This window comes from Nicotiana tomentosiformis, chromosome 10 (genome assembly GCF_000390325.3).
Source record: "Nicotiana tomentosiformis chromosome 10, ASM39032v3, whole genome shotgun sequence".
Classification (NCBI taxonomy): Eukaryota; Viridiplantae; Streptophyta; class Magnoliopsida; order Solanales; family Solanaceae; genus Nicotiana; species Nicotiana tomentosiformis.
This window is the reverse complement of record NC_090821.1, coordinates 32328923-32401011: the sequence shown is the minus strand read 5'-3', so window position 1 is coordinate 32401011 and position 72089 is coordinate 32328923. Positions and strand designations below refer to the sequence as shown.

General features: G+C 39.3%; 3 protein-coding genes and 1 long non-coding RNA gene across 4 annotated transcripts in view; 2 read left to right on the top strand and 2 right to left on the bottom strand.

Moving 5' to 3' along the window:
• Positions 1-354, top strand: part of LOC138899969 (uncharacterized) — a 7420-nt gene extending 7066 nt beyond the window's left edge. The window contains exons 3-4 of the mRNA XM_070186671.1: positions 1-42; positions 249-354. The exon at positions 1-42 is cut by the window's left edge and continues 85 nt beyond it. Coding sequence (XP_070042772.1) covers positions 1-42; positions 249-354 — 148 coding nt within the window. The remainder of the gene's footprint in view (positions 43-248) is intronic.
• Positions 355-7468: 7114 nt separating this feature from the next.
• Positions 7469-8512, bottom strand: LOC138900588 (uncharacterized). Its single transcript, XR_011411714.1, has 2 exons — positions 7986-8512; positions 7469-7732 (listed from the first exon to the last, which is right to left on the bottom strand). It is a non-coding gene; the product is annotated as an uncharacterized lncRNA (long non-coding RNA).
• An 18980-nt stretch (positions 8513-27492) lies between these two features.
• On the bottom strand, positions 27493-30092 carry LOC138899968 (uncharacterized). Its single transcript, XM_070186670.1, has 3 exons — positions 29744-30092; positions 27780-27862; positions 27493-27591 (listed from the first exon to the last, which is right to left on the bottom strand). Exons 1-3 carry the CDS (start codon positions 30090-30092, stop codon positions 27493-27495), a joined length of 531 nt encoding a protein of 176 aa, XP_070042771.1.
• Positions 30093-43007: 12915 nt separating this feature from the next.
• Positions 43008-43592, top strand: LOC138899967 (uncharacterized). The gene is made up of 2 exons (XM_070186669.1): positions 43008-43121; positions 43233-43592. The coding sequence occupies exons 1-2, from the start codon at positions 43008-43010 to the stop codon at positions 43590-43592; spliced, it is 474 nt and encodes a 157-aa protein (XP_070042770.1).
• The last annotated feature ends 28497 nt before the right edge of the window (positions 43593-72089 follow it).

The window sequence follows — 72089 nt, the reverse complement described above, 5'->3', positions numbered from 1 at the left end:
TCACGCCAAGACTGTGACCTTAGTTATTCCAGGGTTGCCTAGGTTAGAGTGGAGAGGGGCCCTTGGCCATTTCGCGAGTTGGGTGGTTACATTTTTGAAGGCTCGACGTATGGTTGAGAGGGGTTATTTAGCATATTTGGCATAGATTTGAGGTTCTAGCACGAAGGTGCCTTCTATGGAACTAGTACCGGTAACGAGGAGTTCCCAAAGGTATTTTCTGTGGATTTGCCGGGCATGCTACTTTATAGGTACATTGACTTTTGCATTAATCTGGCTCCTGTCACTCGTCCCATTTCTATTCCATTGTACCATATGGCTCCAGCTGAGTTGAAAGAATTCAAGGAGCAGTTGTAGGATTTGTTTGATAAAGGATTCATTAGATCGAGTGTTTGTCCTTGGGGTCCGCCAATGTTGTTTGTGAAGAAGAGGGATAGTTCTTTGAGGATGTGCATTGACTATCGGAAGTTGAACAAGTTTACTATCAAGAACAAGTATTTGTTGCCTCAGATTGATGATTTGCTTTATCAAATTCAAGATGCCAAGGTGTTTTCCAAGATAGATTTGAGATCTAGCTATCATCAGCTGAAGATTAGGGCTTCGAATGTCCCTAAGACATATTTTAGGAACCGCTATAGTCATTATGAGTTCTTGGTAATGTCGTTTGGTTTGACCAATGCTACAACGACTTTCATGGATTTGGTAAACCGAGTGTTTAGCACTTACTTGGATTCCTTTCTGATTGCATTCGTCGATGGTATTCTGTTTACTCTCATTAGACTTTAAAGGATCGTCAATATGCCAAGTTTTTGAAGTGTGAGTTCTTGGCTTGAGTCAGTTGCATTCTTGGGTCATGTTGTGTCTTGTAATGGTATCAAGGTTGAGCCTAAGAAGATTGAGGAGGTCCAAATGTTACATTCGCATTTCGTACGTTAAAGTTTCGTCGTAAGTTAATCGACGTAGACTCGGGAATGAGATTATTTTAGAGGTTATAAGAATTTATGCTATTTATAACAGGTGATACGTAAGTACTGCAAAGGTTAGAGGGTAAATATATCAAAGAAGATGAGTTTCGTTGAAGGTTGTGAATTTGGGATAAAATACAGTCTGAACTATAATACCCGGTATTTATGGACTAGTGTCATACAAGGTACCACATGATCATGATAGTAATGTGTATAACGTATGTTAAAAGTGAGTAGTATTTTAAGTAATTTGGGATAATTCTTAATTATGTGGATAATTGGGTAATGATTGATATTTAGTGGGGGATTAACTAATTAATTAAACTATTTGGCTAGGTAAGCGTCCCAACGTGGCACATTTAAGAGAGTTTTGTGGCTAGGTCATCACCTAAGTGGGGCCCACACCCACTAAAATTAAAAACCTCTCTAAATCACTTAAAGGAGATGCTTATATCTCTACAATGTAAGGGACCTTCTTCGGCAACTTCATACGGATTTGAATGGCAACGTGATTTGCTTCAACAATTCATATGAAACTGCATAATACTACAGCAGCGTGAACTTTCGATTCTAAGGGAGTACGGTACAATCTTTCTCAAGAATATCATACAGATATTTCCCTACTCCGATATGTCGTTACGTGCTTCGTCGCGATTGGCGGGTGTTAGAGGGATTGTCAAGAGAATCGGTTCACGTATGTTAAGGCTACCCCTTCTTTCTTTTTGGTACGATTCATACGATACAATCGAAATGACCAAACGCAAAGCTTTCATAAATGACTATATTCATAAAAGTACTAGGGGTGTCTATGTTCTTGATTCCCCTTTGCACGTATTAATATATCTTTTGTTCATGGGTCTCAGAAAAAATACGTAGTTGATAAAGTTTGTCCGAAAGGCATATTGATTTTATGAAATTCCGAGAAATCTTATTAATGTACTTCTTATGCATTTCATTCATTTATACATGTATATTGACCCATGAATAGATGGCAATATATACGCGTATATTATATGTATATGAGATATGGAAAAAGGCTACGACGTTATATACGCACCACTTCCTGATCAGCTGGTATATGTTGATGATTTTGCCCACAGTGACCGAGATGATATGATGGGATGCCCTCAAAGACTTAATGATGATACCTATACCTATGCATGATACGACATTTATACACACATGCATGACATTATAAATATTTCCGGATTCACAAAGTTATTTAGACTCACAGGTGGAATTATTTACTCCATGTTTCATCTAGGTCTTTATGTACTGATTTTCATGCCTTACATGATCGGTACATTATTCGTATTGATGTCCCTTTTTCCTGGGGACGCTGCGTTTCATGCCCGCAGGTGCACGTAGACAGGCTGACGGTCCCCTTTTTAGGATCCTTAACCAGCGAATAGTTGGTGTGCTCCATTTGATCTGTAGCTTCTTTGAGTTTTGGTATGATGCATTTGTATACATATATGGGTATGACGGAGCCCAGTCCCGTCCTTGTATAGTTGTACATTCTATTAGAGGTCTATAGACAGTTATGTATAGTTTGATAGTATGTGGCCTTGTCGGCTTCCAATTTTGGGATATATAGTTGTCTATGGCAGCCTTGTCGGCTCACCCTACCGTATTCTGTATGTATATGTATATATGTCTTTTGGATATGTTTTCCTCACGTATCTTATTCATGTAATAAGCAATTTATTGACAGATATTATTCATGACCTACCCTTAATTCATGTTTATATCATAGACGCATGCTTAGGGGTGTTCGACAGGTTGGACTCGGGCACTTATCATGGCCCATCAGTTTGGGTCGTGATAAAAGTGGTATCATAGCAGTTCTGTCCTAGGGTTGTCTACATACCGTGTCTAGTAGAGTCTTGTTTATGAGTGTATTATGCACTACATTTATAAACATGATGCTACAGGACATATAGGATGTTATCCTCCTTTCTTATCGTAGATCATACTATATAAGGATTCATTTCCCTAATGATATGTTATGTTTTCAGCGATGCCTAAGAAGGCTACAGCCGCCTAGAAGGGCAAGTCTGTGGCCGATGAGACTACTAGTCGAGCGCCACGAGTTACTAGAGCTTGGGGAGAGTCTCATATTGAGATTCCATGTCATACTTCACATATCCTGCCCGCTCCAAAGGAGCTCCGAGGGGCACCAGCTGCAGCGTCTGCCTCTGTACCTCCAGCTCCTCAGCTAGGTACACCGGGTCAGGAGATGAGAGATGCTATTCAGCTATTGACTCGATTAGTAGCCGCGCAATCTCGACGTTAGAAAGTAGGTATTGGTCATGCAGATAGGGCCATCAGTGCGAGGGTTCGTGATTTCATTAATTTGGACCCTCCGGTATTCACTGGAGCAGATCCAAATGAGGCCCATCGGTTCTGATAAGCAGAATCAGAGGGCTGATCGTGAGCAAGATAGGGGCCAGAGTAAGAGAGCCAGATCTTCGGGTCCTTCTGGTGAGTTTCGAGGTGGTCAGAGACAACAATACCTGAGGTATCCAGCCCATCCATCGGGTAGCGCACCCCCTAAGTTTGTCAGTAAGAGATTTGATCGTTCCACATATTTAGGGCCTAATCAGAATTTCAAGGCCTCAAGTTCTCAATATAGGGGTGAGTCAAGTCAGATGAGGCAGCCGTTGCCATGATGTGCTCAGTTTGGTAAGCAGTATGCCGGGAAGTGTCGTATGTGGTTGGGTGTTTGTTATACTTGTTGTTATCTAGGCCACATTATGAGAGATTGTCCGACGAGAGGTGATGCGAGCAAAGTTCATCTAGCGCGGTCTGTAGCTGATTCGTCATCATTAGTACGCCCCCCTGGGCAAGGTTCACAAGTACCAATCGGTTGTGGTAGAGGTAGAGGTGGAGTATCTAGCTCGAGCGGTCCTCAGAACCACATTTATGCATTAGCAGGTCGATATGATGAGGAGTCGTCACTTGATGTTGTTACAGGTATATTATTAGTCTCCTCATATGATGTATATGCATTGATTGACCCAGGTTCCAACTTATCGTATGTTTTTCCATTGGTTGCTAGTAAGTTTGGAATAAAGCCTGAGTTGGTTCAACCTTTTGAGGTGTCCACACTTATTGGGGATTCAGTGATAGCTAGGCGGGTATATAGAGATTGTATAGTAGTAGTTCATAGTCGATCTACAGTAGCAGACCTATTCGAGTTAGATATGGTAGAATTTGATGCTATAATGGGTATGGATTGCTTGGATTCTTGTTATGCCATAGTTGATTGTAGATCAAAGATGGTCTGATTCCAATTCCCAGGGGAGCCTGTTTTGGATTGGAAAGGTAATACGGCATCGCCGAGAGTTAGATTTATTTCTTATCTCAAGGCAAGGAAGATGATCAGAAAGGGTTATATTTGTCACTTAGTTCCGGTACAGGATGTGAAAGTAAAGTCACCAACCATTCAATCTATCCTTGTGGTTAATGAGTTTCCTGAGGTTTTTTCGATAAATATCCGGGTCTTCCGCCATAGCGAGAAATTGAGTTTGCTATTGACCTATTATCAGATACTCAGCCAATGTCTATCCCTCCCTATAGGATGGCACCAACAGAGCTGAGAGAGTTAAAGGAACAACTAAGGGACTTGCTTGAAAAAGGCTTTATCAAACCTAGTACATTACCGTAGGGAGCACCTGTGTTATTTGTGAGGAAGAAAGATGGTTCCTTGCAGATGTGTATTGATTATAGACAGTTAAAAAAGGTGACGATCAAGAATAAGTACCCACTACTGAGTATTGATGATTTATTTGATCAGTTGCAAGGTGCCAAGTATTTCTCGAAGATACACTTGAGGTCCGGGTATCGTTAGGTAAGGGTTAAGGAGAAGGATATTCCGAAGACAAGTCTTCATCCTAGAGGTAAGATTCAACACCCTAACCCTCAATTTCAAAGACAGGTCTTCATCCTAGAAGTTATGTATAGTTGGATAGTATTTGGCCTTGCCGGCTTCCAGTTTTGGGATATATAGTTGTCTATAGCGGCCTTGTCAGCTCGCCCTACCGTATTCCGCATATATATGTATATATGTTTTTTGGACATGTTTTCCTCACGTATGTTATTCACGTAATTCAGCAATTTATTGACAGATATTATTCATGACCTACCCTTAATTCATGTTTATATCGTAGACGCATGCTTAGGGGTGTTCGACAGGTAGGACTCGGGCATTCCTCGTGGCCCATCAGTTTGGGTCGTGACACCAAAACTAGCGTAGACCCACTTCAACTATAGAGATCTTAAGTTTCTTGGGTTTGGTAGGCCACTATCACCACTTTGTTGAGGGGTTTTCATCCATTTCACCTCTATTAACCTAGCTGGCTCAGAAGGGTGCTCTTTTCAAATGGTCGGATGAGTGTAAGAAGAGCTTTCAGAAGCTCAAGATTGCTTTGACTACAGCTCCCGTACCGGTGTTGCCCATTGATTCGGGGCCTCACTGTGTATTGTGATGCCTCGCGATTGGACTTGGAGCGGTATTGATGCAGGATGGTAGAGTGATTGCCTATGTGTTTTGTCTGTTGAAGACCCATGAGAAGAACTATCATTTGCATGATTTGGAGTTGGAAGCTAATGTGCACATGCTCATTAATTGGATGCACCACTTGTATGGTGTGTTATGTGAGGTCTACCCTAATCACCGGAGTTTCCAACATTTGGTCAAGCTGAAGGATTTAAATTTGAGGTAGTCGAGATAGTTGGAGTTGTTGAAAGACTATGATATCACTATATTATATCATCTGGTCAAAGTGAATGTGGTAGCTAATGCCTTGAGCATAAAGGTGGAGAGTATGGGTAGTTTGGCATTTATACCAATTGTGGAGAGGCCATTAACTATGGATTTTCAGGCCTTCCTTATAGATTCGTGAGGTTTGATATTTTCGAGCGTAGTAAAGTTCTTGCTTGTGTGGCGGCTGTGAGCACCTAATTTTTGCCCCACATAAAAAATTGAAATTAAAGAAAAATATTTTTGGATTTTTAAAAATTGGGGCCGGTATCTCACATCCGGTGAGAATTAGACCCGCGTAGTTCGGTCAGTTTTTCAGGACTGGGGAAAAATGTCATTTTTTGAAAATTCGGACTCATTTGTGATAACCTTCTAAAAATTCGGCAGAGTTTAAGGATCTTTTTTTTTCTTTTTTCTTTGTTTTAAATACCGAGATTTTCAGGAACCGCGTCAATTTTCTCTCCCCATTTTTTTTTGATTTTCTTTTCATATTCTAGAAGCTAGTAAACATGTAAGCCGAAACAAATAAATGCACAAGTAACACGTAAAAATGCATCTGGAGGGTCTTTAATTTGGGTATACCTGTCCTATACGGACCCAACCCCGTGTTGAGTACCCAAAGTCAAATGCACGTGATGCAAACAAACATTCCTACTAGGGATCCGTCATGTTATTCTAGGTTTGAATCCTCAGGTGTGTTGATCTAGACCTGGCTTATCCGAGCGGACAACTCGAGCCGGGGGGGCAACGTACCGAGAACCAAAAGGTCATCCGGCTTTGTAACTAATCCGATCCTCATTCTAAATTAGGGTATGACACTAACAGAAAAGAAGCCATGCCAGCGTGCACTTCCCAGAAGATTTAGAATACTTATAGAGAATAAGGGTTTCGTAACAATTTTATATATACAGTTCAAGCAATATCAAAGCGGTAAAAAGTGACATTTAGCACACTAGACTCAAACATGTAAAAAAATCAAATAATAAACAAAAGCCAAGTATAATAGTCATTCTAAGCTCGAATTCTGAACCTTGAACCAGAAGTTCTGGGTTCGTGTCCCCAGCAGAGTCGCCAGAGCAGTCACACCTCCTTTTTCCTGGGGGGGATAGGGAAGTTTTTCCTATTAAAGTGACATTATTCGAAATAGGATTATTTATTTAATTGGAGTCGCCACTTGGGATAATTTATGGTGTCCCAAATCACCGATTTATTTTAAAATCCCAGATAGAGGAAAATTAACCCCTATTTATGATCTGCGAACACAGAAGACCGGGTAAGGAATTCTGTTAATCCGGGAGAAGGTGTGAGGCACTCCCTGATTCCATGGTTTTAGCATGTCGCTCGACTATTGTTAATTTGCCTAATTATACGATTTAATACCTATTTGAAACCTATTGTGCATTTTTACCTTTTAAAACTACTTTTAGTATTTATGGAATTTGCTTGAATAAGTCGCGATGTCGCGCACTCGTTTGTTTTTTAACACATTGTGAATCGCACCACGTGAAATACACTCGCGATTTACAACAAGTTAATTTTATTATTATTTGAAGTTCCGGTCGAGTCACATGAAACGCACACTCGAATTGAGATTTACGTATCGAGGCCATGCCACGGAACTGTACCCATGACTACGATGATTTATTTAGACGCGCCTAAAGCATTCTACGAAGATTCACCAATTAATTTTCTTTTACGTTTCGGTTTCACGTGGGGGCTTAATGAATATGGATGAGGCCCGTAAAACGAATACAAATTTGTTTAACCAAAATTACGTTATTACACAAAAATTGATAACATTAACCTGGCAGATACTTAGCACTGGAAATCAAACTTGCTCGAATTAATCTAACTAATCTTAAACTCAAGAGTAAAACGCAATTGGAGCTGGGCCGCTGTGCCTCTAGATTATGGACCTCGGGGCTTGAACTCAATTTGATTAACTAGGAAAACAAGAGTTCAAAATCATAACCACGACATTCATTGGCAAAAACATATAGGATACCTGTGTATGGAAAGTAAGAAATTGTAAATTAGTTAAGTGTGCAATGTGTCACCAACAACAATTTGAAACATAATTCATCAAATAAAATCAACATAGTTCTGAAAGTACTATCCGTCATTTCTCATGGAATTAATGTTTAATAATTACTATAAAGACGACCAGTCACAAATTCAAGGAATAACAACTACATAGGCTAGAAAACATGTCAAATTCCATATCAAAACAGATCTGAGGTAGTTTAAGGAAGACATACCAAGCTGCTCAAGGAACTAAAGCTAGAAGAAAAGGAAACCAGATAGAGGCTAGAATCCACAAAAAGAGCTCGGCTTAGACAGAGAACAGCAGGATTCAACAGTCACCAACAACGATTTGAACTTCTGAACCTTCAGAATTTATACCTCCATTTGAAAATATCGGAATTCCAGAATTTGTTCCTAATTTTTGTTTTTCGAAATTTTAGAGGCTTGTGCTTGTGTGCGTTTTTGTGAATTTTTGTGAGTACAGCGGAGTGAAATGGGTGGCTGCATTTCCAGATCTTAATCCTTTGCTGAAGCCCCTCTCCGTATTTTTAAGTTCATCAGTCTATGGGTATGTATTTGAGAGAGGAGAGTGTGGAGGCGAGCTTGTAGTTCTGTGAGAGATGAGTGAGGTGAGAGAGAAGAAAGAGAGGGGCGGCGGCTAGCTAGGGTTCTTGGTAAAATGAAAGGAGGGCTCTGTTCGTTCTCTTGAATAAAAAAATGAGAGGTGAAATTAGGGTCTGCCCTAAGAGCACCGGTGAGATGGGTGTTTTAAGATAAGAGTATGGGCCAGGCTATGGGGTGAATTGGGCTTCTAAAGGGATAGGCTTGGAAGAATTGCAAAATTAGTCACTTTGGACTTAAATTTTAATTAAATCCAATTTGTGTGACTAAACTATTATATATATTCTACTCACTAATTTACTAATGACCTAATTAATTAACTAACCTAAGAATATATTTTTTTGATTTTTAGATATTTATATAATGCATTTAACAATGTAATTAAATCCTAAAATGCAATTTAAAATATAAAATACTATGAAATTAAGATTTGAACATTTTTATGATTTTTATTATTTACGATATTCCTAACATGCATAAACAATGCGAATAAATACAAAAATAAATAATGAAAAACTTCTAAAATTCATAAAAATAATTAAAATTATTTTGGATTATTTTTAGGATCCCAAATAAAAAAAAATTAAAACCAAAAATATTTTCTTTCGTTTTTAGAAGTCTTTCATTCGAAAAATAAAATAAAATCAAAATCCAAAATATGTTTTTTTTCCTTCTTTAGAAGTCCTTCACTGAAAAAATATAAATAAAAATTAAAATCGAAATTCAAAAAAAAAATTCTTAGAAGTCTTTCTTTTCATAATTCTAAAAAAAATCTAAATCGAAAAAAATTATTTTTCCTTCTTTATAAGTCTTTCTCCCAAAAATTAAAAACAAATCAATCAAAATCCAAAAAAAAAGTATTTTCTTTCTCTTTTAAGAAATCTTCTTTTCAAAAATTGCAAAGAAAAAAAAGAGCTAGCTTACGTACTCTATTCCCCGATCTTCCTGAACTACGCAAAGATCTGATTCATATTCCCACATAATACGTAGGCAACCCACATCAGGTTCGATCGAATAATTTTGAAAAAAGAAAAGAAAAAAAAAGAGACAAAAGAAGAAAAAAAAAGAAAAAAGAAATGGAAAAAAGAGAGTGTTCATACTAACATGCTTCTTGTTTTGAAATAAAAGCTAGTTAAAGGTGGTCGGTTTATTGGTTTTCAATGGCGAGTCATAAAAACAATCCAGGATCCCTCAGAAATAAAAGCACCTTCTCAACCGAAGAAATAAGAACCAATATTGTTGATCCAACTAAGGTCACAAAAAAGGCAAGTAGATAAGTTGGTGATAAAAACGATGTAAATGTTGGCTGACTTCTATCAGTTTGGAGAAATAGGACATTCTCTGCTTGGATGATCTGTGATGATAGGGAGATATGAGAATTCGTCCAAGTCGTTTGGCAAGTTAGTTAATGTGAAAATTCCCATGCTGTCAACCCCGAAATCCGACAGGCAATATGGGGAACGATTTGATCAAAAGTCAAAATTTGAGGGCTGAATCTATAGCAATAAAAATGGTTGAATGCTGTAGTAATGCTGATGTGCAAGTCCATGGCTGAGAAGTCGTTTGGTAATTGGAAAGTCACTCCTCTTTAGCAGGGAGGAGACTTGGTAGCTTATTTTGTCGTCTTTTCTGTTATCTGGGTTATCCAGGGCTGTAACCCAGATTTCAAGTTTGTTTGTCTTGTCGTCAAATCCTTCCATCCGTTATTCAATGAAATATAATTTGTCCTTTTGTGTCATTCTATGCTTAGTTCATTCGCCGCTAGTTTTAGTGACATGACTGCATACGGAATTTTTGGCCAGATCTTAGAAAACTAATTTAGCCTTGAACTGGTTAACTGAGAACAAGACACTTTTGAGGATGAATACACAGTTGAAACACTTTGGAATTAAGCTCGGTTCAAACTCATGTGGAACTAGAATAGTCATACCCGTGGGGTTAATGATCTGTGCCTTCAAATCATTATGAAGATTGGGTTTGAGGAAGAATTAATTGAAGTTTGGTGGAAAATTTGACATTAATAGATGAAAAGTGTCTTTTGACCACGACACATCAAGAAGACAGACATGTTTCATCAATGCTGTGATCACGAAAGGATACTATGTTTGGCGTTCTCGAGGTTGGGAGGCCATTTTTCTGCTATCCAAATACTTTATACCCTTCGTTACCCCTTTTGAGCCCGTGTTATTTTCTTTGACCACCCACTTTTGGAATCAAGTTTAGAGTCAAAAGTCCAAAAAAAATGGAATAAAAAATGAATAGGAAAGTCCATGCCCTAAGAGTATAAACTAGGGCAACTCTTAGAAAGTTCAAGTGAAAAAAATAAAAAATAAAAAATCAGTCAATGGTCCATGCCCCCAGAAAATAAAAGCTGGGGAAATTTGTTTTGAAAAAAAAAAGAAAAGAAGAAAGAAAAAGAAAAAGAACGAAAGATGAAAAAAATAGTTAGGTCAGAGGTTTGAACTACATTTGACCTGATTCCTTCAATAAAAGGATACGTAGGCAGCCTTACACGGTTCGGTCCAACTAAATAAGAAGAAGAAAAAAATTCTACAAAATTCCAGTATCTGAAACTAGGGCAAAGATTTTATTTCACTTTTGAAAGAGTCGATTCCAAGAGTTATAAGTCTACAACCCCCCCCCATTTCGAGTCTACTTTGAGCCATATGTCGTCCATTCTTTCCAACACTATCCAAAAACCTTCCAAATAAAAACCTCCTGATCAGCCTTCAAGAATGCCAAGAGACTCATGAAACGAGCAACAGTTATCACACGACATAGAACACTGTCAAGTTGCTCACAAAAGAAAGCCAAAAAAAATGAAAGAAAAAGAAAAAGAAAAAGAAAAAAGAGAGAGTGTTTTACTAGTGAAAACCCTTGCGCACACTGTAAGACGACGGTAAGTAAAGATAAATAAATGAGAGAAACTTGTTGGTAAAAATTTCTCGGGACACCACTAGTCAAAAGTGAGTCATGAAGTTGATGCAAATAATTGGCACGAACAAGACCGACTTCAAAGGTCATATAAATGGTAAAAGGGAAGATTTGATTAGTTTGATAGATCAAGTCGTTAAGTCCAAAATGCATGTCATGATCATTAAGGCTAGTTACATTAAAAAAAAAACCTCTTCTTTCTTTCCTTCCTGATGAGGGCATCTCTTGTTAATATTGTTTCATCGCATCATGATGTCTTTTGCTTTAAGTTAGTCCTTGTCAAAACAAGCAAGAAAAGATTTCAAAATCTGCTACCAGCTTTTCAGTTGCACAAAGTAAATTTGGCCAGCACACTCAGGTGTTAAAGTCAACATGCCTTGGGGATTCATGCAAAGGCTCTCCCCAAAAGACTCTTGTCAACCTAGTTGGCTAAAGCAAGCAAAGATAAAATGAGGGACTCTCGATTCTCTCTGACAAACAAATTGCTCAAAAAGTAAGAAGCCATTCAAAATATCAGAAAAGGTCACCAAAGCAAAGATCTTCAGTTGGGATAAGGCTGATTGAGCCACAAACACAAACGACACTAGGAGCGAAATAGTCAGTGTTGATACAGAATGTAAAAGTCCCTTGAAAGCAACAACAGTCTCCCAGGAGTGCAGCCATCTACCAATGCAGTCGGTCTTCCAAAAGTTGGATGATCACAAAGCCAAGTTGCCCATGATACAAGGCCACAAACTGACCACCACTTTTAAAACTCACAAATTTTCTTTATTTGAAACAGGACCAAAGCAGTACAGGGAAGGTGTTTAAAAAAAAGAGAAAAAATGAAAAAACAAAGAGCCGCCGAAGGGAAGTTTCTCAAATCTTTGCCTTTATTTTTCTTGTTAGAATGCATAAAATCATGCCATTTCTCTTTGCATTTTCCTCCTAGTGTAATTCATCCTAGTCTGATAGATTTTTTCCCCAATAAAAGTCTTAGTCTGATGAATCTTTCTCCTAAGATAGCCAAAAAAAACATAGTCTGATGAATCATTCTTCTAAGATAGAAATCTTAGTCTGATGAATTTTTCTCCTAAGATAAAAAAAAAAGTCTGGTTAATCTTTCTCCTAGGATAGACGTCTTAGTCTGATGAGTCTTTGTCCTAAGATAAGAAAACCTAGTTTGATGAATTTTTTTCAAAGATAGAAATCTTAGTCTGATGAATCTTTCTTCTAAGATAGCAAATATATATATATATATATATATAGTCTGATGAATCATTCTCCTAGGATAAACGTCTTAGTCTGATGAATCTTTTTCCTAAGATAAAAACAAAAAAGAACTAGTCTGATGAACTTTCTCCTACGATCGAAGTCTTAGTCTAATAAATCTTTCTCCTAAGATAAAAAAAAAGAGACCTAGTCTGATGAACTTTCTCCTAGGATCGAAGTCTTAGTCTGATGAATTTTTCTCCGAAGATAAGAAAACCTAGTCTGATGAATGTTTCTCCTAAGATAAGAAAACCTAGTCTGATGAATTTTCTCCTAGGATAAAAGTCTTAGTCTGATGAATCTTTCTCCTAAGATATATATATACCTAGTCTGATCAATCTTTCTCCTAGGATAAACGTCTTAGTATGATGAATCTTTCTCCTAGGATAAACGTCTTAATCTGTTCACGCCCTCAGAAAATAAGCATTGGGGAAATTTGTTTAAAAGAATGATTTTCTCACCAAAAAAAAAAAAAAATTAGCATGATTTTTCTCAAAAAAAAAAAAAACAAAATCCTTCTTGGTTCGTTTTAGCATAAGGTACCCAATTCCCTAGTCTCCTTTTCCAACATAGGGTTTCCACTCCCTAGTTGATTTTTATTTTAGACATAGGGTCTCCACTCCCTAGTCTTCTTTTCCAACACAAGGTCTCCACTCCCTAGTTGAAGTTTTTAGACATAGGGTCTTCACTCCCTAGTCACTTTTTCAACATAGGGTCTCCACTCCCTCGTTGATTTTATTTTAGACATAGGGTCTCCAGTCCCTGGTCGCTTTTCCAACATAGGGTCTCCACTCCCTAGTCGCTTTTCTATCATAGGGTCTCCACTCCCTAGTTGATTTTTATTTTAGACATAGGGTCTCCACTCCCTAGTCTTTTTTCCAACATAGGGTCTCCACTCCCTAGTTGATATTTCCCAACATAAGGTGCACCAATCTTGATTTGAGGCATCATTTTGACAAAAAAAGAACACCATCCAAAAAAAAAGGAAAAAAAAAAAGAAAACATTCATCATCATGATCTTTTGAGGGTACACCATTCCCGACCTTTTATTGCTTTCAATAATGATGTAGTATAGAGTTTTATTACAAATAACTCACGAAATTTTTCTAGTGAAAACTGGGGCAGAAAACTTTTGTTCGTTTGTTTGTTTTGGTGCCTGAGCAGGTTATACCTCAAGGCACAAGGTTCAAGATGACCAAAAGAAGAAGTCTCAATCGAGAATAAAAGAAAAGAAAAGAAAAAAAAAGTGAATCCAAAATGCAGAAGTAGATGAAAGACCTGAACTGCTCAAGACATGGCTAAAGTCACAAGCTTTGCATGTCCCCTCTTGATCCGACAAAACCATAGAAGAATGAACTAACACCTGCAGCTAGCAAGCATCAAGATTCGGATCAGAGTCTGCATGAAGAACCAACAAAAACTCAAGATCAAGCTTCAAAACCTTATAGATAGGAATCTTGTAACTTGTATCTGATAGGCTTGTTTTGTTTTTTCATTTTGATTTTGGTGTAATAAGGAGCTCAGCAAGCAGTAACAGCAGCAAAAGCAATGAAATTACAGCTATACGATAGTCCCATCTACCAAAATTCACGTCACGACCCAAACCGATAGGCCGCGACGGGCACCCCGTACCTTACTCAATCGAGTACCAACGTAATATATCTTTCTTATTACATCATCATGGTTAAGTGGGCCAGAAGGGGCGTCATGAAATAACTAGAGTAAACATGAGGGAATGCCCGTCATAGAATAACCCAACCTGATATACTGACTTATACATATGACGTACGTGCCTATAAGGCCAAATTAACCACTCATACACTGAACATAGACCGAAAAGGCCATACAATCTTTCATATACATGACATATGTCTACAAGCCTCTACAGGGCCCCGACATACCAATCAATACATGTCATACTAACCAAATAAGCAAATGGAGTGCACCAACATCTTTCGCTGAGCTGATAGCCTAGTTGGAGGACTCTCAACCTGTCTATAGGGACCTGCGGGCATGAAACGCAGCGTCCACAGGCAAAAGGGACGTCAATACAAATAATGTACCGAGTATTAAGGCATGAAGATCAATACATAAGAGACATAGATGAAACATGGAATAAAGATTTCCACTTGTAAGTCTAAATAATTTTGTAAATTCTGAAACATTCTTAATGTTATGCACGTGCATATAAATGTCGTGTCATGCATAGGTGTAGGTGTACATAACATCATCAAGCCTCTGAGGGCATCCTATAATATCATCTCGGCCACTGTGGATAAAATTATCAACGTATACCAGCTGATCAGGTGGTGGTGCGTATATAACGCCCTAACCTTTTCCCATATCCCATATACAGATAATATACGCGTATATAACACCATCTGGTCATGGGTCAATGTACATGTATAAATGCATGAAATGCATAAGAAATACGTTAATAAGATTTCTTGGAATGCCATAAAAATCAATATGCCTTTCGGATAAACTTTATCAAATACATATTTTTCTGAGACCCATGAACAGAAGATATAATAGCAATTCACATGGGGAATCAAGAATATAGACACCCCTAATATTTCTATGAATAGAGACATTTATGAAAGTTGCGTATTTTGCTCGTTTCTTTTGTATCATTTGGATCATGCCTAAAGAAGGAAGGGATAGCCTTAACATACCTGAGCCGATTCTCTTGATAATCCCTTTAACGCCCGTTGATTGCGACAACACGTAACGGTGGATTGAAGTAGGGAAAAATCTGTATGATATTCTTAGGAAAGATTGCACCGTACTCCCTTAAAATTGCAAAATCTCACGTTGCTAAGGTGCTAAGAAATCTCGTTGGAATTTTTGTTTCAAGAGATTCACGTTACTGCTACATGAATTTTTGTTTCAAGAAATCTCGTTGGATTCACGTTGTTAACGTTGGAATCCTTGTATGAATTGGTTGAAGATGTTATGAAAAATCCTTACGTTACTAAGATGATAAGGAAATTCGTATTTGAATTCTTGTTGAAGACCGTTGCTAACACTTTGATATATGAGACCTCTCTTTGAATTAGAGAAATTTTATGCCTTAAATGGTGTGGGCCCCACATATTAATGACTAAGCTTCAAAAATTCCTCCAAGTGTACCACCTTTTATGTGACTTTAAGAGTCACCATTTTGCTTGATGTGTTGCCACGTTGGAAGATGTAAATCTTTATCCAAATATTTGAATTAATTATCCACTAATCATTTGACTAAATTGTTAATCTCCCATTAACCAATACTTAACCAATTACCCATATAGTTAAGAATTATCTCAAATTACTTAAAATACTACCCAGTTTTTTATACGCCTCACTATCATGGTCACGTGTTACCTTGTATGGCACTAGTCCATAAATACCGGGTATTATAGCTCAGACTGTATTTTATCCCAAATTGCCAAACTTGAAGTAACATAATGCTTATAATCTCAAAATAATCCCATTCCCGAACTTACGTCGATTAACTTACGACGAAAATTTAACATACGAAAATGCGGGATGTAACATCTTATTTCCGAGATTTCATCAATTTACTTATAGCGTACTTTCATGTACGAAACATATGGTGTAACATCATTCCCCCCTTTTGAACATTCGTCCTCGAATGTTAACTGATGCACTTATCATTCTTATAACCTATGGCTCTTGTGAATACTTTGGTACTCTCTTTTCCATCTAGGCAACTGTTCTATGAATAAGTCCAAAGTCCAGGGCATTCCCCCTTTTAGGCCTCTTTCTCACACCACGACTCGTGGTCGGAATCATTCAAATCTTGTAACTGTTTCTATGTTTTATCATGCAGCCTGTACGACTCTGACTTTGTGAGTGCGCCTATGTGATTCTTCTCTCCTTTTTCCTCCAGTTTTTAGCCAATCTCTAAGCCTCACTTTGTAAACATTTACAGAGCTTGACAAGATGTCCCTCTGGGCATCTATAGGTATACTGAAGTTCTTCGCTCGGTACTTTGTTGAACTTACGAATATTGCTATATCTCACTTCATAGACCCGGTTATCCATCCATATGACTTTAATGTATCTATGTAGGTCATACTATACCATAATTCTTACTTCGATTTAGCGCGCTAGAAAACTCTAGGTTACTTTCGTTGCTCATCCTCGATGTATAAATCTATGTCCTTTAATGCTTCCTCATTACTGTTCATCTTAAGATTAACGATCTAATCTCATCTCATACTTTGTGACTTTTGTCCATCCGTTGTTGATTCACCTCCATATTGATCTACAATATACCACTGATAACTTGAAACCTCTTACGTAATCAGTAGGGCTCATGTTGTATCGTGGAATATTTGAAGTAATTAGACTGATCCACCTAGGGACGATACTATACTTCCATAATCGTATTTCATAGCATCCCAATGTGATTTACTTTACGTAGGTATTTTAATCCTGTACAATTCATGTAATCAGTACTCAATCGAAGGCCCAAACATCATCCTTCATTTATCACAAGTATACCCTTATTTTACTACCAGAGCAGCATTCCATCTCTTTTAAATGATATTAGTCTTAGACTCCTTTGAGTTCATTCAGGCTATACTGAGCTTTCTATAACTTAGAGAAACCATGAGCTCTCTTGTTTTCATGGGCTTAATCTTAAGGACTTATCCATTCTCATCACCTTCTCACTCGCCCTTTCTTATCCTTACTCCTGTCTTCCTAAAACCTTGTCGCTTTACCATACTTTAGCTTGCGACCTACATATATATAGTTAGACTACTCACAACCTTCTTTCAACTTGCTTGCACCAAAGATTTCCTTGTGTTATTTTGGAACATCAAGCGTGACATCACATCGTCTCAAACTCTTCTTTACTCTCTTAACTAGTCCTCTCGCTACCTAGAAACCATAGGCTGGAAGATATGCCACTGACGATGCCGCTATCATTCCTGGATACTGAATCCCAACGCTTCTAGACCTTCATCTTGAAGTTATAAATTATTCACAATCTTCTGCACCTACGTATCTCGTACGTTGTTCACCTTTACCTTACGTGCCTTAAAATCTCGCATCACATCTTCTAATTCCTTCATGACCTCCATTCCATATAGGTATGATTCACATCCACAACTTGAAGCTCTATTATAATACTTGTACCTCTGGCGTATACACAATCCGGTGGGAGCTTCATATTGACTTCTTATGAGGTTGGTACTCTTCTAACTGGCTTTCTCGTAGAGCCGTTATGGAATATGATTGTTGTACTATCTCTCTTACACCTCTGATATTAAGGGTGATTCTGCACTTTCCTCAATCATGATTTCTATAATTTTCTGGGTCCAATAATCAGACTCCTGAATTACTTTGTTGATGTAATTTTTTAGTTTCCTCTTCATTCTGATCATCCTTTATGTAGGCGTAAGCTATCTTCCGATCTGTGGCTCATGGTATTTCTTTAGCCTTTCATGGATGTTATGGAATATCCAGGATACAATCTTTTAGCAATTCAATCCCTTGTCTATGACCTAGACTCAGTTCTTTATTTTAGCTTATACCTGAATCTTCTATGGTTGTATGATTGGCAACATATATATTGCATGGATAATACTCCAAACTCTTAAGTGCATTCATAATGTAACTAACTCTGGATCATTGATCGAATAATTCATTTCGTTCCATCTAAACTTTCTTTAGACGTAAGCAATTACTTTTGCTGGTCGTTTTTCCACTTGCTGCATGCATACTTAGCTTATTTTAGTTCCCACGCATGCCAAAATGTTTTTGCAACTCATATAATCTCGAATATTACTTTTGATTTTTCTTACCGTTCCTTAGCCACGGTAGGTTCCACTTTCTCATGGAGTGCATGCAATGTTGTAGTGAGACTGTTTTTACATGACAATTTCCTCTTTAGGTCATTGTGCTTAGGTTGAAGCCTTCTTCCTTATTTTCTCAGTTAGTCTTTCATTATATTACTTAGGGAAGACCTTCTAACTCTTGTAAAGCCGCTAGCTTATTACATCGTATTTCTGATAGAATTTTTGATGTCCTTCCTCGCCTATAATTATCCGTAGTGACTTACCTTCACGCCCTTGTGCTTGTAGGGTTGCTTGATATTTTGACAGTCTTCCCGGTGGCATTCTCTTTTATTTCCGTAATACTCATACGGTACCTTTAACTACCCTAACTCCTACCTGAATATTTCTCAAGGATTCATGATGTCATATCTGCGAGACTGAATTCCCCATATTGGGGTTCACTCTTGTTTATCTTGCACGATCTATTGATTTATCTGCATCCTCTTATCTATCCATAACTAGACTCTTCCTGAATCAACTACTAAATGCTCGTTGGTCCATTTTCATATATGTATTCCGCATAATCTCTCTTGGGTTATTCCCTTTGTCTTAACTTACGTCTTGCACGAGCTCCTTATTTATCAATAACATCTCGGGTAGGAACCCTTACTTCCTTTCCATGACATCGTGTTTGTATAATGTTCTGGAATCGTAGCGTATCTGTAGGATTTGAATCGGTGCAATCTCATCCCTTTTCTCATTTTTATCGCATTCTTTTACCATTCCATAGTTACGAGAACCGCTTAATTCTGACTTAATGCCACATCACTCCATATTTCCCCCTTCAGGGGAGTACTAAAGAGTTGGAGCCACGAGGGTCTACATATAGATGTTTTACCTCTTCATCTTTGGCATCTTTCCACATCATCGATGATCCTTACCCCCCTTGCGGTAATTCTTGCTTGCTTCAGGGAAGCTTCTTCTTGAATGACCTTTAAAGGCTATTCTTCTATCATCCATTCTATTATCGCTGGAACGCAATATGAAATTCTCATGATGCCGACCATTATCAAATCACTGAGTCCCTAATTCATGTTTAGTTTATCTTGTTTATCAATCCATACTGATTTCTATTACTCTGGGTCTAACTTTTCCTTCTGGTAATCATCTTAGACTCACAAACTTATTTCTCGAAAGGAGGATATGACTTTATGACCTGTACTTTTTTGTTGCCTCAAGGCATATTACCTCTCGTCTTTTCCTTCACTTGACTATAGACTCTATAATACTGTCATTTTTTTAATCTAACGCTGTCATCCATGTATCACATTTTACTCATAATGTTTCATTAACTCTCTTCTCATTTCCCGCTAACATTTAAGTCTATCACTTTATTCTGAAAACTCGAAGAAGACATTCTTTTGATTTTAGCTCCCCTTGCTCCATCTACCGGCCCATCGGATTGCCTAACATACTTTCTCTACTAGGGACGGGAGCCACACTAAAGTAATATTTATCCCTTTCAGGCTTTCAGTGCCTATCTTCTGAATTTTTGTTTTTTTGATAATGCTAGTATTCACATCTAATTGTAATATTCTAGAGTGCACCATCTGGGTGTCTCACAAGGAGATCTATTAGCACATTTGTAATATCTTTCGGAAATGTCAACTAACACCAACAATCCATTCACCATTTTGGGTTACTCTAACCCCAGCCGGATCATGATACCCTGTCCTTTTCTTAACCTACACTTGTTAGCCCCCAATAGGGCATAAATGAGATAGGTGTGACCGATTGTACATACATTTGTTACTATTGAAGGTAACTCAGAATGCTTATATTTCTCGACCTGAACTGTAAATACTGCTAATCTTCATTAACTGGGTACCTCGTACCCTTCTTCACCTTGCTTCTTTTACTTGCTGAAACTTATGTCTACCTTCCGATTCTCTTATTCATTTTTACCGTAAGAGTGGATAAATATTCTCGCCTTAAAAGCTCCTTATCAAGAACCTTACACATTTTAATGCACGCATGATTTGCTGAAGACCTCACATTTACTCATCATAAGAATTATGCAAAATCAAGTTCCTCTGACTCACTCTTCCACATCTATATCTCTTATCAACTGTCTTTCTGGACGTAGGCATCGTCGTATTATGAATAAGATAGAGTTTAGGAAATTGAGTTCTTACAACTGAGCTCTACCACACGATCTAGAGTAAGAAGCAAGAGTGCCAGTTCTAAATGCCCTGTAGTCTCCTTCTTATAAGTGTGGTGCATAACACACCCATAAACAAGACTCTACTAGACACGACTTGTAGACTCCCTAGGACAGAACTGCTCTGATACCACTTCTGTCATGACCCAAACCGATGGGCCGTGACGGTCACCCGGTACCTTACTCAACCGAGTACCAACGTAACGTATCTTTCTTATTACATCATCATGGTTAAGTGGGCCAGAAGGGGTGTCATGAAATAACTAGAGTAAATATGAGGGAATGCCCGACATAGAATAACCCAACCTGATATACTGACTTATACATATGACGTATGGGCCTATAAGGCCAAAATAATCACTCAAGCACTGAACATAGGCCGACAATGTCACAAGTGGTGACTCTAATTAAGTAACTAATCCCATTTCGAACAATGTCACATTAATTGGAAAAACCCCCTATCCCCTCGGAAAAAAAGAGGTGTGACAGTGGCGCACTCATCTTTGTTGGAGCGCATCAAGGCTCGCCAGTTATATAATCCTAACTTGTTGGTATTGAAGGGCACAGTGCAACGGGGTATTGTTAAGAAGTTTGTGATTAAAGATGATGGTGTTATGCATTTCGGGTCAGATTTGATTTCTGAATGTTGATGGTTTGAGTGAGTTGATTCTTGAGAAGGCTCATAGCTTAGAGTATTCTATTCATCCCAGTGCCACAAAGATGTATCTTGACTTGAAGCAACATTACTGGTGGCAAAATATGAAGAAGGACATTGCTGGGCATCTTTCACAGTGCTTGAAATGCCAACAGGTCAAGTATGAACATTAGAAACCAGGTGAGTTGACTTAGAGCCTTGTGATACCAAAGTGGAAGTGGAAGTGCATTAGTATGGACTTTGTGGTGGGATTACTACGGACTTTGAAGAAGTTTGATGTTGTTTGGTTCATTGGGGATATGTTGACCAAGTCCGTGCATTTCATTCAAGTGATGACTTCTTATACATCAAAGAGGTTGGCTCAAATCTACATCAGAGATAATACTCAATTGCGTAGGGTGCCCATTTTTATCATCTCGGATCAGGGCACTCAGTTCACTTTTCACTTTCGGAGAGCTGTTTAGCGAGAGTTGGGTACATAGGTGGAGCTCATCACTTCATTTCACCGGTATACGGGTGGCTAGTCCGAGCACACTATTTAGATCCTTGAGGATATGTTAAGGACATGTGTTATTTAGTTTGGAGGCCATTGGGACTAGTTTATACAATTGGCAGAGTTTGCGTGCAACAACAACTATCAGATGGCGCCGTATGAGGCATAATACGGTAGGTGGTGCCATTCTCCTATTGGTTTGTTTGAGCCTGGTAAGGCTAGAATGTTGAGTATGGATTTGGTTCATGATGCTCTGGAGAAGGTGAAGTTGATTTAGGATCATCTTCAGACAGCGCAGAGCAGGTAGAAGAGTTATGCGAATAGGAAGGTCTGTGATGTGACTTATATGGAGGGCGAAAAGATACTTTTGAAAGTTTCACCTATGAAGAGCGTGATGAGATTTTTGAAGGTAAGTTGAGCGCAAGTTTAATTTCCCCATTTGAGATCTAAGAGAGAGTTGGAGAGACTACTTATAGGCATGCATTGCCTCCACCTAGCAGGGGGACATCCGATATTTCTTATTTCTATGCTTCAGAAGTATCATGAACACAAGTCACATGTATTGGACTTCAGCACAGTGCAGCTTGGTCAGAATCTGACTTATGAAGAAGAGGTGGTACCTATTGTAGATCGGCAGGTTCGAAAGTTGAGATCTAAGGAGGTAAAAGTTCTTTGGAAAGGTCAGCTGACTGAGGAGGCTACTTGGGAGTCCGAGTCCGATATAAGGTGTTGATAACCGCATCTTTTTACCAGTCCAGGTACATTTCTATATCTGTTTGAGGATGAACGTGTCTTTTAGAGGTGGATAATGTAACGACCTGATTGGTTGTTTTGAGTTCTAGCTTTTTGTTTCATGCTTTTAGTCTTTGAATAATCTAATTTGATGATTTATGACTTGCATGCTTTGTTCTTTTTGAAATCCGGAATGTTTAAGTGTGATTTTTCAAAGAAAACTTGATTTTGAAACTTCAAAGTTATTAGAGTTGACCACGGTCAACATTGTTGGTAAACAACCTTGCATCGGTATTTTAGTGATTCTGGTAGGTTCGTATAATAATTTTGGACTTGATGCATGTTTGATTGGGGACCCGGGTGACCCGGGTGACCTGAGGCCATTTCGGCGTATTGTGAAAAGTAGAAAATTTGAACTTAACAACATCGAAATCTTTGAGTTTTGATGTGTGATTTTTTGTTCTTGATGTTTTTTTATGTTTTGAGCTTATGAGCAAGTTCATGTGATGTTTATAGACTAGTGTGGATGTTTGGATGCAATCCCGAGGAGGTCGGGAGAGTTTCGGATTGGTTTCAGACTGATTGTATAGAGTTCGCAATTGCGACATCTGCAATTGCCGTAAAAATATGGGATTTCAATATTAGATTATTTATTTTTGTGATTTAAGCCTTGATTTGAGGTCAGATTTCGAAACAAATGGAGTAATCGGGATTTCGTCTTAATTTTTGATTTCGAGGATGTGGGCCCGAGTTGACTTGTTATTGACTTCTCCAATTATGTTAAAGATAGAACCTTTTTATACTAGGATAGTTTTAAATCTTGTTTTGTTTTATTTGAGTATTAATTGGCTAGATTTGAGTTGTTTGGAGGCTTGTGCTAAAGGAAAAGCAGTATTGGACGGTTGATTTATGCCAGAAAGAGGTATGTGTCTTGGTTAACCTTGATTTGAGAGAATTAGGATGTAAGTTTACTTAATTTCTATGTGCTAAATGTGTCGAAAATGGCATATATGCAAGGTGACGAGTATATATGTATTTGCTATAGGTTAAGCATGTGGGTAGAACTATCTTATTTACATCTTGATGCTTCGTGTATTATGTCTTTTATGCTTTAATCAGATTGTGAATCTCTTTGACTATTCCTATTCATGTTAATGGTCGTGTTGAGATTATTGTAATAATTATTAGTAAGACTACTGGAATGTTGTTTTGTTTATCGGTGCAAGTGATGACTATTTTTCATACGGCGAGTTATGTTTAATCACTCTTGTTGATATTATTTGTGCTTCACACCTAGGTTGGCACTGCTTTACATGTTTATGCCTGGTGAGGAAGGGTGAATTTCTATGAAGGGTGTTTCCATCTGTGTGAGGAAGAGTTATTATGCACGAAGGGTGTTTTCGTGCTTCTTTTCATATTTACTATTGCACAGAGAGTGTTTTCGTGCTTCTGAGGAAGAGTGAATATGCACGTAGGGTTTTTTCGTGCTTGTGAGGATGAGAGTAAAAGGACGAAGGGTAATTCTGTGCTATTTGTTTAATTTCTCTATTTCCTTGATATGAACTATGTGGATTGAGAGCTTGGCTACGTTGTTTCATGGTTGCTTTGCCAATTTCTTGGACTTGAGTTGTTGTGAGAGGTTTCTTCGGTGTTATTTTGAAATTTATTATCTTCCTTAGTTGCTCCTTTCCTTACTCCTCGTCTTATTACTTATTGCTATTACACTTGTCATATCTCTTATTACCTATTTGGCTAACATACTTGCGATCTTCCTTCGTTATTTTGATTTCTATATCTCTCATTAGTTTTCCTTGTTATATAACTGCACGGGTTTGTATAGTGGGTGTCTTTTCTTAGTCTTGTCACAACCTCGTCGATGTTAGGCTCGGCACTTATGGAGTACATTAGATCTGAAGCAGCACTGTAATCTACATATTAGATTGCGCGTAATTCGTAAATCGAGAACTTACTTATTCTTCGTAAAGCAGAAGCAAAAATTTGAAATGAACCGCAGTTGGAATCACTAGTCAGTGGTGGCTGTCACAGTATGTTGGAGCAACCGTCTGATTCCACATTCTAAACCCTAACTGGAATTGAGAGAGAAGAGCGTAAACAAATACTGCAAAAAGTATTTGTTATTGTACATCGTAAGTGTACTTTTATAGGGAATATTAGGGTTGACTAATAACCCTAATGGGCCTTAAAGAACCCCTTATGGGTGGACCCAACTTTCCTACATCTCCTGCTCTCACATAATGGGAGTGATCATCTTATTCTGAGAAATATATTCTCATTTCATCTCCTCAATCATTCATACAGGGAAGTAGACTGTGTGAGCAGCATACCGTGAGAGCAAAGTGCTATACATTTGTTAGGTGTATATAGCCTCTCGTCAAGTGCAAACCTACAAGTAGATCATATAGTATGAAGTACCCTAGATCATCTGAATCACATTTTGATATAATCTCAAAATCTCATATAACAATATATCTTGCATTCGCAATTATAACTAAGTTATAACTAGTGCACCAGTAAACACAAATAAATGAGATTCAATCAATGATCTTCCTTTTCTCACGAACCCCTTAACATTAGTTTGAATGCTTTCCAGATATGCTCCGCTAGACCGAATCTATGTACATGGTTCTTTGGAAACACACTAAGATAGCTAAGATCACACTAAGTCTCAAATATCTGATCGTAGTCTCTGAAGGTAAAAAGTCTTAAGCCACCATTAAGGCTCTATGTCTCACACAACAATAAGTTTAGAATGGACTTAATTTCATCCAATTGGTTGACATTAGCACACACGGTATGAAACACGTGCTACAATATGTTTTTCCTTTTTTCCAGGGAGCGTATTCCTTTATCTCATAAAGAATGTTGTACAAATTATATTTATACACTATAAGTATCTAAATTTGAATTCATTGATCTACAATATCATATTCGACTCACATCTGGCTCACAAAGTATACTAGGTGAATGTTTTTCACCCTAATGACCTTATGTCATTGTTTAAGCGACATTCTGATTTTAAGAGAATAGTTCTCAAATTATTCTTATGATAGTTTTGCTTAAAATCACGTCTCATCTCCTCACATCACTAAGATAAGGAGGCAGTTGCCTATGTGAGAAGGCCAACCTCTTGGCTACTCGATTATTAAAAATTAATGAATAAAGAATGCACATAACATTCAACAATAAAAATATTCATCTATGCAAATCAAATTTATTGATAATCAAAGAATATTAGTCTTGTGAACATGGAAAAAAATGTTTGAAATTAAGTAGCTCAAAATCTACGCAAGCCTTGAGACCTAGTGTGTCTCATAAATGCTCCTCTAGATAAGGGCTTTGTCAATTGATCTACTAGTATATCTTTTGTGGGCAGATACTTCATGTTCACTACCTTGCGTCTAACAATGTCTCTTGCATAGTTATACTTGATATATATGTGCTTGGTTATACAAAGAAACTTAGGGTCCTTGGTAGAGGATATTTCAACCTCATTATCATAGTAGACTAACATGGTTCAATATTTTTTGCGATATCCAACACGTTTTCCAAGAACTATAACTTCTTGTGTTGCTGATACAAGAGCCACATATTCGTCTTCCATCGTAGATAGTGATAGACATGATTTTTTCTTTTACTCCATCATATGGAACCATCACTAAGTAAGAAAATATATCCTGATGTAGACTTCCTCTCGTCTAGATCTCCTCCATGATCAGCATCACTATATCCAACTAATCGCATATCATTGCTGCCTTGGTAACATAGAGAATAATCAGAAGTTTCCTTAAGATAAAGTGATCCTTTTTAATGCTTTTCAATGTGCTAAACCTGGGTACGTTTGATATCTAATTACCATGCCAATTGCTTGACATATATCAGGTCTAGTACATACCATAACTCACATTAGACTTTTGATAGCGCTCTTATAAGGAACTCGACTTATTCTTTTTGTCTCATCGGGAGTTTTAGGACACATATGACTTCCAACCTAATCTTGAAAGCTGAAGTGGGTTTGGGAAATAGAAGAACAAGAACATCTTCTTTACCACCAAACACATGGCCTTTACTGATAGGAGTGTCAACTAGGCTACAATTTTATATATTGAATTGTTCAAGAACTTTTCTAATGTAATTCTCTTGTGAGAGATACAATAGTTTCTTTGGACAATCGCTTGAAATCTTAACTCTAAGAATATATGCAGCTTCACCCATATCTTTCATCTCAAATTGAGATGGCAAGCATGGCTTTATTTCAATTTTAAACTCCTTATCATTTCTAGCTTAAGTATGTCATCTACATACAGTGTTAAAATCACAACCTTGTTCCTTGATATTTTGGTATAAATGCAATGGTTTTTATCCATCACGGCAAAACCATAGGATACGACAACATTCTGAAAGTGTATATACCACTGTCTTGAAGATTGTTTGAGGCCATAAAACGACTTAAAATTCTACAAACCTTTTATTTGTGACCCTTTTCAATGAAATACTCAGGTTGTTCCGTACAAGTTTCTTCATCCAATTATCCATTGAGAAAGGGAGTATTTACATCCATATTATGTAATTCAAGATCCAAGCTTGCAATAATGGCTAGAACCAACCGAACAGAGATAAATCGTAAAACAGGCGAAAACGTCTCTTCGTAGTCTATTCCTTTCTAGTGTGTATACCCTTTCTCCACGAGTCTATTTCTTTCTGGTGTGAATACACTTTCTCCACCAGTTGAGCCTTATATCTCTCAACCGTTCCATTAACCTTGAGCTTAATTTTGAGAACCCCTTTGCTCCCAATTGCTTTGCGTCCTTCAGGGAGGTCAACTAGTTCCCAAACTTTGTTGACTCTCATAGACTCCAATTCATATTCCAATTGCTTGTGTCCATTGATCCTTAGAAGGGAATGAGTAAGCCTCTTTTAGATTTTTAGGTTCGCTTTATTCTTGTAGGAGCATCATAAATAGTTTACTGCTTTCAATGTCAAATCGTCAACGAGGAGTCTTTTTACAAGGACCACGTCTTGATTGTTATTCATCATTGTTCCCATTTGGATCAATGTTGCTCATACTTGGATCAAGAACATTCATCCTGCTCCCATTTGGAACGATATCCATGATCATCTCGTCCTGCTTGGAACAAGATCCGTATAGTCACTTCCACTAAAGGTATAAGGATTACTTTCATTCACATCTGATGATTAAGGAGGTCGTTGATGAGAAACTAATTCATAATCTGCTTAAATTCTCCCACTCGAATGAAGTGATCCTTGTATGTCAAGATCTATTATCTCAAATAAGGTTAGGTATTGAACTACCTCTCCCTTCTTAGGAAACTCATCCTCTAAGAATGTGACATGTTGTGATTCAAACTCAGTTACACTACCAGTGTCTTGTTGACCTATAAACACATATCCTTTGAGGTTTCAGAGTATCTTATAAGATACTTTTCATCCCTCTCGTGCCCAATTTGCCATATTTTTTAGAGGAATCATGTGTATATGCAACATAATCCCATTATCTTAATACACTTAGGTCAGGTTCTCTTCCAGTCCATAACTCATATGGAGTGGTAGTAACTGACTCTGTAGGCACTCGGATAAGTATATAGGTGGCATTAAGCAATGCATCACCCCAATAACTAATTGGGAGTAGCTTGTGCCATCATTGACCTAACCATTTCTAGGAGCGTTTTGTTTTTTCTCTCTGCAACACCATGTTGTTTAGGAGTATTTGGGACCACGGTCAGTTTGAAGAGCTTTTATCTTATCGTCTAATTGATTTTCCATTAAGCTCATATAGTGTTTGAAGCAACTTATTACTTCTGATTTGTGGGAAATTAAATAGACATAACTGAAACTAGTAAAGTCATCAATAAATGCGATGAAATAACTTGCTCCATGCCTAGCCCTAACATTCGTAGGCCCAAAGATGTCAGAATGGACTAATTGCAAAGGGTATTCAGTTGTCGGAATGGACTAATTGCAAAAGATATTTAGCTCTAGTTGCCTTACCAAAAGGTTTTCTTGTAGATTTTCCTCCTAGACAACCTTCACAAGTGGAAAATTCCACATGTTCAATACTGGAAAGCAAACCTTGTTTTGCTAGCCTTTATATTCTTTGTTGGCGTATATGACCAAGTATAGTATGCTATATGTTTATCATCACTATCATATTTGTGTGAAGAACAAACATAGAAAAACTAGCATTTTTATTAAATGAATTATAATCCAAATCCGTAATAATTAAACCTCAGGTCTCACGATAAAAACTAAATAAAGTTGAACCAAAAGTCAACTTGACAGAATTGCTATGACAAAACAAGTCAAATCCTAGGTTAAGTATCAAGATCCCAAATCCCACAAAAGCCATCAAGGCGCCTAAAACTGCTTGCTCCAAAATAAGCCTTCGTGGTTGTGAGACCTGTTCCGTGATCACAAAGCACACCAGACACCAGCAAAACTTCAGCAGTCCAACCAAGCTCATATGATCCGAAATCCATCTGAAATACTTCCTAGCTCCTCCGGACCCCGTCAAAACATACCAACTAGTCCTAAAAAATAAATACGGACCTATTCGAGGTCTCAAATCCCACAAAATAACATAAAAACTATAAATCACACCTCAATGCAAGCTTAATGAACTAATAAACTTCCAACTTTCAAAATTCATGCCTAACCACATCAAGCTAACCTGGAATAACCCCAAATTTTTCACGCAAGTCCCAAATGATATAATGAAACTATTCTAACTCCCAGAACGACAATTCGAACCCGATAGCCTCAAAGTCAACTTCTGGTCAAACCTATAAACTTTTCAAACCTTCAATTATCTAATTTTTGCCAAATATAGCAAAATTAATCTAAGAACCTCCAAATCCAAATCCGGACATACGTCTAAGTCCAAAATCAACATACGAACCTATTGGAACCATCAAAGCACTATTCTGAGGTCGTTTACATAAAAGTCAAACCTCAGTTAACTCTTATAACTTAAGCTCCTAACCTTGGAGCTAAGTATCCCAATTCACACCAAAAGCTTCCCGAAACCAAACCAACCATCCCCCGAAGTCACAAAACAAAAAAGGAACACATATGAAGCATCAAATAGGGGAATGGGGCTCAAATACATAAAATGACCGTCTGGGTCGTTATATTCTCCCTATCTTAAACCAACATTTGTCCTCAAACGAGTTTAGAATCATACCTGGGATATCAAAAAGGTGAGGACATCTACTTTGCATATCATGCTCGGCCTCCCAAGTTTCCTTCTTGACCGGAACCTCTCCATTGAACCTTCACAAATGCAATATTCTTTGACCTCAGCTTTCTAACTTGCCTATCCAAAATGGCCACCGGCTCATCATCATACGTCAAATCCTTGTCCAAATGCGTCGATCTGAAATCCAACACATGTGACGGGTCCTCGTAGCACTTCTGAAGCATGAAAACATGAAACACCAAATGAACTCCTGATAAGGTGGGTGGCAATGAAAGTTTGTAGGCCACCTCACCAACCCTCTCTAACACCTCGAATGGAACAATATACTGAGGGCTCAACTTTCCCTTCTTCCCAAACCTCATCACACCCTTTATGGGTGAAACTCGAAGAAGAACCTTTTTACCCTCCATAAAAGCTACATCCTGAACCTTCCTATCAGCATAGCTCTTCTGTCTGGACTATGCTATACAACGCTGCTCCTGAATCAACTTTACCTTCTCCAAAGCATCACGAACCATATATGTGCCCAATAGGCTAGCCTCACCCAGATCAAACCAACCAACTAGAGAACGACATTGCCTCCCATATAATGCCTCTTACGGAGCCATATGGATGCATGACTGATAGTTGTTGTTGTATCAAACTCCGCTAATGGAAGAAACGGATCCCACTAGCCTCCAAAATCTATGACACATGCTCTCAACATACTCTGCAAAATCTAAATGGTCCGCTCGGACTGTCCGTCCGTCTGAGGGTGAATTGCAGTACCCAACCCAATCTGTCTGCCTAACTCACGTTGAACAAATCTCCAAAAATATGAAGTAAACTTAGTGCCACGATCCGAGATGATAGAAACAAGTACACCATGCAAGCGGACAACCTCTAGGATATAGATCTTAGCAAACTGCTCCGAAGTGTAGGAAGTCATGAATGGAATGAAATGCGCGGACTTGGTTAGTTTGTCCATAATGACCCCAACAATGTCAAATCTGCTCAATATCCATGGCTGACCTACCACAAAGTCCATAGTGATGTGCTCCTACTTCCACTATGGTATATCTAACCTCTGAAGCAACCCACCAGGTCTTTGATGCTCATACTTGACTTGCTGACAATTCAAACACCGAGCAACATATCCAACAATGTCTTTCTTCATCCTCCGACACCAATAATTTTTCTTCAATTGACGGTACATCTTCTCAGAACCCGGATAAATGGAATACCGCAAATTATGAGCCTCCTCAATGATCAAATCTATCAACCCACCGACATTAGGAACACAAATCCAACCCTGAAGCTACAGCACACCATCGTCACCAATAGTCATCTCCTTAGCACATCCTTGTTGCACCGTGTCCTTATGCACAAGCAAATGGGAATCATCATACTGACGAACCTTGATGCGCTCAAACACGGACGACTGAGATATAACACAAGCAAGAACCTTGCTAGTCTCCGATACATCCAATCTCATGAACTATTGGCCAAAGCTTGAACATCCATATCTAAAGGCTAAACTCCCCATACTCTACGCCTTTCTAATCAAGGTGTCCGCTAACAAATTGGCCTTCCCCGGATGATAGAGAATGGTGATATCATAATATTTTAATAGCTCCAACCACCTCTACCGCCTCAAGTTCAAGTCCTTTTGCTTGGATATAGGATGAAGTCTTTGATAATCTATATACACCTCATAAGACACGCCATATAAGTAATGCCTCAAAATCTTGAGCGCATGTACAATATCAGTAAACTCCAAATCATGCATTTGATAGTTCTTCTCGTGGGGCTTCAACTGGCGCGATGGGTAATCGCCCTACTGTCCTACATCAACACAAACCTAATACCAACCCGCGAAGCATCACAATAAGCCATATATGATCCCGATCCAAAAGGCAAAACCAATACTGGAGCCGTAGTCAAAGTTGTCTTGAGCTTCTAAAAGCTCTCCTCACACTCATCTGATCACCTAAATATAGCTCCCTTTAGAGTCAACTTAGTCAATGCGGCTGTAATAGATGCAAATCTGTCTACAAAGCGACGGTAATAACTAGCCAAACCCAAAAAGCTCCTGATCTCTGTAGTAGTTGAATGTCTGGGGCAACTCTAAACTGCCTCAATTTCTTCGGGTCTACCTTGATCCCATCACTAGATACCACATGACCCATGAATGCTACCGAGTCTAACCAAAACTCTCACTTGGTGAACTTAGCACATAGCTCGTTCTCCCTTAAAGTCTGAAACAAATTCCTCAAATGTTGCTCATGATCCTCCCTACTACGGGAATATACCAATATATCATCAATGAACACAACGACAAATAAATCCAAATAAAGATGGAACAATTTATTCATCAAGTGCATGAAAGTTGTTGGGGCATTACTCAATCCAAACGTCATCACAAAAAACTCATAATAGTCATAACGAGTCCGGAAAGTAGTCTTAGGGAGGTCTGAAGCCCTAATCTTCAACTGGTGATACCCATATCTTAAGTCAATCTTCGAGAACACCATGACACACTAAAGCTGATCAAATAAGTCATCAATGCACGACAATGGATACTTGTTCTTGATGGTCACTTTGTTCAACTGCCGATAGTCAATACACATTCTCATAGACCTATCCTTCTTCTTAGCAAAAAACATTGGCGCGGCCCTAGGTGAAACACTAGGCTTAATGAATCCCTTATCTAACTACTCTTGCAGTTGTTCCTTTAATTCCTTTAACTCCGCTGGATCCATATGATATGGAGGAATAGAGATAGGATGCGTGCCCGACACCAAATCAATGCCGAAATCAATGTCCCTATTGGGTAGCATCCCTGGTACGTCTGCTGGAAACACATCTGGAAACTCCCTCACTACTGGAGCTGACTCAACAGTAGGAGGATCCGCCCTAACATTTTTGACAAAGGTTAAATATGCCAAGCATCCCTTCTCAACCATCTATTGAGCCTTCAAGAATGAAATCACTTTACTAGGAGTGCAACCAAGAGAACCCTTTAAATCTAACCTCGACAACCCTGGCATCATCAACATCACGGTCATAGTGTGACAATCACGAATAATATGGTACAAAGATAACCAATCCATACCCAAGATCACATCAAAATCCACCATATCTTATAATAAGAAGTCTGCCCTCATCTCAAAACCACAAATAATGACCATACAAAATCGATAAACTCGATCCACTATAATAAAATCACCAACACGTGTAGACACATACACAAGAGCATCAAGAGAACCACGAGCCATACCCGGACAAGAAGCAAACGATGATGACACATATGAATAAGTGGAACAAGGATCAAACAATACTAAAGCAACCTTGGAGCACAAGAAAAACAATACCTGTAATCATTGTATCATAAGCAACAACCTTAATCCACCTTGGGAAAGCATAGCATCTGGCCGGACCTCCACTAGGCCAAGCACCCCCTTTTAGGACAACCACGTCCTGGATGACCTCCACCCCGAGTTGGCTGATCGGGTGGTGTAGCAACCGGTGCGGGAACCATAGTCTAACCTCCTTGTTGCACTAGAACTCTAGGAAAATAGGGTCAATACTTCGTGACCTGCCCTAACTTTGCACACTCATAGCAACCTCTGACTAGGAATGTCGGCGGGGCCTTAGTCGGACCTAGTAAACCAGAATAGCCACAAAAGAACCAAGTACCGATGAACCCTGAATAGATGGAGTGCGATGAGAACTCTCTGCTTGAAGTGCATTGAATGAAGAGTGCACTGAATGAAGACTGCACAAAAGCTCCTCATCTAGGTGGTGGTGAATTATACGCTGGACTGCTAGACTGGCCTCCCCCAAATCTACCTTGTCCTCCAAATAAGGCACCACTGAATCTCCCTGAATGTCGGGACCTCTTGTACCTACCATGCATCATCTCATTAATCTCAATGTGAATGCACTTAGTACGATGTGCTATCTCCACAACCTAGTGAAATGGAGTCCCGGTCTCCACCTCTCTAGCCATAGTAATACGAATACCATGATGAAGGCCATCAATGAATCTCCTCACTCTCTCTTCACCAGTAGGATCAGAAATAGAAGCATGATGGGAAAACTCTGTAAACCTCATCTCAAACTTAATAGCTGACATCGGACCTTGCTGAAGGTACTCAAACTGCCTCCTCTACTCCTCACTAGTAGTGTGAGGCACAAAATGCTCTAAAATGACCCTAGAGAACTGTGCCTGAGTAAGAGGAGGTAATCCTGCTAGTTGACCCATCTCATAAACCTACGACCACCTCTTGGCTGGACTCGACATCTGAAGGCAGTGAAATCAACTCCATTGAAAACGACTAGTCCCAAATTGCATAGAATTTCATAATAACAATCCAAGAAAACCTGGGCATCCTCCAAAGGTGTACCACTAAAGTGAGGATGATTCAAATTGTTAAGCTTATCTAAACTCTTCAACTCATCAGCTGACATCACGGGTCTATCCTCATACTGTGCGCCAGTAGTAGGCTGAACTCACCGAGCTCGTAATACTGTAGGAGTCTGATAACAATGGGTCACCTAGACTGGGGTACGGGTAGCTTAACTTTGCATCGTACCCCTCGCCGAGGTAGTAGCTCTTATAGTAGGAAATGCACTGACCTGAGCCAAACTCTCGAACAAGCCAACCATACGGACCAATGCATTATGAACAGCTAGTGAAATAAATAGGCCCTAGGGAACCTGAGCTGTAACTTCGGCTCGTCATAGTCCTGAACATGCTCCTAAATAGGAGCTACTAGTTTCTGCACTACAGCTGCACGAGCAGGATCTCTAGATGTTGCACATGCTCCACCCCTACATCGACCTCGCCCCTGGCCTCTCACGGCCCTAGCCTAGGGTACCAATGCCTGCTCAGCTGCAGCTGATAATTATGCCCTCACTAACAATGAGAAAATAGAAGAGAAAATATTCAAACTCAAGGATAAAACAAATCCTCATGATAAAGAATGAAATAAGTGATGTTTCCTAACACTCCCGTAGACTTTTGAAGATAAGTACATACGTCTCTATACCGATCTGCAAGATTCTACTAGACATGCTCATGGCTCGTAAGACCTATGCAACCCAATGCTATAATACCAATCTCGTCACTATCATCAATCCCAAGTTAGGCTTACTACTTACTATGTACATGGGGTCGATTGTACTCATACTATACTCTGCACTTTATGTGCAGATCCATGTGCTGCTGATAAAGCTGATTGTTAGAGAGTTGCACCACTTTTCATTGGTGATTTCGAGGTAGCACTCTTGTTTCTGTTTGCTGGCCTCATAGTCCATTTCTTTACTTTTGTAGCAGCTCAAGAATAACAAGTTTAACCTTTTCACAATTATAGGAAATGGCATGCTTTCCAATCAAATAAATTAAGTCATCAATTTCAAGGTATAGAATTTCATTTAGCATGAGGAAGATACATCTCTATTCCTGCATTACAAGTAACAATGTCAAACTCAATGAATTCACAGTGAAATCATCAAATAATCACACTATCAGCATTGTATGAGTGCCTGAAATAAAGCCCCTCACTTAGAACATACCAAGTGTCTGCACCCACCGGGCCCAAAGACCATGGGTTATCACCTGATTTTGAAGGGGTAGATCCTAGACCAAGTACTGATAAAATAAAATGTAACGATCATCATAACTCAACCCAAATGGCCTAGTGTACGTGTCACCTCAATATAAATACCAATAAGCCCGATAGGGGCCTGACATACGCGTCACCTCAATATAAATCTCAATATGTCTCTAAGGCCCAAGCTCAGCGATTAATTCACTCAAATCATAATATGCCAATATCTTACAGTATCATAAATCAATATACCGCACAAATTATTCTAACGTGCCATACATCCACTCAAACCCGTATTACTGAAGTAAATAGGCCACCAACATGTGAGTTAACAGGTAAGAAATATACAAGAATGGTGAAATAAAATGCGGATATGATATCATGACTGAAATGTATGACTACAATCAAGACAAATGGCTCAATATAACAAAATAACCCAAACATGTCTTATACAGATAAGCACATATCCTAGAAATGATTTCTAACATGAATAATAGCTCAACTAGTCATACAAGTAGAGAAAACATGGTAACACGAAAGCATGATAGCAAAACAAGGCACATAATAGTCCAAGGTCTACCTGGATCATGAATAACCCCAGTCACACATATACACACGTCACCACGTATATGTGTCAACCCCAAGAAATAGTAAACATCATAGTCCACATCTAAAATACCCTCAAGCCAAGCCTAGGCAAGATACTTACCTCAAAGCTCAAGAATCAATACTCCAAAAAAACCTTGCCTCTTAAATCAACCAGTCATTTTGTGTATTCGATCCTCGTTCCCCTATTGGAATCTTTTTGTATGTATCTTTATTGTTTTGTGACTTGCGGATGTGGTTGGTTTGGTTTCGGGAATATTTTGGAGTAAATTGGAACACTTAGTTCCAAGGATTGTAGCTTAAGTTATAAGAGTTGATCGAGTTTTAACTTTTATATAAACAACCTCAGAATGGTATTTTAATGGTTTCAATAGGTTTGTATCGTGATTTTGGGCTTAGGCGTATATCGGGATTTAGATTTGGAGGTTCCAAGGGCAGATATGCTCTATTTGGCAAAATTTGAAAAATTGAAGGTTTGGAAGGTTCACAGGTTTGTTCGGGAGTTGACTTTGAGGCTATTGGGTTTCGATCATTATTCCGAAAGTTGGAATAGAATCGTTATGTCACGGGGAATCGTTATGTCATGGAGTTATTCCAAGTTGGTTAGACATGGTTCGGCATGAGTTTTGAAAGTTGGAATTTATTTAATTCATTAAGCCTAAATTGAGGTGCGATTTGTAGTTTTAATGTTATTTTATGGGATTTGAGACCTTGAGTAGGTCCGTGTTATGTTTTGGGACTGGTTGGTATGTTTGGACGGGGTTCCGAGGGGCTGGGAAGTATGTCAGATGGATTTTGGATCATTTGAGCTTGGTTGGACTATTGAATTTTTTTTGGTGTCTGGTCTGCTTCGCAATCGTGAAGGCTTATTTTGGAGCAAGCAATGTTAGGCGCCATCACGACTTTGGTAGGATTTGGTGTCGTGATATTAAGCAATATTGAAAGTGAAATAACATTCCGGCGAATTGTTGGTGCAAAGAGAACATCATGTAGTATTAGATCTCGAACACCACGTATGTCTAACTTGCATGTACCGACCCCTTTAACAGCAACTTTACTGTTTGCCAATATACCCACTTTGCTCCACGTGAAACTCGCTGAAATTCAACATAGGCACTACGTTCCCAGGCTATGTGGTCCATTGCTCCCGAGTCTACAATTCACAAAGGATTATACTCAATTAGAAAAACATAACTAGAAACACAAAGTTCACTAATTTGAGAATCTTGAAATACCTTTCTAGGAGGCTCAAAGTAATCCCTGGCATAGTGGCCCCTTTGTGACAATTGTAGAATTTTACTTTAGCAGCTTTGACACATTTGGGACGTCTGTTCTTGCATTTTTCAATCTTTGCTCTTTTAGCAGGCTGAGCTGGCTGAGCTTGAGGTGGTCCTCTCTTATTTTCCTAGTTCGTTTTCTTTGAATCGCTCTTGGTTTTGGAGGTTATTGCAATGTTCGACTCAGTTATTGTCTTTGCATTCTCAAGTCGTTCCTCCTCTAACTCATGACGCCTTTGGACATCTTCCGAAGTTGTGATTATGCGACCGCAGAAGTGGTGTGCGGACCGCAGACCTATCGCAGACCCAACCCGAACAACCCAATTTTGGGACCCTTTTCTGTGGTCCCCTTTGCAAGCTGCATACCTGTCTTGCAGTCCGTTCTGCGATCGAAGACCTGGCTTCGTAGAGTTTAAGTTTGGAAAATTTCACCCTATCCCATTTTCATAAAAACAACTTGTGGGTTATTTTGGCTGGTCCTAACTAATATTTAGAGAGAGGGGAGTGGTCTAGAGTGATAGGGGAAGTTCCTAAGGTTATTCTCCATCACCTCTTGCTCATAGTTGAAAAATTCACAAGAAAACCTCACTAGGTCTTCATCCTAGAGGTAAGATTCTACTGTCTAACCCTCAATTCTGGTATTTAATTGGAAATAGGTAATGAGAAAAGCAATTCTTGGGTGCGGGAGGTTTCCATTATGCATCCATGTACCATCAAGGGTAGTGGAAAGATTGTTGAGCTCATTTGAGTAAACTTTGGGTAGTGGGATGAAGGGATCCACCATAGGAGGACCTTGAAACCTTAATGCATACCTAGTACTTGATAAAATTCTCAAATGAGATGGGACTATAAACTCCTTCCTAATTTGTGTTCAATTTTGTTATATTTCTAATAGATCGAAGTGGCTAAGAATTCCGGAATATTGTAGTAATTTAAAAATTTCGAGGCGAGGTATGTTGGCTAAACTTCTCTCTTAAAATTGAACCCCACAATATCCTTGTAAGTCTCGAGTTGTTCATTATAAATTGATTATTTCGAATAAGCCTTGTGTCAAATGATATATGTTCAATATGTACTCCAAATGTTCTTGTTATGTTATGTTCTATTTGAAAATGTGCTCGAAGCATGGGTTGCATATCTAAATGTTATAACTTCAAGTCGTGATTCAAATGAAAGCTATTATGCCAAATTGTGTGAGAAATCTCAATGTGCTTAACATTCTTATTTGCTCACATGTGGACTTAAAGTCTTGAATAGAAATTTTTTGTTGTTGATGATCTGTAATGATGTTTGAAAGTGAAAGAGATAAACATGAAATATGAAATACGGCAAACGTGCCAAAAGTGACATTGTGTTATGGCCATTGGTTCAAATGAAATAAATGATATATAAAAGATAATAAAATGAGTTTGTCACGCCCCGACACAGGGCAGCGCAACCAGCGCTCAACAGAGTTACCCCGATCGAGCAAGCCTGCATAGTGCTGTCTACCCAACTCACCCATAATTAAAGAGAAGAATACAATTCATTAATTAGAAAGTAAAAGGTCATGTGAATAACACCAGTTAGTTTCCATTAGTTACGTCATTAACAAGTCTCCAAAATAGTACATTGTACATCATTGTTTTAGCTTAACCTTCCCAAAAGCAGATACAACCCACACTATGTCTACGGAGCCTCTAACAAGAACAAAAGAGTGCTATGACAGTGCCGGCAACAAGGCCCCGGCTATACCTCTGATTGCTATGTACAATGGATAGGAAATACAGGACCCCAAAATGAAGTGACGCTCACCAAGTCAGCTGAGGAGAGGGTATGTTGCTATCACTGATCAATAACACCTGCCATGGAACCACCTGCATCTATTAAAGATGCAGAGCCACCGGTAAAAGGGACGTTAGTACATATGGAATAGTACTAGTATGTAAAACTAAGCACTCTCTCAATAGAAAGAATAACAGTAAACATAAGAGGAAACATGACATCAATAAGAGGATCAAATAGTAACAAGGTGTCAAGTTAGAGACAAGTAATTTTTAGTATTTTAAGTTGGGAGATCTTTAGCACCGATACAAAACCGTATTTTAGCACGGAGTCCGATCTCAGCCGGATCGGCTAAGTCGTCTCACCCTGAGACATACACTCACAATACCACCATGTGCATAACATGGCATCCGATCTCAGCCCGATCGGCTAAGCCGCCTCACCACCATGCCATGTGGCCAAATAGGGGCCTGACATACGTGTCACCTCAATATAAATCTTTTTATGTCTCCAAGGCCCCAGCTCAGCCATTAATTCGCTCAAATCACAATATGCCAATATCTTACAGTATCACAAATCAATATACCACACGAAGTATTCTAACGTGCCATACATCCACTCAAACCCGTATTACTCAAGTAAATAGGCCACCAACATATGAGATAACAGATAAGAAATATACATGAATGGTGAAATAATACGCGGATATGATATCATGACTGAAATGTATGACTACAATCAAGACAAATGGCACAATATAAAAAAAAATAACCCAAACATGTCTTATACGGATAAGCACATATCCTAGACATAATTTCTAACATGAATAATAGCTCAAGTAGTCATACAAGTAGAGAAAACATGGTAACACGAAGGCATGATAGCAAAACAAGGCACATAATAGTCTAAAGTCTACCTGGATCATGAATAACCCCAGTCACACTTATACACACGTCACCACACATATGCGTCAACCCCAAAAAATAGTAAACATCATAGTCTACATCTAAAATACCCTCAAGCCAAGCCTAGGCAAGATACTTACCTAAAAGTGCGAGAATCAATACTAAAAAAAGACCTTGCCTCTTGAATCAATACTTACCTCTTCGATCCTCGCTCCCCTATTTGAATCTTTTTGTATGTTTCTTTAATGTTTTGTGACCTGCGGAGGTGGTTGGTTTGGTTTCGGGAATGTTTTAGAGTAAATTGGAACACTTAGTTCCAAGGATGGGAGCTTAAGTTACAAGAGTTTATCGAGGTTTATCTTTTATATAAATAACCTCGGAATGGTGTTTTAATGGTTCCAATAGGTTTGTATCATGATTTTGTTCTTACGCGTATATCAGGATTTGGATTTGGAGGTTCCTAGGTCGATTTTGCTCTATTTGGCAAAATTTTAAAAATTGAAGGTTTGGAAGGTTCATAGGTTTGTTCGGGAGTTGAATTTGAGGCTATCGGGTTTCGATCATTATTTTGAGAGTTAGAATAGAATCGTTATGTCGTGGGGACTCGTGTGAAACATTTGGAGCTATTCCAAGTGGGTTAGACATGGTTCGGCATGAGTTTTGAAAGTTGAAATTTATTTAATTCATTAAGCCTAAATTGTGGTTCAATTTGTAGTTTTGATATTATTTTGTGGGATTTGAGACCTCGAGTAGGTCCGTGTTATGTTTTGAGACTGGTTGATATGATTGGACGGGGTTCCGAGGGGCTGGGAAGAATTTCAGATGGATTTTGGATCATTTGAGCTTGGTTGGACTATTGAATTTTTTTTGGTGTCTGGTGTGCTTCGCAATCGTAAAGGCTTATTTTGGAGCAAGCAATGTTAGGCGCCATTATGACTTTGGTAGGATTTGGGGTCGTGATATTAAGCAATATTGGAAGTGAAATAACATTCCGGCAAATTATTGGTGCAAAGAGAATATCATATAGTATTAGGTCTCGACCACCACATATGTCTAACTTGCATGTACCGACCCCTTCAATAGCAACTTTACTGTTTTCCACATATACCTACTTTGCTCCACGTGAAACTCACTGAAATTCAACAAATGCACTACGTTCCCAGGTTATGTGGTCCATTGCTCCCGAGTCTACAATTCACAAAGGATTATATTTACTTAGAAAAACTTAACTAGAAACACAAAGTTCACTAATTCGTGAATCTTGAAATACCTTTCTAGGAGGCTCAAAGCAATCCCTGGCATAGTGTCCCCTTTGTCACAATTGTAGAATTTCACTTTAGCAACTTCGACACATTTGAGATGTCTGTTCTTGCCTTTTTCATTCTTTGCTCTTTTAGCAAGCTGAGCTTGAGGTGGTCATCTCTTCTTTCCCCAGTTCCTTTTCCTTGAATCGCTCTTGGTTTTGGAGGTTATTGCGATGTTCGACTCAGTTATTGTCTTTGCATTCTAAAGTCGTTCCTCCTCTAACTCAAGACGCCTTCGGACATCTTCCAAAGTTGTAATTACTCCTTATTATGGGGCAAATGCATTTTCTTATGATCCTAAGAACTAGGTAAAGAGCGTGTGATAGCTTGGATTTATTATTCATCAGTCAACACATGACCAACATCTTTCAACTCCCCGATCATATTTGTCATTTGCCTCATATGTGTTTTCATTGAATGTTCTGGGCATTTCTTATATGAATCAAATTTGAACGTTAAGGATCGCAACCTTGTATTTGGACATGTACCAAACCTATTACTCAAAGCATTCCAAATATACATAGCTCTTTGACGATCCTTAAAATCCCTTAGGATGTCATCATCCAAGGTGCTCAGCAATGTAATGCAAGCAGTATAGTTCTTTTTCTTCCAACTGTCATAGGCTTCACGCTCACACCTATGCTGAGCATTGTTGCCTTCCTCAAGCTCATTCATGGCATTGCTAAGAGCTTCTTAAGCCTCTTGCTCCTCTATCACATACTGATTTTCAAGCTCCAGGCTTCATAGTTTTCGCCATTGAGTTTCAACCCTTTGTTGAGCTCAGTAATGATATTTTTTGAAGCAGCAATCATTCTTTAACAAAATAAAAAATATTATGAGCATCATATAACATAAAAAATAATGCAAGCACTATGTTCAACTTACATACATAGGATTCATAATGGGCCTTTAGTCCCATTCTTTAATCTACCACTTAAAGTTGGCTTTAGCCCAAAGACTTAATGTTGTCAATTGAAATGAAGAACTCAGTGACTTATGAAGTACAGTGGCTCTAAAGCCCAAATTCTAAACTGCCACCATTAGTCTGATGGAGAACCAACTTCATATTTAATTTTTTTTGTTAAAGCAACTTTTTGATTTTAATAATAGAAATTAGCCTCTTGTTCTTTCCCAAAGACTCATGCTCGAGCAACACAAATCTCCAAACCTTCATTGTTTTAAAAAAAATATTTTTCAATCTCTGAATTTTAGAAGGGGTAGAATGTAATGACTCGGCCGGTCATTTTGAGTATTGTAGACCAATGTAAGGCCCTATAAAATTTTACCTAAAACCCGTTGTTTAGTCATGCCAAGATAGACTTTTGTGTTGACGATTGTGGATGTCTATTGGTGGAATGATATGAAGAGGAATGTAGCGGACTTTGTGGCAAGATGTCCAAATTGTCAGCAAGTGAAGGCCGAGCACCAAAGGCCCGGTGGGTTAGCACAGAACATAAAAATTCCAATGTGGAAGTGAGAGATGATCAATAATAAGTATGACTCGATTTGGGCGATTGTGGATCGACTTACGAAATCAGCTTACTTCTTACCTGTTAAGGCTACCGACACAACAGAACAGTATGCTCAGTTGTATATCAAGGAAATAGTCAGGTTTCATGGCACTCTAGTTTCTATTATCTCATATCGAGTGGCACAAATCATGACTAACTTTTGGAAGACGTTTCAGCAAGGTTGGGTACTCAGGTGAATCTAAGTATAGCATTTCACCCGCAGACTAACGGGCAGGCAGAGCGGACTATTCAGACACTTGAGAATATGTTGTGCACTTGTGTTCTTGACTTCAAGAGTAGGTGGGATGATCATTTGCCACTCATAGAATTTTCCTACAACAACAGTTATCATGCTAGCATTCAGATGGCAACGTTCGAGGCTTTATATGGTAGGAGATGTAGATCTCCCATTGGATGGTTCGAGATTGGGGAAGCAGGGTTGATATGGCCAGACCTCATGCATCATGCTATGGAGAAGGTTAAGATCATTACGGAACGGTTGAAAACTGCTTAGAGTCATCAAAACTCCTATTCGGATGTGCGTCACAGGGATCTTGAGTTTAAATAAGATGATTGGGTATTCTTGAAGGTTTCCTTCATGAAGGGTATAATGCGGTTTGGTAAGAAAGGGAAGATGAGTCCGAGGTATATCCGACCGTATAGAATTATTCAAAGGATTGGTCGGGTGGATTACAAGTATGAACTACCTCCAGAGATGTCTTTAGTGCACCCGGTGTTCCACGTATCCATGTTGAAGAAGCTGGTTGGAGATCCGTTGCTTATTGCTCTAGTTGAGGTTATTGAGGTTAACAAGGATTCAACTTATGAAGCAATTTCAGTTGCCATTCTTTATAGGCAAGTCCGTAAGCTGAGAAATAAAGAAATTGCCTCCGTAAAAGTACTATGGCGAAACCAACAGGTTGAAGATTCCACTTGGGAGGCTGAGTAAGATATGAAGAAGAAGTACCCTCATTTGTTTGAATGGCTATGTAATCGATTCTATGAAATTGTTCCCTGTGAATTATGTATCATTTGTACAGTTGATGTTAAGGGTGTTCCTTTTTTATCATATACTGCTCGTGAGGCCACGATTGGCATTGTTTTTATGTTATGTTGCATTGTTGGTTCATGTATGTGTTGTTAGCGTTGGTTTCTGGGATTCTCTGTCAGGTGGATAGGCCCCGTTATAGGGGAAACTCTGGCGAAATATTTGGAAATTTAGGGAATTAGTCAAAAAATTTGGAACTGTTGGTGTGTGTTATAGAAGTTGAGTCACATTGGTTTCTAACGGCGGATTTTTACCCTCATTCGAGAACGAATTATCTTAAGTGGGGGAGGATGTAAGGCCACGTAAAATTTCACCTAAAACCCGGGGTCTCGTGGTGCCAAGATAGACTTTTGTGTTGACGATTGTAGAGATTCTCCGCGACGATCTTGCGAGTCGCGGTATAGACTTGTTGGGTTAAATAATGCGTTGGGGAGTTGAAGAAAAATTTTGGCAGAGTAGGACATTTATGCGGTCCACTATGTGACCACAGAACCGCCGTAGAGTGAAGTAGAGAAATGGCCCATTTTTGGAGGATATTTTGCGGTCCATTATGCGGCCGCATAACCATTTCGTGGGCCGCACAAACCACCACAGATCCAACATGAAAATTTCTAGAGGGGAGTTCTGTGGCGCATTAAGTGACCGCATAAGTGGTGTGCAGACCGCAGAACTATCGCAGACCCAACCCGAACAACTCAGTTTTGGGACCCTTTTCTGCGGTCCCTTTAGCAAGCCGCATACCTGTTTTGTGGTCCGGTCTGCGATTGCAGACCTGACTTTGTAGAGTTTAAGTTTGGAAAATTTCACCCGATCCCATTTTCATAAAAACAACTTGTGGGTTATTTTGGCTGGTCCTAACTAAAATTTAGAGAGAGGGGAGTGGTCTAGAGTGAGAGGGAAGTTCCTAAGGTTATTGTTCATCACCTCTTGCTCAAAGTTGAAGAATTCACAAGAAAACCTCACTAGGTCTTCATCCTAGAGGTAAGATTCTACTCTCTAACCCTCAATTCCGGGATTTAATTGGAAATAGGTAATGAGAAAAGTAATTCTTGGGTGTGGGAGTTGTCCATTATTCATCCATGTACCATCAAGGGTAGTGGAAAGATTGTTGAGCTCATTTGAGTAAACTTTGGGTAGTGGGATGAAGGGATCCACCATAGGAGAACCTTGAAACCTTAATGCACACCCAGTGCTTGATAAAATGCTCAAATGAGCTGGGACTATAATCTCCTTCCTAATTTGTGCTCAATTTTACTATATTTCTAAATAGATCGAAGTGGCTAAGAATTCTGGAATATTGTAGTAATTTAAAAAGCTTGAGGCGAGGTATGTTGGCTATACTTCTCTCTTAGAATTGAACCCCACAATGTCCTTGTAAGTCCCGAGTTGTTCATTATAAATTGATTATTCCGAATAAGCCTTGTGTCAAAAGATATATGTCCAATATGTACTCCAAATGTTCTTGTTATGTTATGTTCTATTTGAAAATGTGCTCGAAGCATAGGTTGCATATCTAAATGTTATAACTTCAAGTCGTGATTCAAATAAAATCTATTATGCCAAATTGTGTGAGAAATCTCAATGTGCTTAACATTCTTATTTGCTCACATATGGACTTAAACTCTTTAATAGAAATATTTTGTTGTTGATGATCTGTGATGATGTTTGAAAGTAAAAGAGATGAACATGAAATATGAAATACGGCAAACGTGCCAAGAGTGACATTGTGTTATGATCATTGGTAACAATGAAATAAATGATATATAAAAGATAATGAAATGAGTTTGTCACGCCCCGACACAGGGGAGTGCGACCGGCGCTCAAAAGAGTTACCCCGGTCGAGCAAGCCTGCACGGTGCCATCTACCTAACTCACCCATAATTAAAGAGAAGAATACAATTCATTAATTAGAAAGTAAAAGGTCATGTGAATAACACCAGTTCATTTCCATTAGTTACGTCATTAACAAGTCTCCAAATAGTACATTGTACAATCATAGTTAAAGTGGAACAGACGATTCGATTACATCATTGTTTTAGCTTAACCTTCCCAAAAATAGATACAACCCATACTATGTCTATGGAGCCTCTAACAGGAACAAAATAGTGCTATGACAGTGCCAGCAGCAAGGCCTCGGCTATACCTCTGATTGCTATGTACAAAGGATAGGAAATACAGGACCCCGAAATGAAGTGGCGCTCACCAAGTCAGCTGAGGAGAGGGTGTGCTGCTATCGCTGATCAATACCACCTGCTATGGAACCACCTGCATCCATTAAAGATGCAGCGCCCCCGGCAAAAGGGACGTTACTACATATGGAATAGTACTAGTATGTAAAACTAAGCACCCTCTCAATAGAAAGAATAACAGTAAATAGAGGAGGAAACAGGACATCAATATGAGGATCAAATAGTAACAAGGTGTCAAGTTAGAGATAAATTAAATTTTAGTATTTTAAGTTGGGAGATCTTTAGCACCGATACAACATCGTGTTTTAGCAAGGAGTCCGATCTCAGCCCGACCGGCTTAGTCGTCTCACCCTGAGACATACACTCACAATACCACCATGTGCACGGCATGGCATCCGATCTCAGCCCGATCGGCTAAGCCGTCTCACCACCATGCCATGTGGATCGACATCACATCACATCTTGCTAGCAATAATCTCATTCTATTTAAGGAAAAATAGTCTCATCATATTAACACGGGGATTTACCCCTCAATCATTCCTACACCGGCACATGTAGTTTTCGAGTTAGGTTGTTCCGACCTACCCTTCATCGGTGGCTATACGATACTCCCAAGGCATTTATTATAAAAAGGATTTACCATTCATTTCACATTCTTTTACATGTCATTGATTTTGTTGGCACCATTAACCACAACACAATATCATTCTTGGCACGTTGGTCATACTTCATAATCCATGCTCACTATTTCACTTTCAAACATCATCATGGGTAATAAACAACAAGGCCTTTCAAATTAAGACTTTAACACATACTTGAGCAATTTAGGGTCTTAGGCACATGTGATTTCTTTTGCATAATTTGACATGGTAACTTTCGTTAGGAACACATTTTTAAATCATAACACAATAACACACAGCTCATGCTTAAACCACATTCTCAAATGGTAACTCATCATAACAAGAATCTTTGGAATACATATTGAACGCATATTTGTTTTGACACAAGACGTACTTGGAATAATTCAATTAAGAATAAGCATCACGGGACTTACAATGGTATTGTGGGGTTCAATTCTAAGAGAAGAGTTTAGCCAACATACCTCGCCTCGAGCTTTTAAAATTACTACAATATTCCGGAATTCTTAGCCTCATCGGTCTATTTAGAAATATAGCAAAAGTGAACACAAATTAGGAGAGAGTTCATAGTTCCATCTCACTTGAGCATTTTATCAAATACTATGTGTGCATTAAGGCTTCAAGGTGCTCATATGGTGGATTCTTTCATCTCTCTACCTAAAGTTAACCCAAAAGAGCTCAACAATATTCCCACTACCCTTGGTGGTACATGCATGTAAAATAAACAACTCTCATACTCAAGAATCATGTTCCTAATTACCCATCTTCTACCTAAACTCGAAATTGAAGACTAGGTTTAGAACCTTACCTCTTAGACTAGGTCTGTGGACCACATATTGGCCGCAGACTGAAGCATAGAACTGGGCAAGAATCCACCTAGTGTTTATTTATCTAAAGGATGGACAACTCTGCAGAAATGCCCTATATTTCTAAAACAATTTTTCAACAACACATAAGTCTACCCCGGCATTACGAAACCTTGGGTTTTAGGTGAAATATTTACGGGGCCTTACATCCTCACCCACTTAGGATCATTCATCCTCGAATGAGGGTCAAAATTCACCATTAGCGCCCAATATAACTAAGTTGCTACAACACACACCAGTAGTCCCCTGTAATTGGGCCTATCCACCTACTAGAGAATCCCAAAACCAGTCCTAACAACACATACAGGAACCAACGATGCAACATAATATTAAAACAATGCCAACTGTGGCCCCACGAACAGTATACTACCAAAAAGGAACACCTTTAACATCAACTGTACAAATGATACATAATTCATAGAAGGTAACTCCTAGCATTTTCATAGAACACAACATTATAAATACATGGCTATTCAAATAAATGAGGGTACTTCTTCTTCATTTCTTCCTCGGCCTACCCCGACATTACGAAACTCCGGGTTTTAGGTGAAATATTTACGGGGCCTTACAGAGTTTTCCATCCTTTAGATAAATAAACACCCTGGGAGTATCGTTAGTCACCAAGGAAGGGTAGGTTGAAATAACCTAACTCCAAAGCTACACGTATCGGTGTAGGAGTGAATTATGATTGTACCCCTTTATTGGGATGAGATTGATGTGATGAGAATATTCCCATTTATTGGGATGAGATGATTGCTAGAAAAATGTGATGTCTATCCACATGGCATTGTGGTGAGACGGCCTAGCCGGCCGGGTCGTGATTGGACACCATGCAGCACACATGGTGGTGATTGTGCTTGAGATCATGATTGAAATAATGATTGTGATTGTGGTTGATATCTTTGGGTGAGACATCCTGGCCGATCGAGCCATGATTGAACTCCGTGCCAAAATCATGGTGGTATATTGGTGCTAATATCTCCCAACCAAAAATATGGAAATTTACTTGGAAACTTGTCTTGCTCCTAACTTGATGTTTTGGTATTGTTTGAGGCTCCCGTTGATTTTATGATTGTCCTTCCTGGTATTATCGTTCATACTAGTACTATTCCATATGTAGTAACGTCTCTTTTTTCGGGGATACTACATCTTTAATGGATGCGGGTGGTTCCACAGCAGGTAGCGTTGATCATTGATAGCGGTACACCCTCTACCCAGCTGACTTGGTGAGCCCCACTTTATATCGGGGGCGTATATATTTTGTTCCTTGTGTATTATGCTTTGAGGTATAGCCGAGGCCTTGTTGCCGGCACTATCATCGTACTCTTTTGTACCTATTAGGGGCTCCGTAGACATAGTATGGTAAGTATGTTGGTGTTGGAAAAGTCAAACTAGTAATGTTATTTTTGTATCACACGTTCCGCTTCAAACTATGAAAGTGTGTGTATTTTGAACTTTATAAATTATGTAACTAATGATAAGGAATCGGTGTTGTTCACATGATCCTCCCAATTGTATAATTAATGAAATGGATCTTTCCTTTATGCATGAGTGAGTTCGGATAGAAGGTATTGTACAAGCTTGCTCGCCGCATTATCGTTGTTGAGCGCCGGTCGCGCTCCCCGAGGTCGGGGCGTGACACCCATTCCCATGTTATTCCTCCTTTCATGTTTATTATGGTTATGTGACTTGTCGGGATGGTTGATTTGGTTCCAGGGATGATTCGAAGTGAATTGGGATACTTAGTTCTAATGTTGGAAGCTTAAGTTGAAAGAGTTGACTGCATTTGACTTTTGTGTAGACGACTCTAGAATAGAGTTTTGATGGTTCCAATAGCTTTGTAGGGTGATTTTGGACTTAGGCTTATGCTCGGATAATTAAGTGGAGGTTCGTAGGTTGGTTTGAGCCTTTTTAGCGAATGTTGGAAAGTTGATGGTATGGAAGGTTGAGAGGTTTGACCGAAAGTGGACTTTATTGATATCGAGTTCGAATTTTGGTTCTGGGAGTTGGAGTAGGCCTGTTGTGTCATTTATGACCTATGTACAAAATTTGACTTCAATCAGAGTTGTTTTGGTCTGATTCGGCATTAGTTTTAGAAGTTAGAAGTTCATTAGTTTTAGTAATCTTGAATTGGGGTGCGGTTCGCAATTTTGATATTCTTTGATATGATTTGAGGCTTTGACTAAGTTCGTAACATGTTTATGGACCTGTTGGTTTGTTTGGATGGGTCTCGGGGGCATCGGGTGTGATTAAGATTGAAATCTGATTGAGATTTAGACTTAAGGAATTGGTGGAGTTTCAGGTCTGGTGTAACTGCACTTGTGTGGTTTTGGCCGCAGGTGTGGAGCCGCAGAAGCGGCCGTTTGTGCGTAGGTGGGAGATGTGTGAAGGTTTTCTGGGACCACAGATGCAAAGGGTTTTCCGCATCTGCGGGCCTGCAGATGCATTTGTTTCTCCACGGAAGCAGGATTGAGCTGGGAAGGTCATGGTCTCAGATACGGACGGGGAGTCGCATTTGCGGAAGCGCATGTGCGATGTTTGTCCGTAGAAGCAGACAGGAAGATGCGGAGCATGGTCCATAGATGCGGAAGGTTAGAGGCCACTAATGTATCGCAGATGCGGGATTTCTCCATACCTGCAGAACCGCAAATGCGGTTAAGTGAGACGCGTGTGCAGATTGACTGGCAGAATCTATAAATGAAGGGTTTCATGTTTTTCTCCCATTTTGGACTTGGGGTGCTAGGCTAGGGGCATTTTTTTGAGAGGGTTTTGGCTTCAATTTAAGAGGTAAGTGAGGATTCATCACTTTTATCGATAAATATTGTTTACCCATTGATTTTTACACCTAAATTTTGTGTGTTTGAGGTGAAATTTGGGAATTTTTGGACTATGTATTAGAGAGTGAGATTTGGGGATTTGATGGTCGATTTACGGTTGGAATTGGATGATTTTGGTATGGTTGGACTCGTTGTCGAATGGGTGTTTGAAATTTATAAATTTTGTCGGGTTCCGAGGTGTGGGCCCGGGTTTGACCTTTTGGGTTGACTTTTTGGGTTTGGTTAAAGACCTTAGCTTTATCTTTTGAAATTGCTTCCTATGGCTATTATTGATGGAATTAAGTTGCTTCGGCTAGATTCGAGTCGCTCGAAGGCCGATTCATGTGGCAAGGTTTTGTTGGAGTATTGAGTTACGTGCTTTGAGGTAAGTAACATTTCTAAATTTTGAATCGAGGGTAATTATCCATGAAAAACGTGTTATATATATTGTGCTGGGGTGACGCATATGCAAGGTGACGGACGTGTAGGCATGTACCGTATTAATCATGATCCGAGTTGATTATTGTTTGTTGATATCAAGTCTTGTTTTTATCTGTGTAATCTCTGCTGGTTAGAGTAGTGGAGCTGTGATTTATGTTAGAAATCATGTTTAGGCTATGTGCTTATTTGGTTGAGACCTAATGAGGTTATCTCTATTGTTTTGAGTTATATGCTTTAATAGTAATTATATGCTCAATCATGATTCTTCATTTGCATATCATATCTCAGTCTCTATTTATCATTTACTGTTACATCACAAGTTATCATTATTTGGGATGAGTGGTATGAGATTGTGAGCCCTTGAAACTTGAGAGATTGATGACTGAGGTAGGCCTGCTAGCCGAGTTGTGAGTGTTATTGTGGATAGGGTTGCATGCCGCAGCAGGCCATATTGGCTTTATTATCATTATTATGTGGATCGGGTTGCACGCCGCAACAGGTCTTATTAGCTTTATATTAGTGCTTGGGCAGGATCTCCAGAGTCTAACATACCAGCAGTGAGCGCATGCATAGTGATATATATATATACGTGTTTTGGTAAGGGGCATTGATGCTAGGCACCCGTACAGTGTTGAGTGATTGTGTGTGGGCATTTGGCAGACATATTGAGTATTTCTGAGAGTGTGAGTACTTGGGGATATCACCGTGAAATCATTCATTTGACATGCATATCTGACATGTAAGTATAGAGATGTACCATTCCTCATGCTAATTGTAAATGACATGTTCCTATCAGTGTTGGACTTTCATTGTTGAACTTGAAAGCAAGTCTAAATGTCTGTAACATGAATGAGCTGATTATGGTCATTTCTATGAGTTGTTTATCGTTTATGTCATCATTTAACATGTGTTGTCATTATATTTGACTCTGATTGTCTTCTTCTGAGCTCGTCACTACATTCAGCCCAAGGTTAGTTATGTTTCTTATTGAGTACACGGTGTCAGTTGTACTCATACTATACTTTGTAATTCGTGTGCAGATCCTTGTACATCTGGACATGGTGATAGCTAAGTCTATGCTCACACCTGCTCGGAGACTTCGAGGTAGATGCTATGACATCGTAGGCCTTGACTCTCTTTCTTTTTATTTTCTTCGTACTGTTCTATTACTCAGACAGTTGTACTAGAGTTTTGATTTATGTTGATACTTTGTAGAGCTCATGTACTCGTTGATACCAGATTTTGGGGTGGTTGTAGTAGTATTTTTGTTATTTGTATTAGATATTTATGAGATTTCCGCTGTTGAGTTTATTAAAATATTTTTATTCAGATGTTTAGCTGTTATGTGATTGTCGGCTTGCCTAGTAACTGTATTATGCTCCATCACGATGGGATAGGATTTTTGGGTCGTGACATAGAAATCCTAGTCTCTTTCTTCTTCTTCTTCTTCTCTCTTAAGCTTAGCCACCGCCACCACTTTTGCCATTAAAGAGAAACTCTAGTTTCTCTTCCTCCCACTACCATGTCCTTGAAACACCAAGATTTATTATTTTTTATTTCCGAAAAATAATTATTTCTCTTATTTTCCACAACCATCACCATTGGAGCACCAAGCTCCAATTTTTTGTTTAATATGGTTGGTCAACAATAACAGTGTCTGTTGGATAGTGGCTTGTGATAGTGACAACGTTGGTTTGAGGTGGCTGTTTATGGTGACATTAGAGGTACACATCAATAAACAAATAAACTAATTTATTTTTAATTGATCAGTATTTGAGAAGTAAAACTGATTTGGGCAAAAAACAATTAGATTAGAAGAAAATTATTAAGCATTAATTTACCTAAAATTAGTGTTTAGAACCTTATGCACTGATTTAAAAACTTTATTTAAAATAAGTGTGATAAATTATTTTATACATCCCAATTGCATATAAAAAATAATAACGCAGTTCTAGATTTACAAAGAAACAAGAACAAATCTATTATTATTTTTGGACCAGAAAATCAGCCTATGGCTCTGATACCAAAGATGGATCACGGTAATCTAGACACATTAGATTGCACATAATTCGTAAATTCAGAACTTACTTGTTTTTCGTGAAGCGGAAGCAAAAATCTGAAACGAACCGCGGCTGAAATCACTAGTCAGTGGTGGTTGTCACACTATATTGGAGCAACCGCCTAATTCCACAGTCTAAACCCTAACTGAAATTGAGAGAGAAAAGCGTAAAAAAATACTACAGAAAATATTTTTATTGTACACTATAAGTGTACTTATATAGGGAATATTAGGATTGACTAATAACCCTAATGGACCGTAAAGCACCCCTTTTGGGTAGACCCAACTTTCCTACAGGATCGGATGTACTCGTACTATATTTCTGTACTTTTTGTGCAGATTTCGGTGTTGGACCCAATGGAGTGCCGAGAGCTGACCAGCTTGCTTGGTTGCGGAGACTCGGGGTATTGCTGCACTTTCGTCCACAGGACTTGATGTCATCCATATTTTAGACATTCTACTATTTATTCGTATCAATGTATTATTTATTCTACATATTGTGCTTAGTAATTCTGTAGAAGCTCAAGTACTTAGTGACTCAATTTCTGGGAGCTGTTAGATGGTTATTGGTTTTAATTGCATTATACATTACTAAGTTTTATCCTTTATTTATGATTTAATGGTGCTATATGCCCAATATTTGTTCCCTTATTTCCGTTAGGTATTAGTTTATCTAGCAAGTAGTGTTAAGCGTCATCATGACTCCTACGTTGGGAATTTGGGTCACGACAATATGCCTCATCATATACATATTATATGTAGAATAATTCTAGTTTATAAAACGTTTCTCACTGAGATATAGTCTCAACTTATCTCGGTCCATATCATGACCCGAAATCCTAACCACGGGTCGTGATGGTGCCTAATTATCACTTGCTAGGTAAGCCAGCATTAGCTAAAGAATTAACCAATTTTAAAACTTTTAAAGCAGAATAATAATAAATAATGACTGAAATACTTTGAAATACACACAATAAATCCATAAGTAACGCGGTCTAATCTAATCCCAAAAATTCGGAGTCACAGTTACATGAGCATCTAGAATACTACAAATATGGTCTGAAATAAAATACAACTATCTGAAACAAGATAAACAGTAACACAAGATAGAAGTGGACTTCAGGGGCTGCGAACATCGAGGACCTCTACCTCAAGTCTCCTGAATACGTCAGATCCGAGCAATCTCCTATATGCGTCGCTAGGGCCAACACCGAGATCTGCACAAGAAGTGCAAAATTGTAGTATAAGTAAAACCGACCCCATGTACTCTGTAAGTATCGAGCCTAAAAATAACTCAACCGGTCGTTTTGCTTTCTATATCACCTTCCCCAATTTAAGACCTCTTGTATGTGCTTTTACTATTTTATGACTTGCGGGGATGGTTAATTTCGTTTTGGAAGGGTTCAGGTTGAATTCAGAACACTTAGTTCCCTAGTAGTAGCCTAAGGTGGCCAAGTTTGACTTGAGTCAACATTATAAGTAAACGACCTCGGAATCAAATTTTAAGGTTCCAATAGATTTGAATGATAATTTTGGACTTGGGCGTATATTTGGATCGAGTTTCGAGTGCACCGGGAGCGTTTCGGCGCTTATTCTTGAATGTTGGCAATTTGAAAGTTTTCGAATTTCCTAAGTTTGATTCGCAGTGGAATTTAAGATTATCGATGTCCGTTTGGGATTCCAAGATATGGAATAGGCTCGTGTTGTGATTTTTTAATTTTTCGTAAAATTTAGTGTCATTCCGAGTTGTCCAAGTATGGTTCGTCACTTTCGGAGTTGGTTGAAATGTGTTTAATGTTTATGTCACGACCCAAACGGATGGGCCATGACGAGTGCCCGAGTCCTATATGTTGAACACCCCTAAGCATGCGTCTAAGATATAAACATGAATTAAGGATAGGTCATGAATAACACCTGTCAATAAACTGCTGAATCACGTGAATAACATACTTGAGGAAAACTTGTCCAAAATACATATATTCATATACATGTTGAATACGCTAGGGCAAGCTGACAAGGCTGCTATAGACAACTATATATCCAAAACTACAAGCCGACAAGGCCGCATACTATCCAACGTCATGAGGGCATCAGCTATTACATTAGCCTTCCCTGGATGGTATAAAATATCAACGTCATAGTCTTTCAGTAGCTCCAACCATCTCCTTTGACGTAAGTTCAACTCCTTTTGCTTGAAGATATACTGAAGGCTTTTATGATCTATAAAGATATCAACATGAATGACATACAAATAGTGCCTCCACATCATTAGTGCATGAATCACCGCTGCTAACTCTAGATCATGGGTCGGTTAATTCTTCTCGTGCTTTCTTAGTTGTCTAGAAGCATAAGCTACAACCTTACCATGCTGCATCAGTACACAACCCAATCCAATAGATAGAATAATCATCGGTTCCCTCTGGGAGTGTTAGAACAGGTGCTGAAGTTAGTCTGTCCTTTAATGCCCGGAAACTCCATTCGCAATCATCCGTCCACTGCAACTTAGCTCCCTTCTGAGTCAATGTTGTCAATGGTGCTGAAAGAGAAGAAAATCCCTATACAAATCTTCTGTAATAACCTACCAAACCGAGAAAGCTACGAACTTCCATCAGTGTCGTAGGTCTAGGCCAAGTCTTTACTTCCTCAATTTTTTTTGTATCAACCCGGATACCTTCACCTAAAATAATATGCCCAAGGAAAGCTACAGAATTCAACCAGAATTCACATTTAGAGAATTTTGCATACAACTTCCTTTTTGTAGAACTCTGAGCACAGTCCACAAACTATCTGCATGCTCAGTCTCTGAACGAGAATAGACCAATATATCATTAATAAATACAATCATAAATAGATCTAGAAAGGGTCTGAACACACGGTTCATCAAATCCATGAATACTGCTGGGGCATTGGTCAAACCGAATGACATAACACGAAACTCAAAGTGTCCGTGTCTGGTCCTGAATGCTGTCTTCGGAATATCTTTCTCCTTAACCCTTACCTGATGGTACTCGGACCTCAAGTCTATCTTCGAGAAACACTTGGCATCTTGCAACTGATCAAATAAATCATCAATCATCGGGAACATGTACTTATTCTTGATCGTGACCTTATTCTCATGTCTACTAAACTGAGTGCCACGTACTTATCCTTGTTTATTATCAAACTTATCATGGGCCATTACAGGCCATATATATATATATATATATATATATAAGTAACAATATTAGAACTTAACTCGCATAACTAATTCAAAAAAGGTTTATATAGATACATAGGGGCCGACAAGGCCGTAGACATGTCATACCCAAAACTATACATAGGATACTGTATGCAAAACCTCTAAGAAAGCATGACCATAATATATATAAGTCGGGACAGGGCTCCCGACGTCATCATAAAATGACATAACATATACATAACCCTGACTTGGTAATACTCCAGGAAGAAGTGTAGCTCACTAACCAAAAGTTAATATCTGGAGGCAGCCTACAGTAGAGGGTCCTCGCCTCGTACTATATGAGAGCCTCGATCAGACACACTTTGAAGCGAAATCTTCATATCCTTATCAGCTACCTTCCTCCTCTTGGCCCGACTACTCTTCTCTTCCTCTACATATCCCATGACATACACAGACAAACCTTGATTGACGGACTCCCAAGAGTGTGGACTATCTAGAACTTTAGAAAAGCTGGTATCTATAAATACCCTTATATAGTTTTCAGCCTGAGGGGAATCCGGTTGTGCCAATCTGTGCACCACTCCCCTTATACCCTGATCAATGGGCCCTGATAATGAAACTAATATCCTTGGTGAGGTCGGAACTCATCTCACCCCATCTGCTACCGGAGAAATCGAAACTACTCAAACGGATGACTCATATGGGTCCTCGGAAGGATCCTCTTCAATAGAACCCATGATCCCCAATGGGTCTGACTCCATAGTGTAGCTTATATCTCCTTTTAACACTTTTGAAGCCTTCTGACCATGCTAGCGGCTGGAGCCTGTCATCTAGTAGTAATAGGCATCATTAAGAAGGTAAATAAGGTAAACATTAGGAGTGAATACTTATGACTCAGTTCTATCGCACAATCTAGATTAGAAAGAAAAGTAACCCTCCTAAATATCCTGTAGCTTCCTGTCTATATGTGTGGTGCACAACACACCCATAAAGAAGACTCTACTAGACACGGTTTGTAAAAAACCCTAGGACAGTACTGCTCTGATACCACTTTTGTCACGACCCAAACCGATGGGCCATGACGAGTGCCCGAGTCTTACCTGTCGATCACCCCTAAGCATGCGTCTAAGATATAAACATGAATTAAGGGTAGGTCATGAATAACACCTGTCAATAAACTGCTGAATCAAATGAATAACATACTTGAGGAAAACTTGTCCAAAAGACATATATACATATACATGCGAAATACGGTAGGGCGATCCGACAAGGCTGCTATGGACAACTATATATCCAAAACTAGAAGCCGACAAGGCCACATACTATCCAACTCTACATGACTGTCTACATACCTCTAATAGAGTGTACAATTGTATGAAGGACGGTACTGGGCCCCGTCGTACCGATATCTACATACAAAAATAGCGTACCAAAACTAATAACAGCTCCGGATCAAGTGGAGTACACCAACTCTCGCTGACTAAGGATCCTAAAAAAGGGGACCGTCAGCCTGTCTACCTACACCTGCGGGCATGAAACGCATGCCCTAGCTTAAGTCATGAAATACAGTACATAAAAGACACAAAAGAAACATAAAGTAAAGGAATCTACTTGTAAGTCTAAATAACTTTCTGAATCCTGAAATATTTATAAAGTCATGAATATGCATATAAATGTCATATCATACGTAGGTATATATGTACATGTATATAACGCCATCTGGTCATGGGTCAATGTACATGTATAAATGAATGAAATGCATAAGAAGTAAGTTAATAAGATTTCTCAGAATGTCATAAGATCAATATGCTTCCGGATAAATTTTATCAACCACATATTTTTTTGAGACCCGTGAACAAAAGTTATAATAATAAGACACATGTAAATTCAAGAACATAGGCACCCCTAGTACTTCTATGAATAGATACATTTATGAAAATTATGTGTTTGCTCGTTTCGTTTGTACCATATGGATCATGCCAAAAAGAAAGAAGGAATAGCCTTAACATACCTTAGTTGACGAATTTATCAAACAATTTTACTTGGGCTTGCCAAGAATAACTTTTGCTCCTTCTAAATCTTTGAACAAGAACTAAGCACTTCTTATGATCATGGCATACTTCATGTTGTTGAACATATGGAGTATCATGTGTGTGCGTTTTTGGCTATGTTCTAAAGTAAGAGAATCCCCAACAATAGAAGGAAAGATTTCAACATCCTTTGTATATCTCAAATTTCTGAAGAAGAATAACATGAAGGATTAAGGGATATGCGTTGCACTTTCACGTGTAAACAAGGCACATCAAGTGCTATGAATCATCTATGCACATTGGTGCCACCATTGGCCAACTTAATGCCATGTGGAAGCCAATTAAAAATCCTTATGCACTTAATCCTATTTAATGCCATAATTATTTCCTTATTTTCCCACATTATTCCCACAATTAATCAATTATTCACATAATTAATTCTAGCACAAAATTTACTTAAATACTATACACTTCATATACCTTACTATCATGGTCATCCGGTACCTTGTATTGTACTAGTCCATAAATACGGGGTATTATAGCTTGGGCCGTATTTTATCCCAAATTGACAAATTTCAACGATTACTCATTCTTTGATTTGTTTACCCTCAAATCTTAATGGCACTCACTTATCACTTATTACAAATAACATAAATACTTATAACCTCAAAATAATCTCATTCCCGAGCTTACGTCGATTAACTTACAACAAAACTTTAACGTATGAAATACGGGATGTAATAGTTTAGAAGTTGATTAATGTGTTTTGAGGAGCAATTCTTGGTTCTGGTTTTATTCTACGTGTTCTGAGACCTTGACTAGGTCCATACTTTATTTATGGACTTGTTGGTATATTTGGACGGGGTCCCGAATGGCTCAGATGTATTTCGGACTAGCTGGAGAGGAGTTCGGGATTTAAATCTTCACGGACGCGAGGAGGTTCTCACGAACGCGATGGAGGATCTGGTCCTTCTTCGCGAATGAATAGACCCCTTCACGTACACACAGAAGGTTGAGGTTGGATGGTTGCTAAAATCCTATTTAATACTCGTGAGGTTTAAGAGCTGAGTAGTGAGCTTGGAAATGAAGCAAGTTTCTTGCCTAATCTTGTAATAGTAAATTGTCCCCTTAGCTCTATTAATTGTTGTGCGCCACTTGTTGTGGGAGCTACGTACGCACGAGGTGACAAGAGTCCTTACGTAGCTAGATTCATGTTTATGTATGGGTACATTTAGATTTACATCATGCCTTAAATGTGTTATTTGACTTTAAATCTTGTATATTTGATTTATTTAAGTTATGTCTGAGATTGAGACTAATAAATTATTGACCGAGTCTCTTACTTTGAAAATTATGAAATATTTGATGAATGGTACTTTCGTGTCTTCTCGACTCGCATGTATTTTCCACGAGCGAGAGAGTTTCTCTACTCTTATGGGATCGGGTCGTTTGCCTTGGTAGGTTAACAAACTATTCTTATGGGATCGGGCCGCTCTCCTCGGAAGTATTGTAACACTATTCTTATGGGAGAGGGCTAGGGCCGCTCTCCTAGACGATATTATTTAACATTATTTCTATAGGGTTGGGCAGTTCGCCTCGGCAGACTCGGGCGTAACACTTGAGATTTGATTTGGTATTAATATCAGTTGATCTTGTGCCTTCAAGACCAGTTATGACATTTTAGTGATTTCTTAATGATCCATGTTTGAAAATTTATTTTTAAAGTTTATCTGTTTTGCTGTTACTTGTTGTGTCTAAGACCTGTCTACTTTATATATTTTATTATTTTTTCCACTAGCAAGTGTCAAGTCGACCCCTCGTCACTAATTCTTTGAGGTTAGACTAAATACTTACTGGGTTCGCGTTGATTTACGTACTCATGCTACATTTCTGCACAGATTGTACAGGTACTGAGATAGGTACTTCCAGTGGTCATACGGGCACCTAGAGGTATAGCACGGATACTATATCGTGAGTTGCCTTCCATGCTTCGATCTACAGCTCCTGTAGTCTCCCTATAACATATTTATTATTTCTGTCTATTTCATTTCAGACAGTAACTGTAGTGGTTATGTATATTTCCTAGATGGCTCATGCACTTGTGACATCGGGTTTTGAGGGCTACTAGTGGTTATTCATCATTGTACCGATTATTATTACCACTATGATTTATGTATTATTTGTACTCGTTATTTTGGTAAAGCAGTACATATGCTTCTATGAGTTTTAGGTTGAATTTCTATTTATGTAATGAAATTTCTATGTTTAAAAGTTAAAATGGATAATTAAATTGGAGGTTCACTGTTGACTTGCCTAACAACATCATTGGTGCCCATCACGGCCTATTATGGGATTTTGGTCGTGATAGCTTGGTATCATAGCACTAGGTTCACATAGGTCTCACGAGTCTTGAGCAGGCCTAGTAGAGTCTTGCGGAGATGTCTGAACTTATCTTCGAGAGGCTAAGTATCTTTCTCTTATTCTCTCACAGTTGGTGAGAACGCGTGCTACGAATATACCCAATGGTAGAGAGGGTGCTCCCCCGGTTCTTAGAGGCCGAGGGAGGGCTAGAGATCCTGTTAGAGGATGAGGTTGTCCTAGAGTTACTCCTGTAGTACCATAGTGGATCTGGTGGAGGATCCTGTTATTGAGGAGCAGGACGAGGCACCTACAACTGAGCTGGCCCTAGTGGATTTTATGATCGCACCGGGCTTTCAGGAGGTCATGGGCCATATACCACATGTGGTTCATGGATTCTATGACTCGGGCTAGGTTATTCCAGTAGATCCAGCCACATCTCAGGCGGGAGGGGGAGCACAGACCCCTACCGCACATGCTCTAGGGCACATTGCTGCCCTTTATCAGACCCCAGGTGCACTACCTATGGGAGGGGCTCAACCGGTTGCAGTAGTTAGACCATAGACCAGACCGGTCCTGATTGTTGAGGAGCAAAAGTGGCTAGACATATGGAATAGGATTTGTCCTCCTGTCTTTGGAAGTGAGCGGTCAGAGGACCCATAAAATTTCATTGACCGTCACAAGGAGAGGCTACATAATATTAAAGTATTGGAGTCCGAAAGGGTGGACTTCACCACATTTCAACTAGAGGGCTAGGGCCATAGATGGTGGAAGGCTGACCTCCAGAGCAAGCCAACAGGTTCACCTCCCTTTACTTGGGATCACTTTACATATCTTTTCTTGAAGAAGTATATTCCACCTTAAGAGAGAGGAGCTTCAGGGACAGTTTGAGCGGCACTGACAAGGTCCGATGTCTATGACCGACTACGAGGCGAGATTCACTGACTTTTCTCGTCATGCAGCTATTATATTACCCATGAATATAGAGAAAGTGCAGAGGTTTGTTGTAGGTATTCACCTTGAGATTCAGGTATCTATGGCCCGTGAGGCAGAGATGGGGACTCTATTCCTTAAGGTTGTGGAGATAGCTTGGAGGATTGAGCGTATACACTACAAGAGCAGAGAGGTTGTATCAAGGGATAAGAGGCCTTGGTATTTTGGTGGATTTAGTTGCGCCCTGTATGGGGGCAGAGGTCATTTCATGAGGGGCCAGTCTAGTAGGCCCATGTATTCAGCACCACCGCCTGCTCGGAGTACTCCAACATGACCCTACTTCAATGCTATTCCAGAGAGTACTTATCATCCGTCAGCTATTCAGGGTTCCTCCAATGGGTATTCCTGCTATCAGGGTCAGACTTAGAGTAAGCAGCTTTCCACTCAAAGAGGTTGTTTTGACAATAGGGAGTTAGGCCACGTGAAGAGGTTTTGTCCTTGGCTTCAAGCCAAGGCAATGCAGGAGGACCATCGGCCGATGATTACCGCACCAGTTGTCTCACTGCCCATCTGGCTGGCCAGAGGCGGAGGGCAGGTGGGTAGGCATCTCTCTAGAGGTGGAGGCTAGTCTGGTGGCGCTCCAACTAGATTTTACGCCTTCCTAGCCAGGCCAGAGGCAGTCGCCTCTGATGCAGTGATCACACGGACTATTTTTGTGTGTCATAGAGATGCTTCGATGCTATTTGGTCCAGGGTCTACTTATTCCTATGTCTCTTCTATATTTTCTCCTTATTTGGATATATCTCGTGAGTCCGTGGGTGTTCCTGTATATGTGTTCGTGGGTGATTCTGTTGTTGTGGATCAGGTTTACCAGTCCTGTGTAGTGACTTTCTGTGGCTATGAGACTAGAGCAGATCTTCTATTGTTTGATATAATTGACTTCGAGGTTATCTTGAGCATGGACTGGTTGTCTCTGTACCATGCTATTCTCTATTGCCATGCCAAGACTGTTACTTTGGCAATGCATGAGTTGCCTAGATTGGAGTTAAGGGGCTCATCTACTGGTACTTCCAGTCGAGTTATTTCTTTCTTGAAGGCTCGACATATGGTCGAGAAGGGTTGCTTGGCCTATCTGGCCTTTCTTCAAGATACAACTGCAGAGACTCCCATGTTATATTCAGTGCTTGTGGTTTGGGAGTTTTCTGACGTATTTCCTATTGATGTACTAGGTATGCCACTGGATCGGGATCGATTTCTGCATTGATTTGGTGCCAGGTACCCAACCTATCTCTATTTTGCCTTATCGCATGGCTCTAAAAGAGTTGAGGGACTTGAAGGAGCAGCTTCAAGAGTTACTCGAGAAGGGATTCATCAGGCTGAGTGTGTCGCCTTGGGGTGCGCCAGTATTTTTTATGAAGAACAAGTATGGGGATATGTGGATGTGCTTTGATTACCGCCAGCTGAACAAAGTCACCATCAAGAATAAGTACCCATTGTCACGCATTGATGATTTGTTTGATCAGCTATAGGGTGCTAGAGTGTTCTCGAAGATTGACTTGAGATCTAGGTATCATCAGCTAAATATTCGTGCTTTGGATATTCCGAAAGATGGCTTTCCAAACTAGATATGGGCACTACGAATTTCTAGTGATGTCCTTCAGCTTGACTAATGCCCTGGCGACATTTATGGATTTGATGAATCGGGTGTTCATGCCATATCTTGACTCATTTTTCATTGTCTTCATTGATGACATTTGATCTACTTGCGTAGTATGGTGGAGCACGAGCAGCATTTGAGGATATTGCTTCAAACCTTGCGGGAACAAAAGCTATATGTTATGTTCTCCAAATGCGAGTTTTGGTTGGATTCTTTGGATTTCTTGGGGCATGTAGTATCAGGTGACGGTATTAAGGTAGATCCCAGGAAGATCGAGGCAGTTCAGAGTTGGCCTCGTCCTACCACAGCAACTGAGATCAGGAGTTTCTTGGGGCTAGCATGTTATTATGGCCAGTTTGTAGAGAGTTTCTCGTCTATTGCAAGTCCTTTGACTAGATTGACCTAGAAGGGTGATCAGTTCAGATGGTCCAACGATTGCGAGGCAAGCTTTTAGAAGCTCAAGACCGCATTGACTATAACACAAATATTGGTTTTGCCCTCCGATTCGAGGATGTACATTGTGTATTGCGACACTTCACGCATTGGTTTGGGTTGTGTATGATGCAGGAGGGGCGAGTTATTGCATATGCTTCATATCAGCGAAGCCCCATGGGAAGAATTATCATGTGCACGATATGCAGTTGGCTGCGATAGTTCATACCCTCAAGATCTGGAGGCATTATCTTTATGGGGTGTCGTGTGAGGTTTACACCGATCACCGCAGTTTGCAGCATTTGTTTAAGTAGAGGGATCTTAATCTAAGGCAGCATAGGTGGCTTGAGTTACTGAAGGATTATGATATTACTATCCTCTATCATCCGGGCAAGGCGAATGTGGTCACAAATGCCTTGAGACGAAAGGCCGAGAGTATGGGTAGTATATCATTCATTTCAGCAGAAGAGAGGCCATTTCCGTAGTACATCTAGTACTTATCTAATCAACTTGTGAGGTTGGATATTTCATAGTCCAGTCTAGTTCTTGCATGTGTTGTGGCTTAGTCTTCCTTATTCGAGATGATCAAGGCTCGTCAGTATGATGATCCGCATTTGCTGGTCGCTTATGTGTTCCTGCTATTGATGATGGAGTTCTGCAACTTCAGGGTCTCTTATGTGTTCCTAATTTTGATAACCAAAGGGAGACGATTATGGAGGAGCCATACTGTTCGTGTTATTCTATTCATCCAGGTATCACGAAGATGTATCGTGATCTGAGGCAGCATTAATGGTAGTGGCAGATGAAGAAGGACGTAGTTGAGTATGTGGCTAGATGTCTAAATTTACAGCAGTATAAGTACAAGCACCAGAGGCTAGGTGGCCTACTTCAGCAGATGGTTATACCGTAGTGGAAGTGGGAGCGCATCACTATGGATTTCGGGGTTGGGTTACCATGGACGTTGAGGAAATTTGATGTCGTTTGGGTCATTGTCGATAGACTGATCAAGTCTGCGCACTTTATTGTGGTGGTGACTACTTACACTTCAGAGAGGTTGGCCCAGATTTATATTCAGGAGATCGTCTGGTTGCATGGCATGCCTATTTCCATCATTTTAGATAGAGGCACTCATTTCACTTTACACTTCTGGAGGGCTGTACATAGTGAGTTGGGTACCCGGGTAGAGCTCAGCATGACCTTTCATCCGCAAACTGATGGGCAATCGGAGCGAATAGTTCAAATTTTTTAGGATATGCTCAGAGCATGTGTGATTGACTTCGGAGGGTAGTGGGATCGATTCTTACCATTGGCTGAGTTTGCTTATAACAACGGTTATGAGTCCAGCATCGAGATAGCTCAATTTGAGGCCTTGTATGGTCGGCGATGTCGTTCTTCCATCTGTTGGTTTGAGCCCGATGAGGCTAGGTTATATGGTAGTGATTTGGTAAAGGATGCCCTGGATAAGGTAAATTTGATTCAGGAGCGACTTCGCACAACACAATCCATATAGAAGAGTTACACGGATCAGAAGGCACATGATTTATCATTTATGGTGGACGAGAAGGTTCTCTTGAAAATCTCGCCGATGAAGGGTATCATGAGGTTCAGAGAGAGTGGCAAGCTGAGTCCGAGGTTCATCGGTCCATTCGAGGTGTTGGAGCGAGTTGGAGAGGTTGCATATAGGCTTGCTTTGCCTCCTAGCCTATTGGGAGTTCATCCGATATTCCACGTGTCTTTGCTCCAGAGGTACCATGCTGACAGTTCACATGTGTTAGATTACAGTTCAGTGCAGCTTGATGAGATCTTGGGTTATTAGGAGGAGCAAGTTGCCATTGTTGACAGTCAGGTTCGCAAGTTGAGGTCTAAGAATATTTCAGCAGTGAAGGTCCAATGGAGGGGTCAACCAGTCAAGGAGGCGACTTGGGAGACCGAGGAAGACATGCGAAGAAGATATCAGCACTTATTCGGCACTCCAGGTATGATCTAAACTCGTTCGAGGACAAACGTTTGTTTAAAAGGTGGTGAATGTAAAGACCCAACCAGTCGTTTTGCTCTCTAGATCTCCGTTCCCCTATTTAGGACCTCCCGTATGTGATTTTAATGTTTTATGACTTGCGGGGATGATTGGTTTGGTTTTGGAAGGGTTCGGGTTGAATTCACACCACCCAGTTCTATAGTGGTGGCCTAAGGTGGCCAACTTTGTGTCACAACCAAAAATCCAACCCGTCGTGATGGAACCTAACCCAACACGCTAGGTAAGCCAAATAACAATAAAACATAGTTTAATGATAATGATAAGAGTCAAAAGTGAAATAACTGAATTTTATACAATTCCCCAGGGACTGGCAATACAAGTCATGAGCTTTTAAGACTTAGCATTTACAAACTGAAATGAAATAATTACAACATCTGTTTGGAATATACATGAACAGAATTCTAATCCAAAGCTACCGATGCCTGAAACCTTCGAAATGGAGTACTTAAAGGTCTGCTTCAGGTATACTCTTCGTAAATGTGGAAGGAACCTCACGTTTGCGATGAACAGAAGCTCACCGCCACAAAAGACCTCAGGCGTTTGTGGCATAGACCTCGCGAACGCGATGCACAATAGATCCAAACCTTCGTAAATGTTGCGGCTACTTCGCGAATGCGAAGACATTTCCTCCAGCTCCAAGCTTCTCAACTCAACTCTATGCGAATGTGAGCTGATGGACGTGAACGCGATGCTCAGGCCTCACAAAGGTATGCGAACGCGATGACCTAGTCGCAAACGCGATGAAGGAAATACCCATCTCCCATAATACACTATCGCGATCGCTAGGAAGGTCTGAAACACCAGAAATCAGTAGTGCCAAAGAACACGGAAATGATCCGAAACTCACCTGAGCCCCTCGGGACCCCGTCCGAATATATCAATAAGTCCCATAATATAACACGGATTTAATCGAGGCCTCAAATCACGCATAACAATATCAAAACCACGAATCGCGCCTAAAATCGAACATAATGAACTTTTAAACTTTCAACTTCCAAAACTCGTGTCGAACCATATCAAATTAACTCATAATGACCTCAAATCTTGCATATAAAGAAATTCATTTACGATTTCCAAATTATTGCGAGTCTATAGATATAATGAAAGAACATGTTTGCCAAATACCAACCCACAGCCTGTCTACGGAGCCTCTAAGTAGAACAAAAGAGTAGTATGAAAGTGCCAGCAACAAGGCCCCGGCTATAACTCAAAACACAATGTACAACATCAAATGACATCAGGTCCGGAATAGAGTAGGGCTCACCAAAACCTGCTGAATAGAGAGTGACTGCTAACGAGGAAAAAAATTGCCCGCTGATGAACCACCTGCATCCATTGAAGACGTAGTGCCCCAGACAAAAGGGATGTTAGTACATATGGAATAGTACTAGTATGTAAATCTAACTGTCCACTTTCAAAATAGAATGCCAATATAAGAAAGGGAAAACCATAGAAACAACAAGTCACAACCATCAATATCCAAAAGCCCAGTTAAAACATTACAATTTTTAAAATGCTGAAATAATATATATATTTTTGGTTGGGAGATCATTAGTACCGATATAGATATGCCACCGTGTATTTTGCACGGAGTTCGATCACCGATTGGCTAGGCCGTCTTCCCCAAAGACATCAATCACAATCACAATTACTATCACGAACTTCAATCATTATCTCAATCACAATCTCAAGAACAATTTCAATTACTATTTCAAGAACAGTCACCACCATGTGCGCGACATAGCGTCCGATCACAACCCGACCGATTAGGCCGTCTCACCATAATGCCGTGTGGATCGACATCACCCTTTTCTAGTAATCACCTCATCCCCATAAAGGGGAATATTCTCATTACATCAATCTCATCCCAAATAAGGGGAATAATCACAATGCACCCTACACTGGCACGTGTAGTTTCGGAGTTAGATTATTCCTACCTACACTTCCTCGGTGACTAATGATACTCCCGAAAACCTTTTTATTTTTGCACACAAGGAACACAAAAGTTCAAATATATTTTATATTCACCTCCTTATCTTTCGCACTATATATATCTTCGTTAGTATTTTCAACCATTCACAACATCGTTATTTCCTTAGCTCTCTTGGCCATACTTATGATTCTTCGTCCATGGCACGTTGGCCGTATTTCATATTCCACATTTTTATTTCTTTACTTTAATGGATCATCATCATAAATATCAACAAATCGAATATTCCAGAAATCATAACTTCAAGTTCATTAGTGATGAAAACTTTAAACATAATAGGTTTCTTCCCAAAGAATGGGGCAAACTGACCAGCAATAGATGCACACGTTAAAATCATAAACGAGCAATACACCATTTATTTTTTAAATACTTTTACCAAAAGGGAAGTGCACAATTTCAACTCACTAATATGTAAAGGCTTAAAACACATTAGAAATACTTACAAAGCATAGCAACAGTTAAAGCAGCCACATTAGGGCATGACTTGAGGACATAAGCTTTTAGGCAAATCTATTTTCGAAGTCAATTTGGAACGGTTGAATCAAGGCTCATTTCATAACCTTTCTCACATCACTTTATTTCATTTGCACCATTGGCCACAAGTATAATTTTCATTATCGGCAAGGTGGCCACAGATTACATCTTCAACCCACTTCTTTCGCTTTCCATCATCTTTATAGATTATCAACAACAAGGCATTTCAAACCAAGACTTTAGGTACACATATGAGCAATAAAGAGTCTTAAGTGCATCGAGTGTTTCTCCCACAATTTGGCATCATAACTTTCATTTGAAACACAACTCAAAGCCATAATATTTTAATACACATATCATTCTTTGACACATTCCCGAAGGATAACTTAATGTGATAGGAGTAATTGGAACACATTTTGAATACATACATCTTTCAACACTTTTGCTTACTCTGGATAATCTAATTTATTAGGAATAACTCGGAATATGGGAATTCGGAACTTGAGCTAACCATACTTGAAACTTACAGGAACATTATGGAATTCGATTCTAAGAGAGTAGTTTAGCCAACATACCTCGCTTTGAGCTTTCCTTAAATTACTACAATGTTCCCGAAATCCTAGCAATCCCAATCTATTTTCAGACATAACAAAATTGAACACAGATTAGGAAGATATTCATGGTTTCAGCTCGTTTGAGCATTTTATCAAACACTAGATGTGCAAATTTGATTACAAGGTTCTTCCACAATATTTCCTTCACTCCACAACCCAATTTTGACCCATTTGAGCTCAACAAACTTCCCACAAAACTTATTGGTACATACATGTATAAATAATACTCTCACACCCAAGAATCATACTCCCAATCAATCATCTTCTACCCAAATTCGAAATTGAAAACTAGGGTATGGAACCTTACCTCTTAGATGAAGACCTCGTGAGCTTTCTTGTTGAATTTCAAGGCTTGAGCAAGATTTTGATGAATAATTAGCTTAGGGATTTCTCTTCTCACTCTAGGGCACTTCCTCTCTCTAAAAATATCAGATACTCCCTTCAAAAATGGTCCCTTACATCTATTTATTGAGATAGGATCGAGTTATAAATATAGAAGAATGGATCCTCTAAAATTCGGACCGGGCTACAGACCAGGCTAGGCACGCTCTGCAGCAAGTTACAAACCAAGCTTCGCGAGGGATATAGCATGCTCTAGCGCATTACAGACCAGTCTTCGCGAGGGATATAGCATAGTCTAGCGCGCTACGAGATGGGCAACGCGAGGTCAAAATGATTCAACTCCCCAATGCACTGTTCAACCCAAAAAGTCTGAAAATACAATACATTAGCCAACATAGGCACCACAGAACCTTAACTTACTTTCCAGAAATTTACGGAGCCTTACACCTTCGCTAACACGAAGAAGGTTTGGGTTGGGTGGTGCTGGAAGGTTGCTGGCCTTCGCGAATGGGGCTGGGGGACTGCAACGCGAAGGGCTTAGGATCCTGGTCTTCGTGAACGTTAGAGTGTTGTCGTGAACGTGAAGAGGAAGGAGATGGGTTGAGCCAGCTTGGCCTTCGCGACCGCGAGGGACCTTCTGCAATCGCGAAGAAGAAAGGGCTTGGGCATAACACTTTTATTTCGAGACTTAGCCCATTTGTCACGCCCCAAACTCGAGGAGCGCGACCGGCGCTCAACCGAGTGAACCCGGTCGAGCAAGCCTATTAGACACTTTCTACCCAACAGATCCATGATTAAGAGAAGGCATGATTTCATTAATTAGATACTAGGAAGATCATATACATACAATACCAAAACCTTTCAATTAGTTTCTTCATCTTTAATATCTCAAAATACACACCATTTTATAGTCTAATGTGGAACAAGAGATCAAAACACAATTACATTAATATGTTTGACTTTCTAGCACCCATGTACAACCCACATAGCATCTACGGAGCCTCTAAAGATACAAAAGAGTGTAAAGAAGGTGTCGGCAACAAGGCCTCGGCTATACCTCAAAAAGTACAATAATATAAACAAAAGATATATTACATAACCCCGGAATGAAATGGGGCTCACCGAGTCCGTTGAGAAGAGGATGCAACACCTATAGGTGATCAACAATGTCTGCTATGGAACCACCTGCATCCATTTAAAGATGTAGCGCCCCCGGCAAAAGGGACGTTAGTACTGTCGAATAGTACTAGTATGAAAACTAAACACCATCTCAATAAAATGAATAGTAACACAAGGGAAACAATCAAGAAGCAATATGAACTGTAGGTAACGCTAAAATGTCAAGTGTAAGATCACTTAGATTTTCAAGTCAATTGCCACCAATATACCACAGTCCACAATACCATAGTGTTCTTACACGGAGTCTGATCTCGGCCCGATCGGCTAAGCCATCTCATTTGAGACATCAACTATATTCACTATTTCTTTTAAAATACCACCGTGTTATTACATGGAGTCCGATCTCGACCCGATAAGCTAAGCCATCTTATTCGAGACATCAACCATTTCAATCGATCATCTTACTTCACTTTTCTTTCCTATCTTTTCAGCACATTGACACAAGTGGCTTTAATTATAAAGTCGTTCTTGGCATTTGGCCTTATTTCATAATTCGAGTTCTTTTCCACAATCCAACATTATTATTATCATCAATAACAACACGGTTTTCATTCAAGACTCTTGATTTCACATGTGAGCAATTTAGAATTCAAGGCACATTGAGGCTTTTCACACAATTTGGCATAACAGTCTTTAATCGAATTTGACTTGAAGTCTAGGAATAGTAGCACATATTCTAAGTCTTGAACATTTCCTCAGATGACGAGATAACATGATGAAAGCATGGGAATACATATTACATATATATTTGTAAAGCAAGCATATTTGGGATAGCAATTTCTAGGATGTTCAGTTTGGGACTTACGTCGATTGCATGAATACCATGGTTTCAATTATAAGAAGAGGGGGTTTAGCCAACATACCTCAATTGAGCCTCTTAAAACTCTAAGATGTTCCCAAATATTAGCAACTTCAATCTATTTTAGCAATATAGCAAAATTGAACCCAAAATTAGGAAAACGATCATAATTCTAGCTCACTTGAGCATTCTATCAAACACTATGTGTGTATTAAGTTTTCATACCCCTTTTTATGAAAGATTCCACCAACCCGCACCCTATTCTTTTCTATATTTAACTCACAACCTCCCCACATACCTCAAGAACACATACATGCAATGTAAGCACTCCCATCTACATGAATTACCTTGCTAATGGCCCATTCTAGTTACATTTTGAAATTAAGAGTTTGGAGTGATAGAATCTTACCTTTTAGGAAGAGGACCTAGGTACCTCTCTTGATAATCTTTAAGGTTTTATGTGAGAATTGAAGAGACGTTTGATGAATATCACTTTGTCCCTCTAGGACCCTCTCTCCCACTCTAAAAATATCAGAAAATAAGTTCAAAATGGTCCAAGGTATGGTTTTTAACGGAATAGGGTTGGGTTTAAAAACTCCAAAAATAAAGCACCGCATAATCATTATGCGGTCGTATATGCGACCGCATAATGATTATGCGGTCCGTGAAATGACCGCAAAATTGGGTGCCAAAACTGGAAAGAAACTGACCAGGTCTGCGATCACTATGCGGCCCTCCCTTCGAAAAATCCCAAAGCAGGATATGTAACAAGAGTGCTGCCCGCGAAGTAATTATACGGTTGCATAATGGCCGCGAAATTTGACATCAAAATGACCCAGAAAACTAACCCACTCTACAACCATTCTTCGGTCCGCAGAGTGGTTCTGCGGTCGCAGAATAGGCCGCAGAAATGCCTACTTCTGCCCAACATTTTTTTTCAACTCCCCAGCGAACTGTTCAATCTCCGCGGATGCAGAAATGCCTACTTAGGTCGCAGAAATACCTACTATTATTAACCTCTACGCCTACTTCAGCATCAAGGAATACGGAATTTTTTTGAAAATATTTTACAGGGCCTTACACCATTTCTCTCACATTTTCACGTGGTCTTGGATGAAATTGAGAGCTCTGTTGTGGGAGATTCTCCTCACCATCACAAGATTAGTGATTTCTACCAACTTTGAGTTTAATACATGGATTACAGGTAGATTTGACATGGAAATTAGTAAAAATTATTGAATTTTGTTGGAAACCAAGGGTTTGGTAAAAATAAGGATTTGAGCACGAAATTGGTTATGGATTTGGGGATAAATTATATACTTGAGTTCGTAATGTTATGGGTAATGTTTACCTTCAAAAATTTCCGGA

Coding starts and splice junctions, on each gene's coding strand:
- LOC138899967 (XM_070186669.1), top strand. CDS start 43,008: ATGGCAACGTTCGAGGCTTTATATGGTAGGAGATGTAGATCTCCCATT. Junction 43,122..43,232: donor TGCATCATGCTATGGAGAAG/GTTAAGATCATT, acceptor GTATTCTTGAAG/GTTTCCTTCATGAAGGGTAT.
- LOC138899968 (XM_070186670.1), bottom strand. CDS start 30,092: ATGGAGGGTAAAAAGGTTCTTCTTCGAGTTTCACCCATAAAGGGTGTG. Junction 27,863..29,743: donor TGTGAAGGTTCAATGGAGAG/GTTCCGGTCAAG, acceptor ATGTGTTTATAG/GTCAACAAGACACTGGTAGT. Junction 27,592..27,779: donor AGTTTCCTAAGAAGGGAGAG/GTAGTTCAATAC, acceptor TGTTCCAAGCAG/GACGAGATGATCATGGATAT.